The following is a 54,928-nucleotide window of genomic DNA, read 5'->3' as shown; positions in this document are numbered from 1 at the left end:
CAAGAAGCTCTGATTAACTATATATGAACTTCGGATGCAAACTGAAAGTCATGTTATTTCAATTCAAACTTTTTTCTTTTCCTGAAAGCAGTTAATAGATGACCAGCATGACTCCATTTCTAATGGAAAAGTATGATGTACAGGGGCAAGACACTACAGTACTAATTTGAAGTAGAGAGCATATATTTTATTACATTTAATTTTTNAAGGGCTAAAATTAAAAATAAAATTATAAAAACTTACTTGGTGAAATAAAATGTGTGGATATACATATTTGGTACAAAACATTCTTCAATTATATGAATATACTTTTAAAGAAAATTATAATTAAATATAGCTTTGTAATGAAACGTACATAAAAATAACATAAAATATTGTTTACTCTTTAAATCTTAACCACTTAGTCAAATAGCTCCCTACGAGTGGAATCAGAGACGGTCCTGCTAGGTGTGCGGCGTGTACATACACGCGGGCTGCCAAATCCCGAGGGTGCCGATACCGGTTAATGTCAAATGGCTCTTTTGTCGCATCACTAATATACCTCAAAAGATGCGACAGGGTTGTTGTAAATTTTAAACGTTTCTTACCATAGCTATAAAAATCGAAATATGTGAAACTTAAAAGTCATTTGTTTTCTAACTAATTCTTTTTAGGACCAGGTGTCCACGGAAATTTCCAAAATTTACAACTTTTCGGTCACTCTTCTTGAACTGGAAAAATTTCTGTTTATATTAGTCTAATATTACGAAAAAATCAGTCCCCGCTGTACTCGGCCAGAGATTGGGTCGGTTAAGCTTTCAAGTAACATTCCAGCTCTTTCAGCAGGGTTATATGTCCCTAATTCCCTAATCTCTTAATTGTTTAACTACTTCTTAAGTAGAAATAAGTCGAAACCAATTACTTCGTACTTGAATATTTGTAGTCTCGGGAAAACAGTGGAAAGACAAATTTTTATGACAAACGGATACATAAATCGTAAATTTAGGAAAATAAATTCTAGAGCTTTTTCTGTACCTCGTGCGTCTCTCTCATTCATTAAATTTAGTTGTAAATGACGCTGTCAAAGTAACAGCTAATTTTTTTAACATTATACAAGAATTGTACACGTTTTTTTCTGCATTCCCTTAAAGATGGGATATATTCCAATTCCAATCCAGATAGAGGAGTGTTATTGCTATTCGCTTTTCACTCCTGAAGAAACAGTGAGGAAGAGTCGGTCTTATAGAAGACGACCAATCCGAGGAAGACAGGAGAGGGGTTACGAAGTAACCAAAGCCGGTCTTATAAGAGACGACCCCCGCGAGAAAGGGAGACAGAATGCCTTCCGGGAGGACTTAGAGGAAAAGCTGGCCCCTATTCAGGCGTCATTGGCAGATGGGATATATGAAATCGTAATATCACTGGTTTAACATTGAAATCCGTGAGTAATATAAAATCGGAGAGAGGAATAAAAATATCAAATATTTTAATGGATTTTTTTAAAACTCTTGTCACTGTACAGAAAACTATCATAAAAACATATAGGTAAATTCTTATTGAAAATTCTTGTCACTGTACAGAAAACTATCATAAAAACATATAGGTAAATTCTTATTGGTTGGGTTAAGTTATAAATCTACTCGTGATTCACGTAATTGGGCGAGGGCGGCCAAATATCTAGCGGACAGGCGGCTAACGGCCCAGAACCGGTCGTGGATAGAATTGAATGTGGTGTACAGTACGTGTAGCATCCACCCCGAGGTCCTAGGCTTCCATCAGCTAAACCGGGTGAGGTTGGTGCTCTATAAAGCGCATGCGCGAATTTTGCTTTTTTGATGCTGACGATAAAGCGCTTCCACTCCGCCACTAATATTCGAATATACAATAGCAATCTTATCTTTTTTTTCACGTGTAGTATAGAAATTTGTAATAAGATACATAATGTGGTTATAATAAAATGTTGTGCGATTATTTTCATATAATTAAAATTAATATGTATTTATTGTTTAGAAAAGGCGCATACACCGCTTCCAATGACGGTACGCCACTGATGCACACACATATATATTGATATATATACATATATTAACTGACTAATTGCAGTTGTCACCTCCCTCAGATAAGAAAGTTACCCAGGAGAATGTTTTCTGCAAGAAAACTTAACTCACCTGCAGACCAATCTAGATCAGCGTTTCTTAAGACTTTTAGAATTATCGCTCCCTTTTAATGCATCTATTTGTTTCAAAATAATTTTTGTCCCTCTTATTTTCCTACGTTCTACTGCTCCTTGAGTTTTCTATCGTCCTTAAGTAGCGGTAGCGCCAACTTTGAGAATCACTGATCTAGATTATAATGTTCCCCATTGTATTCACGTTAGTCACTCCAAGATAGCCAAGGGTAGTTGTTCTTACGTAAGATTCAAATAGTTTTGTGAAACTGTCGGTTGTGAAACTATTCTTACCAACGAAATATACAACAAATATTTCTGATTATTATTTTCTTTAAATGGTCTTAAACATATTATGACTTGATTTTTGCCAGTGTATATTTACTTCGTATTAACTCTGATATTTTGTTAATGAACTTTATCATCATCAATTTCAGAAATAATAATGCAAATACTTCGCAATTATATATATATTATAATATTATACTATATTTAAATTTACGGGCTTATCACACAAGAGACAACTATTATACTAAGTTACACAATAGCACATACAATTTGACCATTTTTATTTATTAACATATCCATAACATAAAAATGATCTAAATTGTATGTACTATTATAAGTTAGTATAATAGTGTCTCATATGTGTAATAAGCCCTTAAATTTAAATACAATATGATAGTGTAATATATATAAAATAGATATATTTGGGCAAGAAGTGGTTTAATAAAGTTACATCAATTATTATTAATGGGAAAATGGCATAACAGATACTTTTATCTTCATTCAATCCATCTCCCTAGGTAAATTAAATTCATCTTTAGTCTAACAAATGTATTTTATAATATCTGAACTTTAATTNTTTTTCACGTGTAGTATAGAAATTTGTAATAAGATACATAATGTGGTTATAATAAAATGTTGTGCGATTATTTTCATATAATTAAAATTAATATGTATTTATTGTTTAGAAAAGGCGCATACACCGCTTCCAATGACGGTACGCCACTGATGCACACACATATATATTGATATATATACATATATTAACTGACTAATTGCAGTTGTCACCTCCCTCAGATAAGAAAGTTACCCAGGAGAATGTTTTCTGCAAGAAAACTTAACTCACCTGCAGACCAATCTAGATCAGCGTTTCTTAAGACTTTTAGAATTATCGCTCCCTTTTAATGCATCTATTTGTTTCAAAATAATTTTTGTCCCTCTTATTTTCCTACGTTCTACTGCTCCTTGAGTTTTCTATCGTCCTTAAGTAGCGGTAGCGCCAACTTTGAGAATCACTGATCTAGATTATAATGTTCCCCATTGTATTCACGTTAGTCACTCCAAGATAGCCAAGGGTAGTTGTTCTTACGTAAGATTCAAATAGTTTTGTGAAACTGTCGGTTGTGAAACTATTCTTACCAACGAAATATACAACAAATATTTCTGATTATTATTTTCTTTAAATGGTCTTAAACATATTATGACTTGATTTTTGCCAGTGTATATTTACTTCGTATTAACTCTGATATTTTGTTAATGAACTTTATCATCATCAATTTCAGAAATAATAATGCAAATACTTCGCAATTATATATATATTATAATATTATACTATATTTAAATTTACGGGCTTATCACACAAGAGACAACTATTATACTAAGTTACACAATAGCACATACAATTTGACCATTTTTATTTATTAACATATCCATAACATAAAAATGATCTAAATTGTATGTACTATTATAAGTTAGTATAATAGTGTCTCATATGTGTAATAAGCCCTTAAATTTAAATACAATATGATAGTGTAATATATATAAAATAGATATATTTGGGCAAGAAGTGGTTTAATAAAGTTACATCAATTATTATTAATGGGAAAATGGCATAACAGATACTTTTATCTTCATTCAATCCATCTCCCTAGGTAAATTAAATTCATCTTTAGTCTAACAAATGTATTTTATAATATCTGAACTTTAATTTTTCCAACAGAAAATTAGATCCACATCGTGCCATTTGGACACAAATTTACATCGAATAAGCCGCGATTTTGCGTCGGAATTTAATCCTAATTTTACACTTTAAATTTATTTCAGGTATTAAGCCTTTCTTTCTTGTAGTAACTTCAGAACTTCGTTGCAGTTCTTCTCCGCCAGATAGCGATGTTGCTCTATTTCTTGTAATACCTGTTTCCATTAGGAAAAAAGAAAAGCAGTTATAGATTCTGAAATAAAAACATTTTCATTAAAAAATTAAACAAAGATATTGAAAACCTAATCGAAAAGTAACTCCTTTATATAACATCATTAATTAAAATGGCAATTTTACTCACAGCCAAGGTAAAAAAAAAAATTATAGTAGGCTCCTATACATAAATATACAGTATATTGCAGTGGTATATTGGATCTATAAGTTTGTAAACTAAAAAATAAAGATCATTCAGAGAATGAAGTTCACTCTGTTTTGGGTCATAGAACAGCTGCCATCACAAATTGCGTTATGACTTTTTTCGGGTTTTGTTTGATGAAACACGGCAAACAACATATGGACCATCTCCCAGGAGGTTGTTCTATGGGTAATTGACCAGTTCAGGTATTCAGATGAAGAACAATGCCTTTTGTTTAGGCTCAAACCTACTACCAGTGTTCAGTGGTTTTACCTACATGGTAACTGTTAGGAATGGCATTTTTTGGAACTTACAAAAAATAAAGAACGTCAGATAAAACAAACAATTAATGGACAAAACAAACGTTATTATATTAACGGACAATGGTTCAACAATTGGTAATCAGTAATGATATAGGGATGGGTGTACAGGTAGCTGTTACCAGTAGCTGCTACTATTGACAGGAGTGATGGATTACCGGTATAATGGATTAACAGAGTACTACTGTATATTAACACCGTAACAAGTATATATACCAAATAAATTGTAAAAAAAAAAAAACATTATATATGTAATATTTTTCTTTCCTTTTCTTTAACTATAACTTCACTCATCCAAACAATCCCTTAAATAATTAATTTGAATAAGTGAGAGTATATTATGTCATTTTTTTTTTTTTATTTGGTAGAACAAATAAGTTGTTGGTAATTAATTTTTGATTGATTTGAAACCAGCAATTGCCAACTGGTGGTGTGGACCACTGATGGTCTGTGAGAAAATTTTGGCAGTCTGTGGAGAAATTTGAACATTGAGCAATTCAAGGTTATGCAAAATATTATGAAAGAAATGCATAATGCTTGGTTGCTTTTTCTCATTCATTGGGGGTTTTTATTTGAATCTTAAACCAAACATGAAATGACTGTTATGAATAAATAATATCAATAAATCAATAAATAATATGATTGCAATTGCCTTCCTTCATGGAAGAGAGCAAAGAATCCATAAACTTACTTGAAAAAGTAGCAACAAACTTCACACTACCTTCTTACAGTTAAACAATTGAATTTCATATTAATAAAGTAAAATGGAACGTTTATGATCATTATTATAAAGATGTTTGTATAGTTTAAAAAAAAAAATTTATGATAGTGGTCTGAGGGATTTAAAATTGTGAGTTTAAAGGTCTGTGAGGCTAGAAAGGTTAATGACTGCTGTTCTAAACAATCTCTGGTTATTGGCATTTTGCATTTAAATCATTAAACATATAATACAGTAGAGCCTCAATTATCCGACATAATTGGGGACTGGGGTTGGTCGGATAATTGAAAAGGCGGATAACCGAAAAATATGAAAAAATCTATTATTTGTGTAGTATATTATTATATCCCATGTAATTAGTATATTAGTATATCACTATTAACCTACTTTGCGTTGAATTTTCATCGATGTTAAGTTTAACAAAAATTTTTTAAAATAATAATCATCGCTATTGTATCGTTAAAAATTAGAAAGTTAAGCCTTGTTTAAATACTGGCTCCCTTTCATGGTCGATCCAGCTAAAACACATAAAAATAATATTAAAGTAGCCAAGATATAGCTAAATATTGTAGTGCCACATCAATAGTGGACATTTGAAATTTGCCGACTAGGACGGTCGGTTAACCAAGGGGTCGGTTGATAGGGGGTCGGATAATCGAGGCTCTACTGTATATTAAATTACATAGAAATAAATGATATTAACAAGATTTGACATCTTTTTGGATACTTAAATTAATATAAATAGATACTTTTACCTCATTTTTATATTTTTCATCTTTGATTCCTTCTGTATTGATGGTTACATTCCAATAAGCACCAAGCACACCTGTTTCTAAGCATTTCACACCAACCTGTATAAATTATAAAATTTTTTATCATAAAAATATAAAAATAGCCAATTTGACAAAAATGTTTTTTTTTCATTATTAAACAACTTTGATATTTCTACAATTCCACTAATTTACAGGAATATCAAAATTACCAATACTTTAAAATAATTTTAATTTACACAGCAGAATACATTTTAATAGAAGAAAAAAAGAACATTTATAAAATCGAGAAAAACCTGATCTTTATAAATGATTTAAATGAAATAAAAAAATTATAATTTAACAAACTTTAAATTCTCAAATATTTACCTAAAAAGCTCTTTATTCAATATTTTATGAACACAAGGAAGCAAGAGCAAGGATGAAATATTGGATAATTAATCCAATGTTATGTCATCTCATATTCATAAAATATTAGTTAAAGATGACATGTTCAGTCTGAAACCAGCAAAGATGACCTCATTCAATTTAATCATTGTGAGAAAATCCTTCTGAAGAAATAAGAAATATCTTGAATTTTTTTTAATTGTTTACAAGTAAACGATTCATAACTTGGCTGGAGTATTTTTAAATAAAATCTCTCAATTATAAAAAATGCTTATGAGTATAATATATTCATTTGAGATTTCCACTTTTTATATTTTTACTAATAACTCTGAAAATACCAGAAGTTTCATAAGATTTTCTTAGAACAACAATTATCAAATGAACGTAACCTCAAATATTCATTCATTCATTCACTGTTTTAGAAGGTTGAAATATATAAAATAAATCTGTTCTCAAGAATAACACCACCTTTTCTATTTAATGAATAAAGGTCATCATCATATACTACAAACATTATTATAAAAAGATTATGTGGATTATTGCTTAAATTCCTACATAAGAAGTACTGACATTATATCAATATTAATAGATTTTTAAATTTATGCCCATTATAAATTGAAAGAAATTCATAATGTATTCACGGTAATTAATTGATCAGCATTAATAGGATTAGATTAACATAAAAATATCACAAAATTTTAAAAATTACTTCAGACTATTAAGACTATTTCAGAATTTAAACTATTTAGAGAAGTTAATTGCTTGAAAGACTTTTCAAGCAATCAACCTTTGAAGATTAGAAATACATACAAACTACATTAATTATATTATTACTTTAAGACAAACCTGAAGATCAGATTTTGTACCAATATTTGCAACAACAGCTAATTCCTTTGTTGCTTCCCACACTTTGCTCACAGCTCTAGCAAGATTCATGGGAACAGCAATAGCTTTCTTTAATCCTGCCTCCATTGCAGCATCTCTCCTATAAACATAAAAAACATTTAATTTTTAAAAATCTATTTTACCATCATTAATAGAATAATAACTATCATTCAAAATATTATTATTAAAAAAAATATATTTTTATAAAATTTACTGATATTTAATGTTTACATTAACAGCTAATCAGAATCTATAATAAATATTCAATTAGAATAGCATAATATCTGTAAGATGTCAGTCAAAAAAAGCACCAAAATAAAAGTTTTTTTATTACTTGGTGTCTTCAGTTTAAAATAAATAAGGCAACAGAATAACTTTGAAATTTATTCTAAAATGTATTCTGTTATCTTATTCATTCTATACTGAAGACATCCAAATAATAACTCTTACTTGTTTTTTGAGCTAATTTGTTTGTATTGTTATTGTGTTGTTCTCATTTAATATTTATATCTAGTATTTTGACAGCTAGAGGATTACAATTATTTGAAGTTAATATAGAGGTCTGATCAAAAAATTTACAGATTTTTTCTTCATTATTTATAATTTTCTATAAATAAATTAATTGATATTTTTCCCTTAAAAATAAACACGACTGTCATTTTTTTCTCCAGATCACAGAATATTTTTCATATTCATCTTTTGTATAGACTTCCTTTCTCACTTATCTTTTTATTCTTCTGTCTAACAACTGAAAATGCCAATCCTTTAATTTTTTAGCATAGAAAAAAGAAAAGTTAGGTGAAGATAAATCTATAGTATATTAGGGTTGTGGAGTGACTGCCAGAAATTATCAGAAACTGAATAGTGAATGCAGTTTGTACAGTACATCACCATCATGTAGAACCCAGAAACTGTACTCTGGTCACTTATCTTTAAGAAGAATTATTTCAGATAAGAGACAAATGCTATCTTCTGGAGTAATTGTAATATGAATGCCTGCTCTTGGTATCAGCAACTTTACAGTTGCTGATGTCAGTTGCAAAGATTCATAGCATAAACACAGACAAACCCAAATGTTATACATGTTTGGGTTTGTCTGTACAGTACTTTGTTTGCATACATTCACTTATGAAGATTCATAAATTTGAAATAGAAATTTTTAAGAAAAAAAAAATCTGTCACAATTTACTCTAAATTCTCCAAAAGACCCATTTTTGGATAAAGTGGCCTTTTACTTTTTAATCAGTACAGTTCACAAAATATTGTGTAATTGGAACCTTCTAGAAAAGCACCAAATCAAATCTAGCTCTATATGAATTACGAAATTAATAAAAGAACTTTTGTGAATTTAATTAAGAAAAAGCATAATTGTATTAGGACAGGGATGGCAAACCTTTTTGTGTTTGCATACCATATTGTAAGCATACTTAGCTTCAAAAATGTTTGTGTGTGCCAAAGTTTCAGACTTCGAATAACAATATTTAAAAAAATTAAACGAATACGCTTTAATTAGAATAACTGTAAAAAAGCTGATTGAAAAAAGGATGATCAGGTGATAAACCAAAAAGATGATTGAAAGAGACAGAAATTGTATGATACATTACATGCCAGATGATTTTGCCTTACGTGCCACTTTGGGCATGCATGCCATAGGTTCACCACCCCTGTATTAAGTCATGAAAATAATAATGACAACAGAAAAAGGCTTTCAATTCATTTCTGCTAATCTGATATCTTGAATAAGTTAACAAAATATAAGAGTAGTTATGATTATCACATAACAATAAAATGGAATTTCTTTTCTTTTCAGATTATCAGAAAAAAATAACTTTCAGATACAAAAGTTAAAACCAGTAGGAACTGTACGTCCTAATAATGAGCACTAGTAATCAGGAGCTTTTAGAGCTACAACAAAGTAATTGAAAGAATTAAGGAGCATAAACATAGTATCTGTTATGAAGATACACCTCATTCCCTACTCCATATAGTTTTGGACAAAAAAATGGATATATTGTAAAATAAGACAAAAATTATTAGAAAAAGCTTTGAACCTGGTATCACTAAAAATGTGAACGATGCCAAATTCACCACTGTCATATGCATGGAGGAAGCTTATCTCCATGACTGTTTAGAAAATATTTTTTTAGAACTGTATTTGGCACCATTTATTTATTCATTTTATTGGGCTGCAATTTTAAAAAGTTGTAGACCTATACATTCCCACTGTCATCTGTCCATTTGTGTCTTTCCTTAATCTTGAGAATGGAATTAGATAGATGAAAGAAAAGACCAGATATGGAAATCTTACAGGCAAGAAGCTCTGATTAACTATATATGAACTTCGGATGCAAACTGAAAGTCATGTTATTTCAATTCAAACTTTTTTCTTTTCCTGAAAGCAGTTAATAGATGACCAGCATGACTCCATTTCTAATGGAAAAGTATGATGTACAGGGGCAAGACACTACAGTACTAATTTGAAGTAGAGAGCATATATTTTATTACATTTAATTTTTTATTTATTTTGCTTGTTATGTTTAAATAATTAATTTTAATATATTTTTGTTTTGTCTTTATACCAATGCATTGTGTTTCTATAATGATGCATTTAGGTAAACTCAGTTCTTATTATTATGTTGAAAAGAAATTTTTAACAAAATTTTTTGTAAAAAAAAAAAATAGCTGAAATTATTACTATTTTAAATCAGATAAATAAAATAATGTTTAAGAACATACACTGCCTCTTCTTCTACAGTAGTTCTTGGAAGTTTTAGAGCAGCCTAAAAAAAATAATCAGCTTTAAGATCATTCTTAACTATTGCAAATAAAATATTTTAAATCATAAATAACTATTAAAATTTATACAGATTTATAACTACCACAATGCTGACTATAAAAATAAATTATTTATTAAAATATAAAAATTATTATTTTTTTAGTTATACAAAGTAGTCAAACTGCCAACTCTCAAGAAATCCAAGTTTATTTCTAATAAACATTATCAGAAATTTTAATCTCTTTCTAATACAGTGGAACCTTGCTTAATGAGCATAATTCGTTCCAGAATATTACTCGTAATGGGAAACACTCGTTAAGCAAAACAATTTTTCCCATAGAAATTAATGTAAAATATGATAATGCATTCCTAGGTCATGCATGAGCGAAGGATCTTTTGCGTTTTTGCAATAATTTTTGTGCAATAACCGTGTATAGTTTACGCTGCCATTATAGCAGTGTACTATCAAGGTCAAGGTAAATGTCGCTTTTAAAGAGATGATCTGAAAATAGCTGGTCACTTAACAATGACTATAAATGTAGCTATTTCATATTTGTTAAATTGGTATTCTTAATGAATATTTGTACATTCTGAATCATTAAAAATAAACTTTTTCCTATCACGTGCATTATAATCTTTTGGTTTTGCTACATGGTATCAGGTGCATGGAAAAACAATCTTCAAAAGCTGATAGCAGTATTCAAGAAATACTGCATTTTAAATTCACTCGACAGATCAGAGGATGATGCTTTGTGGAGTAAAAGTGAAAATGAGGAGAATTGCAACAAAGCTTCAGAGGTCAATCCGAGTAGAGAAAAGGTGATAGGGTCAAGAAAACATGATTGTTTGCCTTAATATGTGCATTTGATGATCATTTATTTGTGATTAAATGAAATAAAATTAGAATTGTATTAATAAATCTAATTTTCTTTATTTTGATCTTTCAAGTCACACCTCATCCTATATGTGAGATTGTCTTATATGCGAGTAATACAATATTCTTTTATGTATAATGTTTATTCAAAGAAAATTATACAATATACATTCTTAAGAAGCATGAATCATCATCATCTTTTCTTCTAGCATGAAATGAACCAACCTGGAATGCAAATTTGATTTGCAGAAAACAAAAATAATCACAGATAATAGCATGATGGAGAATGCACACAATCTGGGACTTCCCCTCTACTTGTCAGCGAGTCATTTTTTAAAAATTTGATTTGCACATTATTTGAAACACTTCATTATGCGAGGTGCTCGTTAAGTGAGGTTCCACTGTACTTAATTTAGAGATTTGAAGACAAGTAAATTAACTATTATGAAGAAGTTTAAAACTTCTCAAAATGTCTTTTAGTGAAAATAAACTTAAAACTTCTTGATAAAATAATTTCCTTAATAATTTAAATTAATTTAAACATTACTCATATCACAAGATTTGTATAAACATAAATTTTGTGTTTAATCCTTGACACTTTCTTTAACAAAACAATTCTAATCCAACATAGGCTAAAAATAAGATTGTTTATTCTCACTAAAGCTTTCAGACTAGTTTTCAGAATTTGAATTATTTATGTAAATTATTTTAATACCATTGTTTTATTTATATAAAAAAAGCCATTAAATACTGCTATTTATAAACTCAATATTTGTAAATTTAAATTTATTTTACACAAACAATATAATTTGATTGTTTTTCAATATTCTGACAAAATTTCAGTGTAGCAACAGTGAAAATACTGATTAAGACAGTTTATTTTTAACTTGTATCATCAGTTATGCATTTAAATTCACAATATATGCACATTAAAAAGTCTGAAATATGTATTATGTATGTTAAAAGTGACAGTAATATACACTTAAATTTTTAGGATGCATACATACTTTAGTTTTGTCTGCAAGCAAATCTTACTAACATCTATTATGTCACACTTTTTCAGTGGGAGGAGATAAACATGCAACAATGGGGTAGTCACAATGGATTTAAAAATTATGATGTCTAAAAACATGTATTAGAATAATGATTGTGCACCTCCAACATAAAACATGTCAATTATGAATAAAATTACATGCTCAATAAAATTTTATAACTTTCTATGTCAGCAGTCACCAACCTTGCTGATCTCACAGACCACTAAACTCACAATTTTGAATCCTGCAGACCACTGTTATGATTTTTTTAAAACAATACAAACATCTATAAAATAGTAAATTTATAGAATAATGATCATAAAAGTTCCATTTTACTTTATTAATATAAAATTCATTTGTTTAATTATAACAAATTAGTGTGACGTTTGTTGCTGCTTGTTTGAAATAAGTTTATGATTCTTGGCTCTTTTCTTCAAAGGACAAAAATCACACTCACATTATTTGTTATTTTACTGACATTATTATTTATTGATAATAGTCATTTTGTGTTTGGTTTAAAATTCAAATAAAAACTCCCAATGAGTAAGAAAAAGCAACCAAGCATTTTGCATTTTTTCATAATATCTCATGTAACCTTGAGTTGATCAATGTCCAAATTTCTCCACAGACCACTAGTTGAAAACTTCTGTTCTTTGCTATTTAATCAATCATTTCTACGAAAGCTGTTTCTTTTTCAACCTCCGATGGTCCATAAAACAAAGACAAATGTAAATAACAAAATGAATTAATTATCAAAAGTTAAATACAAACATGGTTGCTGGTTGCTTTTTGACATAATCACAATGAAAATAAAGGCATTTGTCATATCTGTGGATGAACTTTTCCATTCCCTCTTCATAGAATGTTGCTGCCATATGGTCTTGATGTTGTTTTGAAGATCATCATTAGTCTCAAATCTCTGCCCTCCTAGCCATGTTTTCAGTTTAGGAAAGAAGTCAAAGAGGAAAAAAGAGGCTGTTTTGGCTTGTTTTCTCCTCTTCATACTGTGTTGATGTAAATATGTTTCAACATGCTAAGACATTTGAAAAGTTTTTAAGCAAGAAATAATTTCTGACACACAACAAAGAATCTTTCCATATGTTTTAAATGTTTAGAATACAAACTCATGTAACTTTCTTTGCAATTCTGTATTAATTTTACTGTTTTACACATATTGGTTAAACCAAACTTGATATAACAATCTTTTCTATTCATGTTTCATATTCAAAGGTTCAGTAAAATGATATTTCTCACATAAACTGTACATGCACTTATTTAGTCATGAAAATAATCAAATCTGAAAATTATGCAGTAAAAGTCATAAATGCATATTTTATATGCATTATCAGAAAACATTCATTTGATCTACTTGGACCCAAATTGTTTTTTATCATCAAGGTTTCAATATCATAGCACTTAGGAAAAAACATGAATGTGCATACAAATCCAGCCTTTAGTTACATGACAAATTATAACATTAGAATGAATGGATTGATAATTATTGTTGCCATATCTTTACTTCATGGACTGCACTACTGTCATATATAATCTGTTATATTCAATGTATTTCTGATGTATTGCTGATTGTTGTATCATCTATAAAAATGCATTAAATGTACAGCAGATTCCACCATAACAATGCTCAAAGTTACTTGCTACTATTACAGACAAATTTCAAAATGCTATTCCAAATTGCAACAGCAGTCCATCACTGGTTTAATTTGTCATTTAAGTTTACATATTACTTCTAACATGTTTATATATGGAAAACTTGTAAGTTTAAAATATAGAACCCCAGCATTATACAACACAGACAGTAAAATTTTAAACATAACATAAAACACGTAATAGATAATTCTACATCTTGTGTGAGATATTTAATTTTTTAAGCCTGGATTTGTGGGATAAGTAACACATACTTTCTTCAAACAGCATTCAACTTAGTATTCTCTGAATGGAAAGATGTCCTACTTTTGCTACCAACACCTCTTTCATATTATAATAAAAGAAATTTTTAAAAAAGTATAGCTATTTAATATTTTAAATTTTTTATGGATTTATAACAAATACTTACCATATAATCATTAAAAGCAGTAGTATCTCTATCAATAATGGTAAGTAGTTCTTTCATGGTGTAATGCAATATAGGAATTAAGCGCCGCATCTGTACATCATACATTTCCCACTGTCTCTTACCATAAGTCATCTGTCCAACCATTGCACCTAAAGCAGCACCCTGAAAAATTCATGCCATTTTTAGTATAATTATATAAAGTATATCTTTTGCTTTTAGGGCTTTAAATAATTTAATCAAAATATGTTTTTGATAAACATAATAAATTCTGTATATTAGATGACAGAATCAAAATGCACACTAAAGATTTCATTTTATCATATTTGATCAAAATTTCTTTTGTATTTTTATAGTTATAATAAAAATGAAATGAATTTCTGAACTATTTCTTATGAAACACTTAAAAACTTCATTCCTTGTTTTGTTATTGATACACATCAAGTTTACTAACTACAATAGAATCCACTTTTTGTAATTTAAGATATTGTTATCAGAATCATACATTTATAAAACTTTGCTTATTGTAATAATAGTTTTGCTTATTGTCATCATTATCTGTCAGATAAACAGGCATTTTTAAGTTGTATTTTCATGCTATCTGCAGGGTTCCTACTCAAATTTTTGTTTTGAATTCCCTGACTTTCCCTGACCAACTTTGTCCAAATTCCCTGACCCTCACATTTTTTAGTGTGGAATATCGACATAATAAAACAACATTTACTGTGAACATTGATTACATCTAGCCCTCTTTTTGCACAGTTGATATGCTTCAAAGACTGTCACATTAAAAAAATACAGTACATACATCCTGTAGAAAAATGTTTGATAGAATCCACAACTTCAATGTAATGAAAAAATAAGCAATTTACAAACAAAACACAAGCTTTTTATTTTATCATCATTTATCATTATTAGTTGTATGTAAATCTAGTAAATACAAGGTAACGTAAAATCAACAAAAAGTATTCTTTGATAAACAAATAGTACTGTACTGTGCTTAAAATGAACTCTTGACTTAGAAACACATAATTTTAAAACCAATCTTTCAACAAAAAGAGTAACTTTTTTTAAACAGCAACATAATTTTAACAAAAAGTTAAATTTAAAAATTTTTAAATAAAGCATTTTTCCTACGTAAAAAAAATCAATGATTGTACATAAAGAGGAATAGGTGTAAGTTTATACTATAGCTTCTCTAACAAATGCATCTAATTTATTGTAAAATCTTTTTATTTTTTTACAAAATGGACAATCAAAATACAGAGAAACTTCTTAGTATTAATCCTCTTTTTTCAAAATACAGATAATTAGAAAATAAAAAATGAATTACAATTCACAAAACACAAAAACTATTATATTAATGTAGTTTTAGCCTTTTCTCCTCAAGTGTATTTATTTTCATTTCAATCTCTTTTTCTTCCTTTTCGTGATCTTTTCTTAACATTTTCTTGTGTTGTTTTAAATCCTTAAGTTGTTGTGTAAGTTTTCTTTTTTCTTCAGCCCTCAATGTCTGCTGCTTCTGAATATCTTTTTTCTGTTGCAGAGATTCAATATATCGCTGTCTAGATCCTCTGACTGTTAACAACATTTTCTGGTCTATATTTATTTGATCAATACCTCCTGCAAAATGGATCCCATCATAAACTAAGCGTTGAGCAACTAAACTTTCTTCCTTAAGATTTTCACTCAACAGTGATTTGTTAACCGAGAAACCACTCTCAACACTTGCATTCCCATGTGAGAAAGAAAGAGAAATTTTGATAATAGACCATAGATCTTGCAGTTGCCTATCATCCTTCAAAATTTCACAATAAAATGTGTCCAGACCATCATCATCACTCCTTTCAGATATGAAGTCCTCAAACTTTGTAGAATAGGGTTTTATGGGGACTTTACTGCAGAGTATATCATACTGTTCTTTTGCTTTGACAGCACATTTCTCATCAATCCTGTTTGTATCATGTAGAACCTCCAGTAAAACATTGAAATACAATTTTCCAACATTTGATTGCATTTTAATAATTTCTGGGTCTAAGCTGCTCAAAGCTTTCACACATTTGTACTTGACAGGTCCCTTCTCAATAATCTTTTGTGTCATCACTTTCAGCACATTTCGACAATCTCTTAGAAAACACAGAATATCTTTGTCACTTACTTTCAATTCTTTTAAAANTAATCAAATTTATTTTAATTTTTTAGTAATGTAATTATTTTTTTTTAAATTTACAGCTTTTTAATTTTTAAATTTTAATTATAAGCAAGTTAACATTGGTTAAACTATCGGATTACCTGTTGATTTTCGAAAATATAACTACAGAATATTTATTACAAGCATGATCAATCTTGCCAGTTTTTAAGCCCTAAATTTGCCAAAATCAGTGATATTTGTTACAACGTCATTTCAGTTAAACTAATTATTAAACTATGTATCGAAGTTGCAGAAAAAAACAGAAGAGAGGGAAAAATATGCTTGCAGTACAGTACTTTCAAGGAAAATCGTAACAACAAATATAAAAAGCTTGTGCCAACAACAAGTCAGCACCAGTATTTTACTGTAAACGTCGGGTAACTATTTATAATTTTTTATGCTGTGTAGTAATGTTTTAAACGTGAAAAACGATTAAATTACAGACTTTTACTGATCTATTTAGCTATTTTGAAATGAACATTCTAATAAATTACGATTTCAACTTTTAAAAGTTTGCAAACAAATTTTTAATTAGTTATTTTTTATTCTAATAAACAATTTCATCTTTTTATAATCGCTGAATTATTAAAATTAAAAATTAAACACTATTACATAAAAGTAGTTTATCCTGTTATTAATCCACAACTGTAAAATTATATGGCTTCAGAACGATGAAAAAAACCATTTCAAAATGGATCCTGGTGTATTTTCTTATTAAAGATTGCAACATTATTTCTTGCCGTCTGCGTATGGCTATGATTGGTCATCTATATTCAGCAAACGAAATCAACAACGCAGTTAAGGAGACAAATTCCCTGACTTTTTGACAATTTTCGACAAATTCCCTGACTTTTTGACAATTTTTGACAAATTCCCTGACATTCCCTGACTTTCAAAAAATAATGAAAATCCCTGACTTTCCAGGTGCGTAGGAACCCTGTATCTGATTTAACAGTTTCAGTTGTCATTTATCAATTTTTAATAATCTCTTTAAGTTTGAACACTAATTACACTAAATTGTTATTTTCCCACAGTATAATAGTTTAAATTAATAGCTTTTCTTACTTTAGTTTTACAGCAGCTAGCTACTGTTAAAAATGCTACTGTGAAACAAGCAAAAAATGAATGAATCAAAATTTGTGATAAAAATTATTATGCATAATAAATCTTTATGTTAGCATTTTTTAAATTGTTTTAACATGGCCTTTTAACATTAAAATCTAAAAAAATTAAATTTTCACTAATTGTAATCATATTTACTTATTTTTCTTAATCAAAGCGCTTTCTAAAATAATTACTTCTGGTATACATATAGGGTCACTAAAACTAAAGTTCTGTTTTAGAAAATAATGTAACAATAATTAAAAAACAATTTTTAATACTGCTATTTATTTAATTAATAAATACACATTGTCTTTCAGCATTAATTTAGTTTAATCCAAATGTATGCAAGTACTTTCAACATTTTACAAATGTCATCTTCAGGTGAAATAAAATGTATTTAGAATGAGAACAAAACTCTCAAATTTTGTTCTCATTCTAAATATATTTTATTCCATCTGAAGACAACTTTTGTGAAATGTTGAAAGTACTTGCATACATTTGGATTAAACTAAATTAACATCAAAAGACTGTATTTATTAATTATACTAATCTGGCATCAAATGTGTTCATCAGGTTTATTACTATGTATTTATTTTTTTTTTCTAAATCTGTGAATTTCTATTGTAACATTTATAGTATTTTTCAAATCTTTTGTATGTCTCATCTAACTTTCTTCCATATTTCTCATTTTGAATTTACTGTTGGTAGGTAAATGACACCATGTTTTTGCTTTTCCTTTTCAAAATATCATCATTAGCACTTCTCTATACCCTGTTTCATGACAACAATGTAGTAGGGACAAACAATTACCAAATGGTATTGTCCATTTGTTGAAAGATAATCTCCGACAAAAGGAGGCATCCCATATTTTGTTGCTTTACACTGGCTACAATTGGATTGCTGCATTTGATGTGGCCAGTAAAATGGCCTGATTTATTTCATTTGTTTTTATTGTGTCAGTTGTCAGACCATATAGAATTTTTCTCATTCAGTAACTGACAGTACAGTACACCAGCATATTCCATCTGAAAAATAAACCTCTCCTAATATTTATCACAGTTGATTATTATCATTAGTATAACTGAGTCCTAGAGTGATTACAACTAGTGGATTCTACTGTATTTGCATATTTTATTTATCAAGTTAAAAGATATTGCTTAATTTTAAGCTATTTAAAAATAAATCAAAACAAATAACATATCATTCAAATTTGACTAATTTTCTTGTATAAATTTACACTTGAACAATACACTGTANAATTTTAATCAACAAATGTGTTTATAAAATAAGTTTATCAACAAGTCTTCAAAGTATTACATCACTATTTTGTCCACTTAAAGATAATGAAATTGATCAATTAAAATTAATTATTTCAAAATCTGCTTTATATTTTCAAGTTAAACTACAGTCGACCCCCCTATAACACTGTTGGTTTTTCCGTTTTATATGAATTCCATGTTGTACGAGTCACTTAGATTTTACAAATACGTGTGCCAGGCTGCAGAGGCAAAGCACATTAATTCACCACATGGGAAAGGTAACAACTACTGAACAGTAATGCAATATTGTTCAAAAAAATTTCAATCAGAAGTGAGCATTCAAAATAAACCAAATTAAAGGCTTTAATTGAATTTAATATATGCCAAACTGCTTCAAGACATTACAGAAAAACTAGGCATTTAAAAGTTTCCTGACTCTCAAGATCATTTGGCAAAGAGAAAAATTGGTAAAAAGTTTTACCAAAAGGTTTCTGATATAAATCTTCTGAAAAGCATTTCATATTTAACAGAAAGACATAATAAATATCAAAATGAAACAAGCCCTTCTCTCCTCATGGCAACAAAAAATGTTCTTTTTTGTATAGACATGTAATAAAAAATAGTTACTTTATGATAATCATTGCTGAATAGCAACTTTATGATGATTAGTAAATTTTTCTCTCAAACTTATAATACTGCATAATTAATAAAGCATTTTTAAAATTTAAAAACAATTGATATTGTTGTATGCTGTATATTTTGTGCACTATAATTTTGGAGAAATTTTGTATATTGAAATTTGGGTGAAATTTTGGATCCTGAAAATATTCTGCACCCCTTTTCATAAGTTGCATTGTACTACAATACTTCTTGCTGCCTGCAGACAGCTACACTTGGTCAGCCATACTGTCAGCAAACAAAATCAACAAGGCAATAAAGGAAACAAATTCCCTTACTTTCCATGAGCTTTTCTGAACGATAATGAAAATCCCTGACTTTCCAGGTGCGTAGGAACCCTGTATCTGATTTAACAGTTTCAGTTGTCATTTATCAATTTTTAATAATCTCTTTAANTGCTGCCTGCAGACAGCTACACTTGGTCAGCCATACTGTCAGCAAACAAAATCAACAAGGCAATCAAGGAAACAAATTCCCTTACTTTCCATGAGTTTTTCTGAACGCTAATGAAAATCCCTGACTTTCCAGGTGCATAGGAACACTGTATATAATGTATAATACACAATATTTCATTTATAATTGATTCCCTAAATAAAGATGTGAGAAATTTTTTTGAGAATAATTATAACAGAACTTACCATTGCAGCTACAGCACCAGCAATAGATCCACCACCAGGCGCAGGTGTTCTGGCAGCCACTGTACACACAAAATCTTTTACTGTCTTGTTTATTAATGATCCTGATTGTTGATCTGGAAGCATATATTCTATTACACGTTCTTTTGGAATGAACTGGCTAAGTGAATTCAGTCCAAGCCTATTTATGACCTAATTAAATATTTAAATTTTAAAATAATTATTTAAAAAATTAAAACATTTACAATTAAGTTAAGTTTCTATAATACAGTAATTAAAATAATAATCCTTGAATTTATAATAATAATATGAATAAAAAATTACATAAACAATTAAATAAAATTTCTAATTTTACATAATTATATAAATGATTAAATTTCAATTTTTCTCATTTTAATTATACATATATTCCTATAATATTCTTATATTCCGGAACAAGAAAGAATTAAGTCATAAGACAAAACTAGCTGTGTACAACACAGTTTTTAAACAAATACAGTAGAGCATCAATTATCCGAATGTTGATCAACTGAAACGTCAATTAATCAAAAGCTTTCCAGTCGGCAAATCTAAATTTCCACTAGTGCTGTGGCACTGCAATCTTTGGTTATGTCTTGGCTACTCCAATATTATTTTTGTTGGTGTGCGTGTTGTAGCTGGCAGCACTGGTGCGACCATGAGAGGGTACTTAAGGTTCAGTTGCCAAACAAGCTACTCTTGCTGAGCATTCAAAATTTTGTTTTTAAACCAAATTGTTCAAAAATTGAGGCATTTGAAACCCAAGGTTTGACTCTATACTTAAAAAGGTAGGTTCTACAAATAATGTTTGAAGCTGATGGTGTAAACAAGAGAATTTTAAACAAAAATTCCAAAATGGCTAAATTTTAAAACTTTCAATGCAAGTTTGAAACCAGTAAAAATTTGAAAAAATTCTATAACATTTATAAAGGTACAACTTTCAATGCAAATCTTTGATGAAAATACCTGAAGTTGGCCACTGAACAGGGTCAAAAACATTTTCATTTTCAATTTTGCAACATCAGGTAGCTTCTGGAAATGTGTGAAAGTACTGTTGCTTAGTAGTATATTGGTAAATAATATTAAAATCAATTTCTATAAATTTTAATTTTAGGAATGGTCTAATATGAGGTTTGCAATGATTATTTTGAAAAACTTCCAGCAATCAAAATTTGTTTCAATTGAAGATACATCATTGATAATTTTTATTAAGATATAGTATATGTAAGAGTATAGAAAGACACAATAAAACATTTTGCATCCTTTTGTCATTAAAATAAGTCTTCAGTTGTTGAAAACTAGTTTTAATGGAAAAATGCATTCATGCTTTTAAATGTTATATCTATTTTATAACAATAGGAAAAGTTAATTTTATGAATAGAGGCATCTCTAAAAAGTTCACAAACCACTGTCTTATGCAAAGACCAGTAATTCGAGTACTCGAATTCAAAGATATTTTAACTTGATAAACCAAATGACAAATGATTTGGCATCAGTCTTTGAAAATGAATCCTGTAATATGTTGATTAATTCTTTTTTTCATTTTTAAATTTTAATCAACAAATGTGTTTATAAAATAAGTTTATCAACAAGTCTTCAAAGTATTACATCACTATTTTGTCCACTTAAAGATAATGAAATTGATCAATTAAAATTAATTATTTCAAAATCTGCTTTATATTTTCAAGTTAAACTACAGTCGACCCCCTATAACACTGTTGGTTTTTCCGTTTTATATGAATTCCATGTTGTACGAGTCACTTAGATTTTACAAATACGTGTGCCAGGCTGTGAACGGCTCACGTATTTTTAAAATCTAAGTGACTCGTACAACACGGAATTCATATAAAACGGAATTATCAACAGTGTTAGAGGGGGGTCGACTGTATTTCTACTATGTCATTCATTTCTGTTTCTAAACAAGAAAGGGTCATGGGTCACTAAATATTAATGATGTTTGATACAAATTATGAACGATATGATAAATAATTTGTTTTCATTATTCAAGAGTTAACTGTAGCGATTAAACTGTAATTTGAAAAAATAAACTGTAGACCTATAAATTCCCACTGTCAAAAATTTATCCGGGAAATGTGTTAGATAGACGACCGGCACAACACCTGTATACAAGGAAAAGTATGATGTACAGGGGCAAGGCACTACAGTAATAATTTGAGTATTAGAGCAAACATTTTAAATACTGTAATGTTTATTTTCTCAGCAGTTATATATAACAGAGGAAATGTATGGCGATCGGTCAAAAAAAAAAAAAATAACAATCTCACCTCCAATATTTATACATTTTTGGATTTAGGACACCTTAAAACGTCGAAAAAATTCGGAATATTTTCTGTTAGTGTTAGTGTGTGTGTAAGTGTGGGGCACGACTTTGTTCACCTTGTTTGAAGTTTAATAACTTCTGTGCTTTTTATCGAAAATTTTTGATATTTTGCAGGGAGGTTTTGTATTAGGGGGTTGATGCTGTTTAATTTTCTTGTTTAAAGGTGAACGGGTTGGGGAAATAAACGGAGATATCGTGTGTCGTATCTCGAATAGAGTCGGAATGAATTACGATTTTCCTCCTTATTATTAGCATTTACAAATTTTTCTTATTAAAAACACACCACCAGCCTCAAAATTAAGCTTTTGGCCATTTTATAATAATTAATTAANGCCGTAATCAACGCCCCGGGGCCCACCGAGTGTTTCACCGACAGCGTCCATCCTCTAGCGACGAAAACCGACTTTTACGAACTTTATCTATGCGCTTTGGGGTGCTACCTCGTCTAACAAGTAATTTGTAAGGAAAATTTATATGTTTAATAAACGGTATTATGGTAAACCTGTCTCAGGAAGTCAGTCTGCGCCCACACGACAGAAAGAACCGCTCGGCTGTCGAAAAACACCTCACCACTAATCGGCTGACCTCACATTAACACAGTTTTTATTAATTAATTTGATTTAAATTCAATTGCAATGCATACTGAAAAATAGTAGTAGTATCTTATCTGCAAGCACATTAAAATCTAATTTGAATATCATCATGTTCATGTTGTGACATCTTTGTTTATTAATAGGACTTCTTATACTTGTAAATAAAGATATTTTCACCTGATCAAAATATAGTCAAAATATTTTGTTTTGACTTTTTGACTAAGATCTCTTCTATTTGCTAATCAGAAACTACACCAGTATAATAAGTCCTATTAATAAACAAGGTCCAAGTAGACCAGGATACAAACAGAGAAATTCATCAAAACATTATTTTTTTTTTTAAATTCCTGAAATATTTGAATTTTCTGTCTTACTATAAACTAAATTTAATCATTATAGTTACAGAATAATAATGTCATAATTACCAAATGTATTTTTTGTTCTTCTTCTAAAATGAAAAGATTCTCTTTTTGAATATAATACTCAGCAGCTTGTAATAATGCACGCAATGGTACCAAACCCACAATCTGAGATCCAGTTACAGCTATATTTAATTCTCGAGCATCTGAAGAAACCTACATAATAATTTATTTTGTATGTTTAAAATTTATTTAAATAATTTGAAAAATAATAGCACAAAGTTTAGAAATATTATTTTAGTTAATTGAGTAAATTAAATGTTTCAAATTAAATTAATGTTTATTTGTCCATATAATTATAGATATAAATACAGTTACATTAAAATAAGTTATAACTATATTTAAATAAAGTTAAAGTTAACAGATTAATAAATTAATCCTTTAATGTGTGAAATTGACTCATTAAAGGTGACCATTTTTCTATGTATGTGTTTTTATTTTTATAAAAATATTATGAAAAAATTATTATTAATGTAAAAAATTCTGTAATGGAATTCAGCCCATAAATATCATTATTTCTTCTGGCAGTGTGTGAAAAATTAGTCATTCTACCTCCCATATTCACATAGTATCAAGACAAATTTGTTTTCATTTTTAAAATACTAAATATTAAAACATTAATTTTAACAATACATTTATCTTATATCATACAAACATGTATTTACTAATGATAGCTTATTCTATAAATTAATTGAAAATAATTTCAATTATTGTATTTTCTCAAATAAGTCAAGCATCTTTTTTCCAAAAAGTTATGACAAAAAAGTCAGTGTGCAGTTTATTTGAAACAAATTTGATGATGCAACTTGCAAAGTCCAGGATGCTTCCAGTAACTAAGCACTTTGCTTACTTTACTAGTAATAAATTTCATTTATCAACTGGACATTTGCTTGACATAATGGCTATGTATAGTTAATAGTTGAGATCATTATTATTAAACATTTTTGTGTGACTATTTTTGTGAAAGTGAGGTTAAATAAAGCAAGTTAAATGTACAACTGAGACTGACAGAAAATAATCTTTATATTTATATTACTTTTTAAGGCTTGTTCAGACTTATCCAAAAATTTAGTTGACTGGCAAGTAATTTAGTAACTTACCATATGTGGACAGTGAAATTTAATTTAGTAGTTTAGTGAAACAATTTAGTTTAGTAAATCCATTCATTCTATTTTCTCTGGTTGAGTAGCAGCACCTCCCATTGTCATTAACCAACTAAACACATTTGAATAGGATTATTTTTAGTTGAGTTCATTAGTTCAGTATTACCTATAGCACTAGTGAATCAGTAGTGGATCTAAAGATATGTTAACTCAAAAATTAAAAGTATTTGAATTCTTAATAAGTATTGTATTTTCTCAAATAAGTCATGCATCTTTTTTTCCAAAAAAATTATGACAAAAAAGTCAGTGTGCAGTTTATTTGAAACAAATTTGATGATGCAACTTGCAAAAGTATTTGAATTCTTAATAAGTATATTTTTAATAATCTTTTAATAATCAATATCTTTTTATTAACAGGTGCTAACAATCACATTGCAAATAATCCAATAAATCACATTTATCATTGTAAATATTTTTAAAAACAATGTTTTTGACTTCGAACAAATATATTTTATTTTTTTGTATCAATAGAGATAGTTTGTAACCTTCTCTTTGTATCTGTCACTATATTCAGTGCCACAGATAGAACCATCAAGGGTTGGAAGCTAGGAATTTTTCCTCAAGCCCAGAGAAAATATACCATAATGGTTCCTCCCTGTATAAAATGAATGTTAGTTTTACTAATCAGAAAACAAAATCTTTAAGCCTTCTTCTTATTAAAAATGAAAAGTTTTACTTAATTCATTTAATCCTAAAAAAAAAATCTCTCAGGATTCATACAAGATCTTGATGGGCACATGAATACATATTCTGTCCTTTAGCATGCAAGAGCATGTCGAGCATGCAAAAAGGAGCATATAACAAATTTTAAACATTGTAGAAACAACTCAGTATTTATGAACACTGTACACTAAACAACTGCAATGTAGATTCAAATAATATAAAAATCTTACAAAAAGAACAAGATACAGCAGAAAATTCAAAGAAAGCATAGAGATCTTAAGCAATAAAAATCTTAGCATTAACATAAACAAGAATTGGTTAAAAATATTATAAAAATGAAACGAGTACTGTACAATGTAAAATAAGTATTATGTAAAAGTGTTACAAATTATAAAAATTGTAAAAACAAAAACTCTATGTAAAAAGAATCACAAATATACTTAAATTAGCCAGAAAACATGATTAAAAAGTTCTGAAGAAATGGTATCTTTTAATTAATCCAAAAAAAGCCTTTATTGTAAAGTAATTTTTATAATGAAAAAGTTAGTAAATTCTAACTATAGTTTGATTCTTTAAGTAAATAAAATTATGTAAATTGGTATGAGATTATGTGATGCAGATGGAAAATGCTGTAGAAGTGTGTACTTTTTTACAACAATCCTAATAAAGGGTATTGTCGTAGTTTTAAGAGTTAATTTTATCGATTTAAAAACTTTTAATTGTCTTTGAAGTGTACAACAGGTATGTTCTTTGAGGTTTTGTATGCTTATAACTATGTTATAACTTATTGTACTTCTTCCACAAATGGCAGTATAGAAAGAATTATTAAGGACCTGTACTCATGCATATACCTACTTTAAGATGTTGTTAGCACATCTGTTAAAATGTTAATTAAAATAGTCTTGGAAAGGCAAACAACAGAAGAGAAGTTAAATTTGCCTAATGTAAAATATAGAATAGAAGGTATGTTTATAAATTATATGTATTATTTAAATGGTTTAATATTATGTAATAATTATGATGTACATTTAAAATTAGTTGACTGAAGAGGGGCATTGTAAGGCCCAAAATGTGTATCAACTAATAAGAGTAAATAAACGGATGAAATGATGCCAGGGGTTCATTTAACTGCACTATATCATGCTCATGAAACAAAAGTATATAAATTATTTTTTTTATCCTCAATGCTTTATTTTTTAATACCATATGGACACATAAACTGAGAACCACCATACTAAATACTACAAAACAAAGAGAAAAGGCTGTTGTATTACAATCATAAATTAGTAAAATTTGTTAAATATTTAATACACTAAACTGGTTGAGGTTTTTCCTTCTTTTAAACCAGTATCTTAAAAAATGGAGTGATCAGATTACTCAAGATATGAATTATTCAAATAAGTATGGTATTTCAAAGAAGCTGTCAGAAAAGAATTGAAATATATTTCAAACAAAAGAAAATCTGAGCCAAAACAATTAGTTTGACATTGTTTAGAAAAGTATTTAATGTATTCTATACAATTATTGAATTTGCACAGCTTGCTTTAATTATAGAATCTTAACATGTCGATATGAGACATAAATATTAAAATTTTAAGTTAATGCTAACTGTAAATTTGTACTTAAATCTCTTCATCAATCTTTTCCATAGTTCATAATTATATTATGATCAAACAGTAATTTAAATTTTTTATATACAGATTTTATCTCTAGCTACTTTGTTTTCCAATATTCCTGGAAAAAATATCATAAACATCAAAATTTTTAATCACGAAGAATAATCAATTTTGGTATTACAAAAAAAAAAGAAAGAAAAAAAAAGTGTTGATTATTTTAATGCCTTATTAAGATTTACTCTACGATGTTTAAAAACTTCATTACAAACTTAATTTCATTTGTATGTATATTACATATATCAGAAATTTTCAGAATGTACTGTACCTCTTCAAATGCTGTATGTATAGGTGTTGTTTCATGATCAGTTAAATTAATTGATACTTGAGCAATATTTGATTCATCCAGCCACCAACCAATTGCTTGACAATTCTTTAATCTTCCAGGCTGTATATTAAAATTTTCAGTTAATTTCACTTATGTAAAATAATATATTTTCTACTTAGGAAATTTACACATAGTAATTAAAAATAAACCAAACTTTGGTACTAATTATTAAATAATATACAAATTCTTACAACCTACTATTTCAAATTAAACTTCTGTCAGCATCTAGTCCATTTGTCAAAGCAGTCCTGGAAGCTATTACTGCTATAAATAATAGAGGCATTCCAGTTCTGTTATAAACAATACAGGAAAGTATGACAATTGGTCTAAAAATAATCCCCCAAGATTTTACATTTTTGGATTCAAGGGACCTTGAAATGTTGAGAAATGCAAAAAAATTTGGGGGTTTTTCTGCATGTATGGATATAAGTGTGTGGAAGGCATGATTTTGCTCACCCTGTTTGAAGCTTAAAACTCTTGTGCTTTTTGTCAAAAATTTCTGAAATTTTGCAAGGTTGTTTGTATATTAGGGGATTGATACTATTAAATTTTGGTGATTAAAGGTTAATAGGGTGGGGAGATAAAGAGGGTGTTATGTGTCATATCTTCAGTAGGGTCAGACTTAATGGCAATTTTACTCCTTATTAGCATTTACAAGTTTTATAAAACCCGGAATTACCCTCAAAATTAAGCTTTTTGCCATTTTACAATAATTGAAAATATAAAAAGCTTTTTAAAATAAAATATAACATATAACACTAAACCTAAATATGCAGTTTTAAATGTTGCCAGGAAAGTTAAGCAACTTGGTGCTGGATTTTTTAAAAGTTTTATATGTCTTTAATGGCTTTCTTTGCTACTTATTGAAACTGTCATCTAAAAAATCTCTCTTTCATTTTAGGAAACAGATAAGAGTCTGTTGGAAGCAAACTCTAGGGCAAGGGTGGCTAACCTTTCTGAACCTGCATGCCATGTAGTAAGTACACTTACCTTTAAAGATGTTTATGCGTGCCAAAGTTTTAAACTTTGAATAACAATATTTAAAGAAATTAAATGAATAGGCTTTAATTAGAATAAATGTAAAAAAAAAGCTTATTGAGAAAAGGGTGATTGAAAAAGACAGACGATCAATCAAAATCATATGATATGTTATGTGCCAGATGATTTCTCTATAGTGCCACTTTGGGCATGCGTGCCATAAGTTCACCATCCTGCTCTGGGGAATAAGATTAGGAAAGTACTTATGTCTTGTTTAATCAGATATTCACTGACCAAAAATAACAGGCTTCTACTTGGCTTCCATCAGTTGATGCTGCAAGCAGAGTCTTTAAAAATTTCACAAAAAATGGCTTGCAGTACAGTTTTGACAAATAGTATGGACTCTAGCAGAAGTATGTAGCTTCAGAAGATACTTCTTTTGAAGGTGAATTTTCATACTATAAATTATAGTCTTGCAATAGTTTGTAAATTTAAAATTAAATTATAGTTACTATTTTCATCAAGAGATGGTACCTAATGTCTATTTCTAGTTGTTCTAATCATGTAATTTCTAATTAATATTTGTAGNAGCATCACTGTTTTAAGGTATTCTGAGATATTCATATCTGAAAAGTCTTTCAAATGGATTCAGTTATTTTAAATATAATTGGATAACCTGAATTTATCATTTCAAATAATTTATATTCTAAATAATAATAATAATTTAGAAAACAACTATCTCAAGTAATTCCAAAATGTTCAAGCATTAATACTTCATCAGGAGCATAAATTTTTGTTTTTAAAATATTAAAAGTTTTAATATTTTGATTCATTAACCCATCTTCAAAAATTCCTAAAATGAAAGTAAACAGTCTGATTCTAATGTGAAAATTCAAATGGTAAAATGAATTATAAAAATGTAAGCAAAGTTCAACACACAGTTAATGTATAAATATATTCAATATAAAATAAAATTTAAAACATTTATAAATCACTTTATAAAAATAACAGCTTTAATTTCAGCATTCTTTAACTCAATTATAAAGATTGTAATTTAAATATGGAGATATTTTAAAGTAAGTTTAAATATAAATAGTTATCTTCCTGTAGTCTGTCTGAAATTTACAATGGAACTGACACCAATGTCCACATATGAAAAAAATAGTTTTATTTATTATGGACTAATTTAAAAAATTTTTTTCAAATAGAGAGAAAATTAGAAGGGTAGAACACAAACCAGTTTATAAATAGGAATTCAACAATTGAATGAGAACAAATCTGACAAAATATTATGTTATAGGTAATATTTTTTGTTTATTCATCATTAATAACAGTAGTTCTTAGAAGAATGATCTATTCTTCTAAGAACTATTATTATTAATAATGACTATCTATAAGAGACCAATAAAGATTGAGAAAATCTTTATTGGTCTATTCTAGATTGATTTGATCAGATTTGAGTATATATTGTTCTGAAGTAAATGGATATCTTATGCCACATGACACTACTTCAGTACTTTGAAAGTTCTTCACCATGATTGTAATATTTTATTTTGAACTATCACATATTCTGGTACTGCCCAGGCAAACAATAAATACATTAAAATGTATTTATTGTTTAATGTATTTATTGTTTTAAAATTATTTTAATGCCACAAGCAGTTTTCTACCAACTCTCCCATTCCTATATTTTGATCCCCTTTAATTTTTTTCATTCTCAGCAGTAATATTCCCTCTTCATGATTTTCCAGTCATTTTTTCATGTATTGTTTACATTTTCAAATTTTTTTGATATCTTTTATATTTTATGAATGTAATTTTTCAATTCATTCTGCTGCGGTCTTTTTGAGCATATTAAAAGTTTGGTTATTTTAGACTATCATTGTCATGTTTCCTGCAATACTTGAATGTATGGAATGGTACAATTTCATTGGCCAGGTAGCAGGAATTGATGGTTTTCAACAGAAAACAGTCAACTTCTGTCTTCATAAGAAATTAATTTAAGATATCCAAATTTTTTCTAATGTTAACTTAAATGTATATACCAACCAACTAATCAAATTTTGCAAAAAATAGACCAAATATTTAACCTTGGTACCCTCAAAAACACCTAAAAACATATTTTGTGCTCACTGGAAACTTTGTATTAAATAGTTTTCCCATTCAAATGCCATCATGCCACTGGTCAGAAAGATAGGAAGCTTGTTGCAAGGGAAGAAGGTTGAAGCTAATTCAGCCAAAAAGTCATTGACCTCCTAGATTAAAAGATGGTCCCTGAAAAATTGTATTTGCTCAAACCAAGTGTTGAAATGTATAAAGTAATACAAACTAACAAACTTTCTATATAAGATAAAAGGTAAAATCATTTATATATTTTAAATGTAATTTCAATACTTATGAGAAGTAATAAAGCTATTATAATAAATGATGTTTAATTATAAAGCAGCTGCTGTAATAAATTTCCAAAAATATGACAATTAATTATAACTTGTATATAATGCTTTACTATTTAACTGTGATGATGGATTAATGCAAAGTAGATCAGATACATTCTAAATTTGGGACAGACTACAGGAGCTATTTCCTAAAGACAGAGAGCCTGCACTATTCTGTTTACAATAAAAATTATTATTATTATAATTAGCAAATATGTTTACAACTTTTCAACATTTAAAAGTAGAAATTTGTTGTAAACATATTTGCCTAAAACACAAATTCTACACTTTTTCATTACGACAAATTCTTCTGATTCTCATTTTATAAGATTTAACTTTAAGTGAGAAAATCTTCAAAACAGAAAAAATTATTTTAATGCCACAAGCAGTTTTCTACCAACTCTCCCATTCCTATATTTTGATCCCCTTTAATTTTTTTCATTCTCAGCAATAATATTCCCTCTTCATGATTTTCCAGTCATTTTTTCATGTATTGTTTACATTTTCAAATTTTTTTGATATCTTTTATATTTTATGAATGTAATTTTTCAATTCATTCTGCTGCGGTCTTTTTGAGCATAATTTTTTGGATTGTAGCCCATTTTCTGATTTAGAAGTATCTTATCTGAAACATTTAACATACAGAAACATATCAATTGAAGAAAAAAATCATCATTAAATGATCTGATTACAAAGATATAAGCAAATAATTAAAAATAGATGGATTCTCCCAATTACAAAAGGAAACAGTTACAATCATCTGGAACATGTTTCCTGTATGGGAACACATGAAAGACAAATGATCCTAAACAAAGAATGCCCAAGAATATCTGAAGAAAGTATTTATAAATATTTTAAAAAAACTACTACAAAGTACTACAAAGTATATGCCACAGTTTATATTAAAATACACAGTACTATATATTCTACTAAAATTTACTACATGGCAGTGTCTTCTGATTTATAACCAAAACAATAGAAAAGAATTAATATCATTAATAAAATTATTTTCCTCAACATTTATTTTTAAAATAATCATTCCTGAAGATGGGTTGCTGACCCAAAACATTAGTATGCTATAAAAATAATAATGTCTCTAATAAAGAATATAAATAATTAGCTATATAAACTTTTTACAGGAAATTAAAATTTTTCTGGTGCAAAATTCCCTTGTATTAAAAATGAAATGTGTGTCCTAGAAGTGAAAATGTTACTGTCTAAACAAAATCTTACTGTAGATTATAAAAGCAGATGTCTTCTTTATATCAGATTATTTTTTTATTGAAGTTTTGCAGAAACATACAATATCCAATACATCATAATTCACCTCTTCTTTGCTCCTTCCTTGTTCACGAATATTCAATGCTATTCGATGTGCTTGTTCTTTTGTGCCCAAAAGGTTTACATTATAAGCAATGAGGAATTTCCTTGCTCCAGCCATAGTAGCACCCCACTGAGGAACAAACTCAGCTGGTCCATAATCAGGTTTCCATTCTGGTTTAACAATCTACAAAAATTATTAAATTTATTTAAATATACAAAATATCAAAATAAACTAAAATAAAAGAAAGTTGTTATATACTTTTTCAAGAATTCCTTCATATTCACCACATCTAATCTGAGGAACTGTTTTTCTATATTCATGTTGTGCAGCATATCCATATAAATAAACTGCAATCAGAGAATTCAGAAAGTTCAAAATAATGAATAAATTAGCATATATTCAAAATAGTATATTTATTGAAAACAGATACTTTAGATTTAGGATAAACATTTTTATCTAATTTAGCCTAAATATGAAGACTGATAAGAAAATAAGTTTAATATAATAAAAAACGCAATAATTTCCTGTCATTAAATCTATATTTCTTCTTACTTTCTTTAAGATACTTTTAGTTTTATTCATTTATATTTCATTTAATCCACCAAAGTAAAGTTTTTTCCTTCCATTTAACTACCTAATTTTACTTTAGACAATGTTAAACTATCCTTTTTATTAATAACTCTTCCATATAGATATTTCATATCTTTTCATCAAAATAAGATATCAGAATAAGTAGAAATAAACCAGAAAGATGCTGAAGCATTAAGATTAAATGGGAAGTAAAATACAAAATATGTTAAAAAGATAGATTTGCAAAACAAACATGAAAGAACAATTATTATGAAAGATAGTATAATACAGCTTAATGAAAGAAATAGTTAAAACAAAGATAGACCTTGATCATGGGCGGAGAAGTCAGAGTATGGTATATTTCTTCACAAAATGTACCATATCCCAAATCCCTATTCACTGTAAAAAAAATCTTTAACAATGTAGGTTTCCTGTACCAAAAACTGCACAAGAAATTTCAAATATCACATATTGTTTCTGAAATAATAATAAAAAAAAAAAACATTTCTGTAACAATAAGCCCCCTTTATCTTCAAAACTAAATGTTTTGGGATACTAACTTTTTCCTAATTACATTTGTTTTTTGATTTTCTATCACCTCCTGAAGTTTGGCTACTTGTATTGTTAACCCTGTATAAGATTAAAATAAATTATTTTTACTACTTTTTGAAACTACTCACACTGTTCTTTTCAAAGCTAAGTTTTTTAAAAATGACAATTTTATTCATCGATCAATTCATAAATCTTAGCATCAAAACATTATGTCTACTTCAAGAAAAAACAAAGCTCAGACTGAAAACAAAATACATTTTTGTCTAGAAAGGGATATAAACAAATTAAATATTCCAAAGATAAATTTAGAGTTCCATTACAAAATAGTATGATTTCAGTAGCTTGCTAGTTAAAGCATGCTTATCAAATGAATTGGGTTTATATCCAACTCACAACCAAATCATGTTTTTCCTGTAAAGATCTTGAAAATTTTCTTTTAGTGAATATTCATTTTATACACTAGCATTTTTATATTTATTATTATTATTATTTCAGTCACTCAATGTACAGTACATGCTGGCATATAAGATGTCAAATTTGTGAAATTTCATAATTTTCTTCAATGTATTTAAAACTATTGTTAAAAATATTATAATATTTTATTCTTAAAAATATAAACAGAATGGTTCAAAACCATGGAGAAACTTTTAGATTGGATTCTTGGCAAGTCCAAGAAGAAATATGATCCTTTCATCCCATGTCCAGAAATGCACCAGTGCCAAGATAGATGACATCACTGGGCATCAATGTATCAGGTCCCCTTATCAGTAATTACAGCAGTGAAAGTGGGAGTATGCAGTGTGTAGTTTGTCAGATGAACAGGTCCATGGTGCACATGTATGGAATAGTGCTGCAAGTACAGCCCATTATTTCTATACAGATCTAGCAGATATCATATTCATGTATAAAAAAGTAAATAGGAATGAGTGGGAGGCCTTATAGTTGAAACATATCTCCACTAACAGAAACAACAGCTTTTATGCTGTTGTTTCTGTTAGTAGAGATATGTTTCTGCTTGCAACTGTGTACTGTTGTCTGTGTAAGATGAGGTTGGGCTATACCATTGAGTGCAGCCCTTTAACCTTTCTATTGTGTAAGATGAGGACACTTAACCCAGGCCATGCAGAATAACAATGAGCACAATTTCACTACCTGTAACACCACCATAAATAACAAAAAATTACTGTCACAACATATGATTGTGTTAGTTTAGAAAACATGAGCACATAATTAACAGTGACCTATCTTCTTACTTTACCTGTAACAAGCATGATCAAATGATGGGCATAGTCATCTTTTTGATAAGAAAGCAAAAATGCTGTTATTCATAAATGTTAATCAAAAATTGTTGGAATGACTAGTATTTTATTTAATTAACCCTTGCATTTTGAGATACATAATTTCCTTTTATTATTATTGTATAGAACTTATGAAATATATTTAATCTCAAAATCACTAAAAGTTACTTTATTTTTTTGTTTTAGGATATATAGTTCATTTCTGATGTTTATTGAATATGATTTAAAATTTTATTTGTGACTTTTCCTAATCAAGTTTATGTTATGCACTCATAGTATCTGTAATAAATGCTATAAAATAGTATTCAATTTTTCTTGCAACACACCATCAATTAACAGAAATTTTAAAGCTTGGAAACTGGCAATAAAATATTTACATTCCTGTCATTAAAATGTGATCGCATTACATGCTATAATCACTGATATTAGGAAATCACAGTAATGTGTTTCTATGTGATTGCAAAATTATGTGATTAGTCATGACTAATGTAGATGGAGAATGGCCATGAGGTGGATATAGATGGAATAGAGATGGATGGAAAAGATGTGGAATAACATTCTACATGATATTTTGTAGTGTGTCATGTGAATTCCAGGCAAGTGACTCATTGCATAATGTAGGCCATAAAATCGTATTGGTTAGTCCAGTGTTTTTCAACCTTCTTGAATATGCAACCCCTTTACAAGTTAAAAAATTTTGGCGATCCCCCCAGAGCCATATTAAAACTATATCAGTGACGTTAAAAACTATGTATTTAATTTTCTTTCTGTTGAGACCTAAATATCGATCGAAAAACCAATTGTACTGTAAAATAAACAGGCCCAGCCTTCTCAACAAAATTGTAGGTTGTTTTATTGTAGTGTAGGACTTACAAACACTTGTCTTTTTTTTTTTTTTTACCCAGGACCCCCATGTAAGGCTTTGCGACCCCTCTGGGAGTCGTGACCCACAGGTTGAAAGACACTGGGTTAGTCCATCCAAGAATGCCTTTTATTCCCACCAGCTGCAATGTGTTCAGGATATCATATTAATTGATTATTCCTGCCTGGGAGGCATTTTGTCACTGACTCCTGCAATAAATTGACCCAACAGTGGCTTCAGTGGATAACACCACTGAACACTGGTGTTGGTCAAGAATTAATGCCTTGCCAACAACTAAGGTAGATGTTAGGTGCCATCTTTTAACGTGCATAGTAACGAAAATTTAATTTTTAAATTTAGAATAATCTGGTAGAAAAGAATTGTTCGGATGTCTGGGTGGTGTAACTGGTTAGTGCTGCGCACAGTAAGCAGAGCTTGCAAGTTTGACTCTTGCCATGAGCAGATTCTTTTCTTCCAGATTATTCTAAATTTAAAAATTAAATTATAGTTACTACTTTTGTTAAGAGATGGCACCTAATGTTTATCTCTAATTGTTCTAATCATGTAATTTCTAATTAATATTTGTAGTATAATTTCTAATTCCTACCTGATTAACTTGGCTAATGGTTGGATGATTATTTTAATATATTGTTTCTTGGGATGTTTATATATGTTTATACAAGAGTGCCCTCTAAACAATTCATAATAAAACTAGCTTTATTTGCAAAACAACAATTATAGTTCTTGCCTATTAACATGCAATCAAATATACACTGTATAACAGTCTAAACTGATTATTATTTTTAAAATTGGTCTTCTAATTTTAATAGTGTATGATATAAAAGTATTTTAGTAGTTAGCACTTAAATATTAATTTTACTCAAATAGGACTTACAGAACAATTTAAGAAAAGTATACATTTAACTTAAAATTGCAAGAAATTAATCATTGTTACCTGGTACTTTCAATTCTGCTGCAAGTTTTTCAGCAAATTTACGAGCACAATAGATGCATTCTTCCATCTCTACACCTTGAACTGGAATAAAAGGACAAACATCCAGTGCACCTAATCGTGGATGCTCACCTATACAAGAAAAAAAACTCTTAATATAATTGTATGTACAGATTTTAATATTTTCTTGTGTATTCATACCTTTGTGTTTTGCCATATCAATTAATTTAAATGCTGTCCTTGCAGCATTTAATGCTCCTTCAATTACAGCATCTGGTGACCCAACAAATGTATAGACAGTGCGATTAGTTGAGGGACCAGGATCAACATCCAGTAATGATATACCATCCACAGATGAAATGGCTGCAGATATCTTATCAATCACCTATATATAAAATTTAAAATAGTTGTCTTAACATTTACAATTAAAACTTACAACAAATTAAGAATATTCATTAAACACTAAATATTACATTTCATTCATTTTATATTCTACACCAGTGTTTCTTAACGGAAGCTGCGGCCCCTGGGGATCTGTAAGAAGTTTGCCGGGGCCGCCAAATTATGCAAAATTTCCTTCAGAATATAATAATAAAAAAAATTGATGTATAACCGAATATCGTATTGAAAAGTGAAATAAGAAAGATAAAGTTTTCATATTTAGTTTTTTTTATTTATTCCTTATTTCTTCCTACATACAACTTTGTTAGTACAGAAGAAATAAATGCAAATATGCTACTTACACCACAGTATTTACTTCTTTTATTCCAAAGTAATTCTAAGAAACTATTAATGCTTGGAATTTTAAAAATAAAGCAATAATAAAAAAATCAATTTATTATAGATAATTTAACAAATATAAATTATTATTTAAAAAAATGGGAGTCACAAAAAAATTATGAAATATTTGATGGGCCACAAGTATCAAAAGGTTAAGAACCACTGTTCTACACAATAATACAGGTTGGTGATAAAATTTTCTCTAGCTGATTATTTCAAAACTGAATAGTGTAACTATTGAATCAATGTGTACAAATGCTAAACAATGGCATTATCATTTGTTGTTCTTTTTAGATTGAGGTGATAGAAGCAATCTCCTTCCTTAATAGAAACAGGCAGGCCATCAGTGTCAATTACAGTTATAAAGAATGAGCAATTATTTATTGTGACAATGTTACAATGCCAAGCTGCAATTTTTAACTATATTTTTAATTTATTTAATTCAAAATACAGTATATGCTCTCCATCTCAAATTCATCTCAAATTAGTAGTGTTTTGTCCTTGTACATCATACCTTCCTGGTAACAATAGTTGTGCTGATCATCTATCTCCTTTCAGGGGAAAATATTTGTATCATATATAGTTAATCAAGGCCTCCTGCTCCTAAGCTTTCCACATCTTGTCTCAAATTTCATCTAACTAATTCCATTCTCAAGATTAAGAAAGGACAGACAAACAGATGACAGTGGGATTTTATAGGTCTATAATTTTTTCAAATTGCAGCCCAATGACAGAACATGTAATTTCAGTTTTTTTTCCAATCTGAAACACCAAACAAAATCTATACAGGGCTATAAAAATGCTCTTTTAATTAGAACATCTGTTGACTATCTAACTTATGCAATATGCAAGTAATTGAATATGACATTAACACAGCCATAAATAAGACTAAATTATACAGCTAAATGAAGATACCAAAATCTACTGAGGTGTACATTTCTTTGAATTTACATATCTAAAATGAATGTCACTGGCTATATGTTGTGCAGTATATAGCATATTATTAACTGTGCAGGGTTCTCTAGTTTCAAAAATATAGATGTGCATTGTTGAAAAAGGTGGTCATATTGAGTATATAAGATAAAAGACGTTAGTGATCTTGTTTTTTCTCCATTTAATTGGGTTTTGGTATTTTCCACTCAACTAAATCATTTAGTCATATTGATGAATATTCAAATGTTGCATTTAGTTCGTATTCTTACAGAATACAAACAGCATCATCATGTTTCAAAAACAAAATACAAATAGGTAACAAAAACATCACTGTCTTCAACAGTGCACATAATTGAAAAAGTTGAAATGACGGATTAATTTGCATACTGACAGGTAACAGCTGGTTAATTGCAAAATAAAACTTTTGTTAAAAATAAGTAAATCTGAAACTAATTTCAAAAATATTTTTACTATTGTCACACACAAGGTAGTGACAAAAAATGTTTGTCACTACCTTGTATGTGAATAATTTTTACATAGACTTTTTCTAAACAAGAAAAATATTTAATATATGATAACACTAAATATTTGTATAATGCTCATTTGGTAATTATTATAAAATATATTCAAGTTAACTATTATTAAAAAAATTACTACTACACAATTTCATGATTAATAAAAACACCAGTGAAATATAGAGAACTAAAGGAGGACACATTACATTTAGCTTTTGATTATTACAGAAATTAAAACATTAGAATATCAAAATTTTATTGAATAATCTGAATTCAAAGAACATTTCATTTGAACATCTACAAAATACTGATTTTCAATAATTTACTTAATAATTACAAGATTATAATAAAATAGAAATAATTCTTTGATACTACTGACTCCATCAATAACATTAAGAAATTAAGAATTAAAAGTTAAAATTAAGACACATTAAGAAATCATAAAGTTGCTAATAAAATTAAAAGTGGTGTTCTAATTAAATATATTTTTGGAAAATGATTAATCAGAGACTCTCAGATTGAATACATTACTAAGACATCGCACAATTTGTCATATTGCAATAGAATCAAAGCAGAGCCAGAAGGAAAGAAGCAATCCCTGTACCTGTTAGGCACAGAAGAGGTGATTCATGTAAGTACCTGATGGATGTAGACAGGTAAACTTTGCCCTTGCTGTCACAAAAGAGAGTATCCTCATATCTGCAGGCCACGGGAGACACGATCCTTGCACTGGCCAGGTATGGAGAGACAATCCAAGAACAAAGCAAACAATGGAAATTGCTTTGTTCGTTTTTCCACCTACTTCCCATTAGGCACACATAAAACTGTTTTTATTTTTGATCTCTAGGCTTAAATTTCTTTAGGTGCATTGTCACATCAGAAAGCATGGAAATTGTCATTATAATACCTTTGTATATCGAAAATGAAGTCATGGATTCCTATTTTTACTTTTCTGGCTCTGTTATAGATAACAGAGGGAAAGTATGGCAATTGGTCAAAAATGACGCCAACCCCAAGATTTTTATGTTAGCAAGGTTGCGGCCAAAGTTTTCATCCCTAAAACGTGAATGTCAAACATTGAGTTCACGTTTTAGAGATGAAAACTTCGGCCACAACCTCACTATTTTTGGACTTAGAGGATCTTGAAATGTCAAGAAATACAAAAACATTCAGAGTTTTTTTTTATGTATGTATGGATGCTAATGTGAATGTATTTGTGTGGGCACGATTTTGTTTACTCTGTTTGAATCTTAATAACTCCTTGCTTTCAAAAATTTCTGAAATTTTGCAGAAAGGTTTGTGTATTGGAAAGATTCATGCTATTAAATTTTGGTGGTTAAAGGTCAATGGGGAGGGGAGATAAAAGGTGGTCATGTGTCATATCTTGATTAGGGTTGGACTTAATGACAATTTTACTCCTTATTAGCATTTACAACTGTTTATAAAATCCATCTCTAATTTCAAAATTAAGCTTTTTGCCATTTTATAATAATTAAAAAATATAAACAGTTTTTTTTATGAAATATCGTAAAAGATAGCAATTAATGGCAAAATTAATCAAAATCTAGCAAATAGATTTTGGGAACAAACACAATTCTGCCTCATAGAAAAAGCTTCACTTCAAAAATGTATTGGCATAGAGCAAACAAATTACTCTGCATGAAGTAGTGTAAAAGATACTTTCACACTGCTATATAATTTGATATGAAACTGAAAACTAGTTTTTTTGTCAGTAGTATATAGTATATTTTTTTGTCAGTAGTAGGTCTCAGTCAGAAAGTATATTAACATTATTGGTTCTTGTCACTGAGAAATGGTGTAGCCAACTCTGGATGTCAAAGAACACTTGTGGCATTGTTCTGAAGTTCTTCCCAGATAATATTTTGGATCAACATCACTAAGACACTCCCTCTTTTGTCAAAGATGAAATCTAATGAAGATCTCTAATCTGTCTCTCTAAAGATCTGTCCTTCATCAGATTTCCTTTTTCCAGCTTTGATAAAAGATGAAAAAAAGAAAATCTGATGAAGGCCAGATCCTTTTGAATGTAGATTTTTCTCTCTTTCCCCAACAATTGAGTTTGGCTCTCAAGTCATAGTTTGGCATCTCTAGTGGTTTCACAGTTGTCTCTGAATATTTCACTAACAGCATTACAGAAGGATGGCTAGTCAATAATTCAGTTCTTGTCATTAGTAAACTAGCATTCTAGTGGTGCCTTCCAGAAAGATGTAAATACAGTAGACCCCCCCATAACACTGTAGATAATTCCATGTTATATGAATTCCATGTTGTATGAGTCACTTGGATTTTACAAATATGTGTGCCAGGCTGTGAATGGCTCACATATTTGTAAAATCTAAGTGACTCGTACAACATGGAATTCATATAACATGGAATTATCTACAGTGTTATAGGGGAGTCTACTGTACTGTCCTGTTTGATTTTGTTTCAGTTGTTGTAACAGGCAAACTACTAGTCTTCTGTCCAGTAATGGATGTCTTTATTTCTCATGCAGTGGTAAGTCAAGAATTCCCAGCATCCTTGTAATCATCAACTATCTGACCAACAGTTAAAATCCCATGGGATGTAAACTGTTGGTTGGATAGTCAATGTCAATGATTGCTAGTTTGTTGATGTACAGTACCTGCAATGTAATGAATTTTCAGGGTATTTTCAGCTGCAGTTACCATAATCAAGTAACTTCAGATGCAGTTGCCAAGACAAACACAATTACTACAGACCCAAATACCATACTACAAATATGTGGTACACACCATACAGTTTTAAAAAACATGTGCAGAACATACTATAATCAAGCCACAATCATAACAAAACAATATATTACAACAGACCAGACATTATATTCATTAATAAACAAACAAAATCACATGCATCATAGACATATCCATTTCAATACCCATAACATACAAAATGTATACATCAAAAAATTAGCAAACATTAATAACTCACAAAATTCATTGTCTATTGTTTGCATGTAGTTCTCTTGCACAGACATTACATATATACCTACTACATACATACATACATACACTAAAAGTCTAGAAACATTAGATCTTAAAAACAATACATTACTGAAAGGAGCCATATTAAACATGTCTACAGTCAAGAAATTCTTAAATACAAATACACACATGCAAAATACAGTAGAACCCCTCTAGTCAGCCCTTGGCTAGTCCGTCACTCCGGTTAATCTGACCGTGGTCGGAGTCGAGAAACTCGTCCTGACTCGTCTGTGACTCACCGTCCGTGGCGTTCTTCTGTGTTCGTTACAGTATATATTTTATATTGTGTGTACATGTATAGTTTTGTGTCAGGAGTGAAACGTAAACACGTTACTCTTTCATTAAATCAAAAATTAGCAGTACTACAAAGACTGGACAAAGGGGAAGATTGTTTATTTTACTTTTTTCTGATAATCTGACCTTTTTTGTGTTCCGACCATACCCCAGTCCCAAAGGTGACAGATTAGAGGGGTTCTACTGTAATAGCATTTTTTGTAGTTACATCTTGACTTGTGTAGACTTCTTTTCATAAACATTTTAAAACAGGAATAGTCTTTTATAAACATTTTAAACATAAACAAGATTCCTAATAAAAAGTACAAATGGAATGTAATAAATTTTGAATAAAATTGCAATATCAGCACTAACTCACATCAATAACATTGATTACGCAAGTAATAACTGTCTTGCATTTTTTATCAAAAAAACTAGTGTAGATAATCAGGAAAGTTGCAGTTGCTATGTTTTCTTTAGTAATTATGAACAATTTATATATACTCTGTAGATAATAATAGGTAATTTATTCTTGTCAAAGATAGAATATAGGCAATATTCTCAATTGCAAAAGATTAGTTTCAATCAATAAAAAAGATTAGCACATGTTTTATATTCATTTAAATGAGGATAATTATTAATGAGGCTAGATGACATTTATAAAAATACAAAACTGAACGCAATTATTCAACAATTATTTTTGCTATTACTGTATGATTAGTAGCCTAAGTCATATTATATACATCAGAGTGGTAATGATTAAATCAAAACCTGCAAATCTTTTAGCTTTTGTGACTTTTCTGTTTTTGTGTAATCTTGTTTTATTGTTTTTACAAAATATTTTGTATATCCAGTTCTTTGGAGTGACATTCAATCTTAAAAACAGAATATTTTAGAAATGTACAATAAATGAAAAAGCATATATTCAACTGATATACAGACAACAGTAGATTTACTTCAGTTCTACATTATGTAATAATGAAAACTTTTAAATATAGTAAATGAATTCAAATAGAAAATATGTATTTTTCTTATCACAGAAACTACTAACATTATATAAACCAATAGATTATTAAGAAAAACTCAGAAGAGTTAGAAACTTGTACCAAACAGAAAATAATGCCAAAAAATACATTGTCAATAATACAAGTAGGAATCGGTTCAAAAAAATAACTAAATTATCCAAAAAGGCAATAACTGTAAGAAAAAGTAAATAGTCAAAGAATTTCTAAAATATGGCTTTTCATATCAGAAAATAAGTGATGAGCATTGAACATTTTGTATAATTTGTAGTAAACCTTTAGCAAACTCGAGTTTGAAAGAAATCATCCAATATACATCAAAACACCTACTATATTAAACTTTTTGAAAAGAATCTGGCCAACTATCTCAACATTGAATCTCGTTTTGTGATAAAATACAACACTACAAAAAATGACTGAATAAAGTAATTTTTTAAATTTAATTTGTCTTTTATTAGTTTTGTGTTAATTATTTTTTGAAGGAAAAGGTTAGAAATAAAAATAAATTATTTTATGTAGATTCAATGTTAGGATTGTAAAAATTTGTTAATTTTCAAACCTCATTAGGAAGAAAAGTCTGGGAATTATTGATCTATAACAGTGTTTCCTGACCCGTGTGCCACAATGCACTTGCATGTCGTGAGAGTGCCTCAGGTGTGTTGTAAAAATATTAAATATTTTTTAGAATTTCGAATAAGCTCTTTTTTAAAATTTCATTTATCTTTCATCTTTTAGTGCCAGTTGACCAAAGGGAGGAGGAGATATTCAATAAAATGCCAACCATTGTGGCATCAGCACATCTCCCTCATAAAAGTCACATGCATCTATGCCGGTGTACTGATTCTTTTGGGTTTGTATATACATCAAGGCTTACTGGCTTAAAGATCAAAACAAGCTCTTTATACATTAATTCAAATAGTCTTTTTATTTTTATTGTATATTTATAAAATTGTGATTTTCTTGGTAAGTTTAACTTCCACATTATTAAAACTTTTTAAAATCAACCTTAATATATTTTAAATTTTATCATTTTTATTTTAAAAATTATGACACATCACAGGAATCTCATTAAATTCAAAGCTTGCCGCCAATCCAAAAAGATAGGAAATACCAACGTATAATATTGTATGCATTTTCAACCTGGCAGATTTGATGTCAACAAAATAAGACACACATTCACAGAGTCTAAGTAATAAAATCGCAAACATAAAAGGACTTAAGTCACGAACATGGATGCACGACATTAATCCCCAATTTTCATCTGACGACATGTACACAAATCGACTTATTCCAAAACCATGTTTTTGTCTTCTTTTAATTATTCTTTACTTCAACAATTGGGTGCATAGAAGACACCCGGCATCTTTAACATCCCAAATAAAGTGTGATGTTAAAGATGTATACCTATGCACTCGGCTGCGAAGAAAAGTATAATCTACATAAATCTTCCAGTCTCCAATTCGGATCCCTCTCCCGACTCTCTGAGATTCCAGAAAAGTCAAGAGATGCTCTCGGACACCCGGTTGACACTAATGTCATTTCTGTCGTGTAATGCGAATATCTGAAGACGGCGGGAAAGGTACCACCAGAATTTTTCCAAGAAAATTATTAGTTTAAACGAAACGATTAATAACTATGTGGTAGAGTAATTTTCTTGGCTTTGAGAACGTAGCAGCGGGAATAGGAAGACCGAATTCGGCCTAATATGTTGCCGGTACTCACGTTCTCTCTTAGTAGGAGTCAACGACGATCGACCGCAGACTTATCTCGTATAAAAGGAGGCGGAAATGATAACACGCCCGTCTACATACCGATCCTTAACGCAGCGCCTCTCTTATTCTTCGTAAATTCGTCCATCCTTTCCGTAGTCAGCCGTCGATCGACCGATCCTACCTCGGGGAGGCGGTGATTAATAATTTCAAAGCGTTGACACTCACCTCCCGATTCTGTCCTTCCGAAAAATTGGGTACACATTCGACGATTTTCTGCTTGGTCATTTTAAACGCTCCTTCGATCGCCACTCGTAGAGCATCCAACAATTACCGTCGGCCGCGATTTATATAAACCGGAGCAAAGTTTAACGTAATCATGACCGACGGTATTCGACATTGATCTTCCTTATCGATTTTCGATTTGCCTCACTTATCGCGCCGACCAAAGCGCCACTAGGGTGACTCTCTCCGAACAGCGACCTCTGCCATTTCGTTAGCGAATATTTTATTATTGTTATTGTTTTTTATGACCAAGTACAGTACATACAGTACAAACGTGAAGGTGGAATAGAGCTTGCGAAGGAGCGTTTTTTTTTTTTATTTCTTTTCTTAAATAATTGATGTAATTTCGTAGAAATGAAGAAAAGGCGATCGCCGTCTAAATAATCGCGTTTTGTTATCAATTAAGGAACTTAGGTCGATAGATAAACGCTAAATTGTTATCACTATTGGGTAATATTCAGTCGTTTCCGAGGGGAAAATAAGACGCACAGTCGTCGAAATCCGAGAAATTTCTGAAAATTTTAATTGGAGAATGTGATCGAATTCGTCCAATGCCGATTTTCCGAGAACGTTTCCGTATTTTAATTAAGAATATTTAGAAAACGTCGAGCTAACGAGCAAACCAATAATCGGGAAAAGAAATATGATAATTCTTCGGATCTGTCCAACAACAACAATAGACAACACGCACCACTTTCATGACTAAATGGACCACACACCATAATTAACCTCCAAACTTTTTTGTTACGGTCGAAATTCATACAAAATTTGGTAGGGAGAAAACGAGTAGATTATCTGCCCTCTCGGAAATTATTGTTATTGGCACCGATATCACCTGCTAGGTGTTAGTCTTAATATATCTCCTAGTTCCTACAAACAAAGAGTACGTTTTCACTACGCCGGCGAAAACAGTCTATCGCCCATTTTCTGCCGTTTGATTGGATTTCATTCGTTGTGCCCTGTCTATTTATAAAATGTCCTGTTTTGTGTTGTCGAATGTTTTCTAACTTTCACTTTTAATATGATTTCAATAGTTTGCATCATTTGCAATCAAACTTCAATTATGAAAAGACTAACCATACGAACAGTTTTAAGCAGGACAGTACTCTGTACTCACTCTGTTTTAGTAAAACTTTCATTTTTATTTCGTTTTTTGAAAATCAAAAACCTAGTTCTCTCTAATTTATGTTAAGCACATTTTTTTTATCCTATATCGAATTCATGGTTTGTTAGAAAATTTTTATTCTGCGTTTATAATTGTCAAAATTGAATAGTATTGAGCTTTCCCCTCATCATGTGTTTTTCCTTTGTTTCCCAACTTGTAGCACATCAGGAAAATTAAAGCAAGTTTCTAAATAAATTCTTTTTGAAAAAAACAAAGCTGGATGATAAGAAATACAGAATAGTTTCGGCATATTTAAGAAACCTGTTAAACAAATAGAAACAGATGAAGTTCGATTATACGATCAATGGACGCTAATCAGTGGCGTACCGTGGGTTCAGCCGCCCGGGGGCGGAGGAAAATTTCGCCCCCCCTTATTTAGGTATTTCAATTTAAAAGACCAAAATTCAGTTTTGTCACAGAACAAGCAATGAAAAATTCGGTGGTAGTGCAGCGACCTGTTTAAAATAGTTCTATTGGATATTAGTGGTGTATATGAACGCGAATGAATCGTACAAGCAAAACAAAAAAGGTCAACAGGTTTCGCAGGAATTCCTCGGACGAAAAAGTTATTAGTTCACCCGGCGAGCCGATTCCCAGACTGTAAGGACGATAGCACTATCGTAGAAGCGATGCAAGTATAGATTAGGATATTTCAAATTTTTACAAGATATTATTATTATTTATTGTGAAATTTTGCCGCCCCTGAAAAGTGCCGCCCGGGGCGGGCCGCCCCTGCCGCCCCCACTACGGTACGACACTGACGCTAATAAAGACGATTATAGTTTAGACACTTAGAAAAATGGAATGCAGAATTAACATGGCTGACAGATGGATCAAAATACAGGTGCTTTCCCCTACTTACGAGCAGGTTACGTTCCAGGTAAATCGAAATGTTCATAAGTCGAAAACTAACCTAGAAAGTACTTATTATTAGTGTTCGATCTTTCACTATACTTAATATAATGCACTATACTCCTTTACCCACTCGCTACTGCTTAGTAGCAGTGTTTCAAACTCGATGTTTCACCTAATGCACTTGTTTTATAATGGCCAGTTTAGTTCCTATGGTAACAGAGCGACACTTCTTGCATTTATCTACACCGCTAACTTTGGTATTAACGTTTCGGACGCATTATTGAAGAACTAATCATAAGGCTGTGTACACATTAGGTGTTTTGCGTTGCGTTAAACGCGCGTCAGCAGCGTACACACTGCCCGTTAGCTCGGCGTTTGACGACCGTTTAGTGGAGCGTGAGCACTGGTTCAGTTTGGAAATGGACGTGAAAGTAATTGCTTGTGTGTGCCTCCTTCATCGTCGCTATAAAAGACGATGGCAAAGGCAAAGAGAATTTTGGGTGCACCCAATATTACGAGATAGACTTATGCATGGAATGTTTGTGACGTTGTATCCAAAACTAAGACAACATGAACTCAAATTTTTTAATTTTTTCAGAATATCTATAAAATCATTTGACGATGGCTGATCTCTTTCAGATTTCATCAATAAATAGATCAGTATCGAAATGATCGTTCTCCGTTTCGGCCAACGTACGTCCACTCTACCCGAAAGCGCGCGATCGAATGTACAACAACATGGCAGCACATATATCTTAAAGCGCGCGGCTGACGCCCGCGAAACGCGCGTTCTAACAAAAATCTATCAACGCGCCTTTGATGCGCGCTTGGCCAGAAGCGCGCGTTTGAGTATGTATACCTATGCAGAACTCTTGATTCTTTAAAACGCGCGTTAACAAAACGTGCGATTAAAAACGCCTAATGTTTACACAGCCTAAAAGTTTATAAAAGGTCCAAACAGCGAAAACCGAGATTACTCCAACGATACCGACTTCGACGCAATCTCATGAGCGACAGTGAAACCTCGAAATTCGCGCGAAAACGAGAAATGACTATACGCGATTGACATAAGCCCACAATAATTATTTATTAAAAATTTATTACTTGGCAAAAAACTGAGTTCAATGCAACTCCGCGAGCGGCATAAGAACCTCACAATCGACGTAAAATTTAAATTTTAGACGTGCGATCAAATTGTTCGTAAATCTAAACGTTCGTAAGTTGAAGGTTTGTAAGTAGGGAGCTCCTGAATTTAATGAAATACACGAAAGGGATCTTGAATTTAAATATTTTAATAATTTCAGAGAATTAGTTTTTTCCAGGAATTATTACTTCTCTAGAAAAAATCTTTCACTCGTGAATTCCCTGTGGTCAAATGCAGTGGCGGCCCTAGCCAGGTTTTCAGGTGGTGCGGGATCTCATTGTGGCGCCCCCTGTAGAGACTAAACTGATAACATACATTTTTCACATTATTAATATAGTAATTACACATTATTAGTATAGTAACACTATGGATGAGAAACGATAACGACAGTAAATGGAGAATTAACTTGACCCTTGTTAATTCAGACGTATCGCAAGCTGTTGACGTTTTTTTCCCTCCCCACCGTCGATGGAATCTCTTAATTTTAGGTTTTTTTTTTTTTACTCTTTTCGCCCTTTGGGCACTAGGAGGGCCTCTTATAGCAAGCCCATTATGGGTTCGACCAGGCTCACAATGGGGCGACCGGGTGGTGAGGGACAGGCCCGACATATCCGAACGGACCATTTTCCGAAAAATTCCTGGGGATTCCTTGACCAGTCAGGGATTCGGTCCCGGGTCCCCCAGAGCGGCAGGTTGCTATCTTGACCGCTCGGCCATCCGGCCTCTTAATTTTAGGTTATGGAGATATCGCACACGTTTCAGTATCATGTTTTATATTTTCACAACCCAGCTCACTCTTGTGTAAAATCTATAGCATAGTACTACTATGGATGCAATAACAGTGAAAAAACAATATTATTTCACAAGGCTATATTTATTTAATTTCTTTCATAAGACGATATTCAAAACAATATTTATTTAAACTGCTATGACATAGACAGGTTAAAAAAAATTGAAAGAGGGGGCCTTCTGGTATCACTCGTAGGTATAACCAAGAAGGTAGGAAAGAACGGAAGGTAGAAGAGTTGCGAAGTGTAGGGGATGATATTGGGGCAGGAAAAGGTGGGAGCTCATGGCGCCTGCATCGCATTTATTTAGAAATAAACAAAGTACAAGATAGATACATTAAACAGTGTAACGGTAAAACAACACAAAGTAGAAATTTACAAAATTGTTGGCGCGACAATGATATCCTTATGTAGCAAAGTATGAACAGAATATATATATAAACCGACATTAAGAGTTGTACAGAAAAGGGTTGAGGAGACGAAGAGAGCATAGACCTCAATAAGAGCACGCGGTGACAATAATACAAATGATGCCGTATACTGAGAGGAAAATTCCACAGACAGCAGGGTGAGGAGTTGGTTGGGTTAAGTCCGCNCACTTTTGCTTTTGCTACTACTTTTTTGGTAAAATATAGTCTGCGGGCAACTATGAATATGGGCAAACAATTTTAGGATTTTTATATGCGCATGCATTAACATTCATTTGCATTGTTCATCGGGATAAATACAAACAGTATGGGTACGTTGCACAGACAGGTTAAAAATTGAAAGAGGGGGGGCCTTCTGGTATCACTCGTAGGTATAACCAAGAAGGTAGGAAAGAACGGAAGGTAGAAGAGTTGCGAAGTGTAGGGGATGATATTGGGGCAGGAAAAGGTGGGAGCTCATGGCGCCTGATCGCATTTATTTAGAAATAAACAAAGTACAAGATAGATACATTAAACAGTGTAACGGTAAAACAACACAAAGTAGAAATTTACAAAAATGTTGGCGCGACAATGATATCCTTATGTAGCAAAGTATGAACAGAATATATATATAAACCGACATTAAGAGTTGTACAGAAAAGGGTTGAGGAGACGAAGAGAGCATAGACCTCAATAAGAGCACGCGGTGACAATAATACAAATGATGCCGTATACTGAGAGGAAAATTCCACAGACAGCAGGGTGAGGAGTTGGTTGGGTTAAGTCCGCTCAAACAGAGCAAAGAGTCCTGAACTGCTGGTGCACATATTTGAAGACGGGAGGAAACCTGATGTGGCGTAGATCAATGCGATGCAGATGGTTCGTCGTTGTCGGTTGTGTGAGGGTTGCGCCGAGGGCAGAGCGCTGCCGTTGATGTGAGAAACTTTTTGAGGCTATTGTAGATATCCTTGTTTTCAAGCAGAGTATCAGGAGAACAAGGCCAGTTGAAGCCTGCATACAGAACACATCCGATGAGATTGTTTCTTTGGTGATCGAAGAGGCTGCAGTCCAAGAGATAATGATTACTGTCTTGTATTGCAGTATCGTCGCAGTGACAGACACCAGATTCCCTTAGGCGGAAACGATTGAGGTATGCGTTGAAGTTGCCATGACCCGTAAGTAACTGGGTCATGACAAAGGAAGGCGTAAAGTGCTTCCACTCTAGACGACGTGAGATATTGGGGATGTAGTTGTGGGTCACCCGACCGGTGTCCCCGCAGTCCCATTCACTTTGCCATTCTTGAAGGGCAAGTTGACGGCTCCATTGTTTGATTTTCGAGAGTGGGATTCTGTTGTAGGTGGAAGGGAGCGAAGAGGTAGCAGCAGTCTTAGCCAGATGGTCGGCGGCCTCGTTCCCAGCGACCCCAGAGTGCCCTCGCACCCAGTTGAAGGAAATGTTGTGCTTGTGCTTGTGCTTATTGATGGAGAGCAAATGGTGGATATGCAGAACGTTGGCACCTCTTTGCTTAAGGTTCGTGATAGAATGGATCGCCGTGATGCTGTCAGAGTAGATGGCGATGGTTTTATTTGGAGGAAACCAGTCTGCGTAAACATGATCAAGGGCTTTGACAATGGCAAGAATCTCGGCTTGTGGAACCGAGCAATGGGGCCCTAGTTTGTAGGCTGACCGATGGATGTTACCGTTATGGTGGTCATATAGAACAAAAGCCGCCCCCACGTTGATGTCGTCCTTGCTTCCGTCTGTGTAGATGGAGAAGTCGGATTCATTGGATGACTGGGAGTCACTGTTTATGAACGGGTAGTCTTGGAGAATATTAAGTTGAATGTCTTTCAGTTCAATACCAGAAGAAAGAATGTCTTCTTTCAGGTGGGTAGGGAGGTCAGAAAGAATACTTTTGTTTTTATCATTGTTGAGAGGGTGGCAGTTACTGAAGAGGTTGTTGGCATTCCAGTTTCTGTGAATCATTCTGGCCTTGATGTGAACTGGGGTGATTCCAGTAATCACCAGCAGGGCAGCAGTGGGAGCAGTCCGGTAGGCTCTACAAATACGGAGAGCAGCCACTCTTTGGGCTTTGAGGAGTTTGCGTTGTATGTAAACTTTGGAGGTGGCATCAGCCCAGATGGGGGATGCGTAAAGAAGGATAGGTTCTATAGCACCTAAGTAGATATTCTTGGCTGCATTATAGCCTATGCCCCAGGTATTACGGGCAATGCTGATGAGTGCGTTCGATGCCTTTGTTGCTTTGGCAACCACCATATCCACATGGCTGGTCCTCTGGAGCTGTTGATCAAGTTTCACGCCTAGGTAAGTTAGTTCTTTTACCCGGGAGATGCGTACACTGTCAATTTCGATGCGAGGGGTCTTTTGAAGTGGGGTATTCTTTGAAAAGATGATGAATGAGCACTTCGAGTAGTTAATAGGAAGCTTACTGCTCAAACTCCAGTTCGAGATCTTGGCTAGCAGGTCATTCATCAGGATTGGGAGTCTATCGCTGTTTTTGTCCGAGATCACAGCCACAGTGTCATCAGCATAGCCTTGTAAGAAGTAGTTATTAATAAGTAGTTATTAATTGTGTTGTTGTTGTTTATGCTTGCGAGGAGATCACTGTGGACAATTGTCCAAAGGCCGGGCCCGGCAATAGAACCTTGTGGGCAACCCTTTGTAACCTCATGGATGTAGCTGATGTTATTGCTAAAGAACCCTGCTTTCCTTTCACTGACGAAACTCCTTATGAGGCAGAAGAGGTTCCTTGGGCAGTGATGAATTTGGAGTTGCCGAAGAATAGCCGGCCACCAGAGGTTATCGAACGCACCACGGAAGTCGATGGAAACAAGTAGCGGTGTGCTTGCCGTTCTCTTTGGCACGTTTGATGTGATCAGTAATTGTAGATAAGGCTGTAATCGTTGATTTCCCTGGTGTAAAGCCGTGTTGGTGGGGGCTGAGGGCATTTTTCCTCCTCAGGAAGTTGAGAATCCTGGTAATGAGAAGCCTATCCAGTACCTTACCCATGATTGGCAACAGGCTTATTGGCCTGTAGTCTTTGGCATAGTGCGGAGCGTCATTAGGACGCTTATTAATAAATTTAATGGAAGCTATTTTCCAGTCTCTGGGGAAGTACCCCAAGGCCAGGCAACGATTGTAAAGTGTAGTGAAGGTAGTAGGAATGGCAGAGAAGGCTTCTTTGACCATCCTGCCGGTGACATGGTCTATCCCAGGCGCCTTTTTGATATTTATGAGGCTGATGGTGTGGTTGATGTCCCTGTAGGTGATGAGGGAGTCATCTGTCTGATTGGATGGCTGGGATGAGTTATTACGAGTCTCCCAATGAGTATCCGAGTCTTCCGCAGGGTTGTCCAGTGGGAAGTGGTAATTAAATAGCTGTTTGAGAGTATTATCCAGAGAGCTGGTGTATTCATCCTCTGATATTTTGACAGGTGAAGGAATGTCTACTTTCTGTTTCTTTTTGAAGGCGATGTAATACGGTTCACACCAGGGGTCGTTGAATCGGCTACAGAATTGTCTCCAGGCATAGTGACGCTTTTTATTAATTAAGGATTTATATTCATTGAATTTTGATATATAATTGGCTCTTTGCATGGCCCTGGTCTGGGTATTATTCTGATGCTGGTAGAGCCTACGTAAACTACGGACTACTTTGCGGAGATTGGCCAGTTCCCTGTCCCACCAAGGAGCGTTCGTCCTCAAGTTAGTTTTCTTTTTGCTGGTGAAATGATAGCTTTTTAAGAGTAGATTTGTGAGATTTTCAATGCAGTTGTCTATGTCGTTCTTGTCCATGCTGGTAATAGGTAGAATAGGGTTCCAATTGTTTTGGATCAGTTGCCGGTAAGCAGGCCAGTTGGTATGATGGTAGGAGGCGGTAGAGTGGATGGCATCTGTATCTGCATGGATCACGATCTTGATATACCGGTGATCACTTGCACTCGGCTCTATCATAGTGCTGCAATAAGAGACCCTGTGAGCCATATGGATGTTAGCGAGGGTAACGTCTACCCAGCTGTCACCCCTCGATGAGTGGTAAGTTGAAAGGGGGCTGGAGTTGCAAGAAGTGAGATAGAGAGCAGCTACAAACTCCTGCATGCGAAAGCCCCTACGATCCTCAATAGGGCTGTGCCAAAGGTAGGACTTTGCGTTAGTATCGCCACAAATCAGCCAGGGTTTGTCGGCGACTGTCCTACTGATCGTGTCAAGATCTTCGAGCATAAGGTTGATGTCCTCAAATGGCGAGCAGTAGATGGAGGAAACAATGAAGTTGCCGTTAGAGGAATTGATCGTGCAAGTGGTGACATATTTGGTTGATAGGTGAGGCATGTACTGGGCCATCAAATGCGGGTTTCTCACCAAGATGGCAGTTTTGCTGTTATGCATCATGCCCTTGGGAGGAAAAGTCCTCCAGCTGCCAAAACTCGTAAGCTCCCCTTTGAATAGGTACGGTTCTTGGATCAGAATCAGGTCAGAGCTCCAGTCCTCAGCAGTTTTGATTAATAAAGAAGAAGGAGCCTTTCCTCTCTGCAGGTTGATCTGTAATAAATTAAGCGAGTTCCTGTACTGATTGATGGTGATATTTGAGGTTAGATTGGAGTCTTGGGTGGTGCTGGTTGAATCCTGGGTAAGTGAGTTCCTCGTGGTATTCGTAAGGTGTTCATAATCCATAATTGGTCTGCCTGATTGTCTGAGCTTTCAATTTTAATGTTATGGGGCATTGAGGGTTGAAGGCATTGTGGTCTGTAGCGTATCTGTTGTTCATTGGGATGTCTTTATTTGCTGTTCTGCAGTTAATACAGGAGGGCGTTTGGTCGAATTTCTGACAGCTTCCGTAACTTTGTCCCTTTGAACAGTGGCTACATCTTTGCCTGTTTGGGCAGATGGTAGAGATGTGGTTATACCCACAACACTGGTAGCACCGTACCAGTGGGATGTAGTTGTTGACGAGGATGTTTGCCCATTGGATGGCCACATACTTTGTTCTTACTAATACATCCCTTATTTTGGGTGACGTGGACAATACGATATGTCTACAATTTTCTCTGGCATTGTTGCGGTACAAAATAGTGCTTATACGTGTAGAATCCATGAATTCGTCTTTATAGATTGTATGAAGAACCTCATTTTGGTCATAAGTTATTGCAATGATTTCTGACTCATCAACTGAGATAGGAACATTGTTTAGGATAACCCTTGGGCGCCTCCCTTCCGAGATCTTGCTCTTTATTTTATCCGAAATCTCTGGAAGATTCTGAATTGCTTCCTCCAGAATTTGCGCCTCCTTATGGGTGTCGGTTCTTATACAGATGCCGTCACCTCTTACTTTTCTAACCGCTTTGACCTTAATTTTTAGGTTTTGTGGCTTGATTTTTCTTTTAATTTCCGTTTCTATCTGTTGCATGTCAGTGGTGCTATCGCCTTCATTCGTCTTAGGATAGATTAGAACGGCATAGCTTCCACCTGCACCTTCATTGTTAATTTTGTTCCTCAAAGAGTTGTTTATTGTACGAGTAGTAGAGCTAGGCTTAGTATTAATTTTAGTAATGTCTGCATATGAAGTGCTAGAGACCTGTGGTGCTACAGAAGGG

The 54,928-nt window shown here is 31.5% G+C and overlaps 2 protein-coding genes across 3 annotated transcripts; both read right to left on the bottom strand.

Annotated features, from left to right (window-relative positions):
• Nucleotides 1-3,964: 3,964 nt before the first annotated feature.
• On the bottom strand, nucleotides 3,965-45,137 carry LOC111625117 (formimidoyltransferase-cyclodeaminase-like). Of its 2 annotated transcripts, XM_023368152.1 has the most exons (13): nucleotides 44,900-45,136; nucleotides 36,618-36,801; nucleotides 36,420-36,548; nucleotides 32,441-32,529; nucleotides 32,186-32,365; nucleotides 27,386-27,505; nucleotides 23,625-23,774; nucleotides 20,251-20,439; nucleotides 14,384-14,545; nucleotides 10,362-10,405; nucleotides 7,587-7,725; nucleotides 6,339-6,434; nucleotides 3,965-4,345 (listed from the first exon to the last, which is right to left on the bottom strand). In XM_023368152.1, the coding sequence occupies exons 1-13, from the start codon at nucleotides 44,957-44,959 to the stop codon at nucleotides 4,259-4,261; spliced, it is 1,629 nt and encodes a 542-aa protein (XP_023223920.1). In that variant the 5' UTR covers nucleotides 44,960-45,136; the 3' UTR covers nucleotides 3,965-4,258. The 2 variants fall into 2 exon arrangements, with proteins under 2 accessions (XP_023223920.1, XP_023223921.1); XM_023368153.1 differs by lacking the exon at nucleotides 14,384-14,545 and having other exon boundaries at nucleotides 44,900-45,137.
• Nucleotides 45,138-50,177: 5,040 nt separating this feature from the next.
• Nucleotides 50,178-51,593, bottom strand: LOC111625128. Its single transcript, XM_023368169.1, has one exon. It carries the CDS (start codon nucleotides 51,591-51,593, stop codon nucleotides 50,178-50,180), a length of 1,416 nt encoding a protein of 471 aa, XP_023223937.1.
• Between the last annotated feature and the right edge of the window lie 3,335 nt (nucleotides 51,594-54,928).

The sequence above is a fragment of the Centruroides sculpturatus genome, unplaced genomic scaffold (assembly GCF_000671375.1).
Source record: "Centruroides sculpturatus isolate CEXI.00-Female unplaced genomic scaffold, Cexi_2.0 scaffold404, whole genome shotgun sequence".
NCBI lineage: Eukaryota > Metazoa > Arthropoda > Arachnida > Scorpiones > Buthidae > Centruroides > Centruroides sculpturatus.
Note: the sequence above shows the minus strand (reverse complement) of the source record. Positions and strands in the feature narration are given on the sequence as shown.

Bases quoted from the DNA above. Each gene is read 5' to 3' on its own strand.
- LOC111625117 (XM_023368152.1), bottom strand. From the start codon at position 44,959: ATGACCAAGCAGAAAATCGTCGAATGTGTACCCAATTTTTCGGAAGGA. The intron at 32,366-32,440 runs GTATATAACAAC...TAATTTTTGTAG, and splicing joins ATGAAGGAATTCTTGAAAAA to ATTGTTAAACCAGAATGGAA. The intron at 7,726-10,361 runs GTATGTTCTTAA...TTATGTTTATAG, and splicing joins ACTGTAGAAGAAGAGGCAGT to GAGAGATGCTGCAATGGAGG.
- LOC111625128 (XM_023368169.1), bottom strand. From the start codon at position 51,593: ATGGTGGTTGCCAAAGCAACAAAGGCATCGAACGCACTCATCAGCATT.